Source organism: Euphorbia lathyris, chromosome 7 (assembly GCF_963576675.1).
Source record: "Euphorbia lathyris chromosome 7, ddEupLath1.1, whole genome shotgun sequence".
Taxonomy (NCBI): Eukaryota; Viridiplantae; Streptophyta; class Magnoliopsida; order Malpighiales; family Euphorbiaceae; genus Euphorbia; species Euphorbia lathyris.
This window is the reverse complement of record NC_088916.1, coordinates 44,203,040-44,275,128: the sequence shown is the minus strand read 5'-3', so window position 1 is coordinate 44,275,128 and position 72,089 is coordinate 44,203,040. Positions and strand designations below refer to the sequence as shown.

The 72,089-nt window shown below is 36.1% G+C and overlaps 3 protein-coding genes across 4 annotated transcripts; 2 read left to right on the top strand and 1 right to left on the bottom strand.

Moving 5' to 3' along the window:
• The first annotated feature begins 18,998 nt into the window (after window positions 1–18,998).
• LOC136234820 (lecithin-cholesterol acyltransferase-like 1) lies at window positions 18,999–20,630 on the top strand. Its single transcript, XM_066024303.1, has 2 exons — window positions 18,999–19,550; window positions 19,640–20,630. The coding sequence occupies exons 1-2, from the start codon at window positions 19,168–19,170 to the stop codon at window positions 20,541–20,543; spliced, it is 1,287 nt and encodes a 428-aa protein (XP_065880375.1). The 5' UTR covers window positions 18,999–19,167; the 3' UTR covers window positions 20,544–20,630.
• A 29,843-nt stretch (window positions 20,631–50,473) lies between these two features.
• On the top strand, window positions 50,474–54,277 carry LOC136235414 (U-box domain-containing protein 31-like). 2 transcript variants are annotated; one of them, XM_066025080.1, is made up of 2 exons: window positions 50,474–51,966; window positions 53,247–54,277. In XM_066025080.1, the coding sequence occupies exon 1, from the start codon at window positions 50,549–50,551 to the stop codon at window positions 51,863–51,865; it is 1,317 nt and encodes a 438-aa protein (XP_065881152.1). In that variant the 5' UTR covers window positions 50,474–50,548; the 3' UTR covers window positions 51,866–51,966; window positions 53,247–54,277. The 2 variants fall into 2 exon arrangements, with proteins under 2 accessions (XP_065881152.1, XP_065881150.1); XM_066025078.1 differs by having other exon boundaries at window positions 50,475–51,966; window positions 53,318–54,277.
• A 62-nt stretch (window positions 54,278–54,339) lies between these two features.
• On the bottom strand, window positions 54,340–56,472 carry LOC136235415 (U-box domain-containing protein 31-like). The gene has a single exon (XM_066025081.1). The coding sequence runs from the start codon at window positions 55,990–55,992 to the stop codon at window positions 54,685–54,687; it is 1,308 nt and encodes a 435-aa protein (XP_065881153.1). The 5' UTR covers window positions 55,993–56,472; the 3' UTR covers window positions 54,340–54,684.
• Window positions 56,473–72,089: the final 15,617 nt, after the last annotated feature.

Genomic DNA, 72,089 nt, shown 5'->3' with positions numbered 1-72,089 from the left:
TTAACACTTTGTAAATACCATTTTTACCCCTGAGGCATTAGGGTTTCCTTCCTAACTCTATAAATAGGGAGCTAATCCTAATCTTTCAGGGGGGATTAGCCACTTAATAAATTGGAGAGCCGCTAGGGCTTTCTCTCCTCCATAATGTAGATTTATTTCTTTTTAGATTAGATTTTCCTGCTTTCTAGGTTAGATTAATTTCAGTTTTTATTTCTTATTCAAGAACAATTGATGGGAGAAGCTCCAGATCTTCTATTTTTGTAATCAGAATCGACAAGCGGGTTTTGGATTTCTATCTCTCCCTCTTATCTTTTCCTTTTATATTCAATTGAAGCTTTTTCCATTATTCTTATTTTCCTATTGCTATGATTGGTTTGTCTATGAACTGATCTCCATCCAATTTGGGATGGGGATGAAATTGATTGTATGAATATGTATGATTAGGGATCTAGGACCTTTGATTGATTAGTTTATGCATGCTTAATGTCTAGGTATTGTTAGGAACAGGATTTATGCTAGAATGAACATTGATAATGATCAACTAGCCTGTTTATGTATATAATATGCTTAATGCATGTGACCCTGACATTAAATAGGATTATAGATAGATGAGAACCTGACCACGGAATCGTCTATACCGAACTTGTGTAAATCTGACTTCGCTAGAGACCACTAGGAATGAGGCTTTGTAGCTGGGCTACGGCTTTAGCCTTAATTGTCAATAAACCTAATGCTTTGCATGACCTAGGGTATATGCCTAATCAAGCCGTCACCCGAATGCATGTGAATAGGAAGGACAATACTGATCATATTAGTCTTTCACTTAGGGCAATTACCTTCAATCATTGGTAAAACACAAATCTGAACTCCCTAAACCCATACATAGGATTTAATCAAAGGATTCCTCAGCCTAGGTTGTGTCATCCATGAATTCACCTTCTACCCTATCAATTGTTCACTTTATTTTGTTATGTTTATTGCTTTTAATTCAATTAGTTAGTTATTCAAAAACCCAACATTTATCCAACCCTCTAAACAATTAGATCATTCTAGATAGATTTGCTAGTTATAACGAATAGTCCTTGTGGTTCGATCTCGTGCTTAGCACTTTATTACTTGTTGCGATAGGATACACTTGTCCTATTAACTGCTATATACTTTACGAGCATCAGTGAGCACCCCCTGATTTTGGTTCTCGATCTCCTCTTCTTCAATTGCGACCACCTCCACATCCTCCTCAGTCTCCTTACCCTTGTGTTCGCTCACAGGCACATCTTGCGGTATGACGGCAGTCGCCTCAGCGCATTCGTGTGTAGCGAGCACCCCGCCCATGCTCTGAACCACTTGGTTCGCATCCTCGAGAGAGGAGAACGAAGCCAAGGAACCCGAAGCACCACCAAATGCCTCATCCAGAGTATCTAGGCCAACACCAAACTCATTTGGATCAAAATCCATGCTGACACGGGGATCTCCTGGACCTGCAAAGCAAGAAAGAGCGGAAAATTTAAACCACACGTAAAATATATAGTAACAACAATACATAGGACGAAATAAACAAAACCTACAACCCCGACCCCTCACCTATAACAGCGACGTTCACGGAGATCGCCTCTAGTTCCGCCAACTCTCCGGCTTTGAAGTTGTACCCACGTTTCCACTTCTCTAAGTCCGATGCCGTCCAGTCGGATAGCTGAGCCATTCGCCATTGGTTCCAGATATAGTACCCGGCGGCCAGGAAGTGACGCACAAGCTCATCCACGTCTTGCTTACGTTCTTTATCTGTCGGAAGTCCCTTTAAATACTTCACGAGTTGCTCCTCAAAAGGCAACATTTTTCGCGGTTTTAGCCAACGACTGGAATCCATGGGCTCCTCGTTCCACACTACTCGAAAAGGGAAGTCGCCATCTAGCTTTCGCACCAAGAAGTAGCGATGCCTGTATTCATGAACCTTGTCTTTCAACCCGCCAATCACCTTGAACTTTTGATGCGAGAAGGTCACATGTTGAGATCAGGGTCCTTTGTTTGGCTGAAAGAACTCACGGAATACCAACCCAGTTGTCCGGTATCCAGCTGATCAACATAGCAAGTAGAATGCCACCATCATCCTCCATCCATTCGGATGGATCTGACCAGGGCACAAGTCATACTCCTTTAAAACATCCACAAAAAAAGGGAAGCAGGGGCAACCACATCCCCGATTCCAACTGCTCCTCGTAAACCACGAGCTCGTTCGCACCACTCGCATGATGAGCATGAATTTCTTCTCCAAGCGCAACTAGCTCATATGGCTTCCCAAGTCGATATACCGCGGAGATAGTAGCTAAATCCGCGGAGACAATGATATTGTGCGCGTCATCCACCGAAAAAGATTCTGGTCTCTTTGGCCGCTCTGCTCCCTCAAACCGCCTACCATCAACACTAGAGACCCCCGGGGACCGCGTCCATACCCTTTGGTGCATTTCCTCATAAATCGAGGCCAGGGGACGCTTTTCGGTAATCAAACCCTCCGGTACTACAACCGATACCTCAAGCACGCCGGCAGCAACTCCTCCTACCGGCCGCTCGACACTAGGCGGCGCATGCTCTACGATTTTCTTTTTCTTTCTCGCAGCAGCAACACTCTCCCCTTCCGTCTCCGCCCGCCTTTTTCGTTTTACATTCCGTGTTCGCAAAGCGTAAAGTCACCCGGTGTCACTGGCGGCAGTCTTCTTAGGGCTCCCCGTGAAGAACCCTCTGACATACTCCCCCTCCCCAGAAAGAACTAAAGACAGAAAAAATAAGAGGTACGACTGACCTCGAAAATATTACGACAAATGTCGTAGAGAATCTTCACCAGAACGTCGTCAATCAATATGCCCGGTGCCCAGCAAGCGCGGGCAAATGACAAAACACCGACGGAAAGATAGGCAGAAAACAGCGGCTCCAAAGGGAAAAGGAGATGGTCAAAGCACACCAGGAGAAGAAAATTTGACGAAATAAGATAGAAATGGAGCCTCCCCCCGCATTTTATATCAAACAAAAAACGGAGGCGCCGGCAACGCACGACATTCAATGTCTTTTTACGGCGCGTGCAGGAGCATTAATGAAGGGGCAATCAATTGCGTGCTAAAACCCAAAAGCGCATGCAGCGATCTAAAGGGTCTCTCTGAGTAAATCGGGCACCTTTTATACAGTTGTCCACCACTCGCTAGGTAGAACATGAACTGCTGAAATTCTCGTCTCCTCGCATGCAATACTCGGCTAATCTAGCCGGGGGGGACTACCTGATTCGGAATATCACTTAGGCCCAAGAGGCCCAACGGAGCCCGACCAGCGAAAGGGCCAGGGTAACAGAAGGCCCACAGGCCCAAGACATACAGTTGTCCACCACTCGCTAGGTAGAACATGAACTGCTGAAATTCTCGTTTCCTCGCATGCAATACTCGGCTAATCTAGCGGGGGGGGGGGGGACTACCTGATTCGGAATATCACTTAGGCCCAAGAGGCCCAACGGAGCCCGACCAGCGAAAGGGCCAGGGTAACAGAAGGCCCACAGGCCCAAGACAATTCACTGTAAATATACCAATCAAGGGAGGAAAGAGGATGGGGTAACTACTTTCTACCTCACTCTTATTTGATTAGAATACACTCTCGAACTACTAACTGTCTTGACCGTCGGAGTATCCGCAGGGACCGTTCCCCGCGCAGAGACGACCCCGAAGAAGCCAGACCTTCCCGACGAGGATCCAGATCACTGTTCCGCTTTCTCTAATTATTTATTAAATACATAAAATTAATATTATTATTTAAATAATATATGCTTAATATTATTATTAGTTTTGAGGATTTCGATGAAGTCGGGGCTCTGATCCTATCAAGGAGGGAAGGACATTTTCCATCATTGTCTTCATTCTAATTTGGGATAAAATAAATTCCTTATGCTCGACTGTTTTTTTTTTTATAATATACAACTTCTATCATTTTAATTTTAGATTCTCTATTGGAGGCTAGGATTTATATTCTTCAATTTGGGATATTTCAATTTCTTTATGTTTAGCTTAATTTTTTTTTATTAGTTTAGAGTTAAAATTTTCAATAATTTTTTTCTCTCAACCCCTCTTTTTATCATGTTCCTAAAAGTTAAAAAATATATATATATATATCATTAGAATGTAGAAATAAAAAGATAAAGTAAAAAAACCGATCAACAAGTAAAAAATGGATTAATATGAAGAGAATAAAATGATGAAAGATGAATAAATTGGTTATTTTAGTAAAATATGGTAAAAAAAATACAGAAATAAGCTTATGATATACATATATATAAAAAAAAGTACTATTATATTTAAAAACATGCACATATATTTAATTTAAAAATTGAAAATCTAGGTAGTGAGAAACTTTTTAAATAATTAGTTGGACCGTGTCAATCACAAATTTAATTTGGAGGAAGGAATCATTGGATTTTAGCTTAATGATTGGTCGTATTTTATATGATAATTCGTAAGCAAGTGTATACCAAAACTTGTTCAATTAATTATTATCCCAAGTTTCTAGTCCTACATTCTACTGTGATGCATGAATTTTGAATGTGTATTTGTTTAATTTTTATACTCCAAGAATATTTGACCATTTTATAATGGTATTATTATTATATGATCCCAAGTTGGTCCATACGTATTTGATGTTCCATAACTCACGCCATCTAAAATATAATTAATTAAATCAAGGGTAAATTTTAAAAAAAAACCCCTGTGGTTTCACTTTTTTGCCAAAAAAGGACTGTGGTTTTTTTCGTTTCAAATACAGGACTGTGGTTTATTCCGTTACACTATTTACGGATTTGGTGAAGATGCCGTTAATTTGCTGACGTGGCTGAAGGGCAATTATGGGTTTTTAAAAAAATTAGGGTAAATTTAAAAAAAAAACCCTGTGGTTTCACTTTTTTGCAGAAAAAGGACTATGGTTTTTTTTCTTTTCAAATACAGGACTGTGATTTATTCTTTACACTATTTACGGATTTGGTGAAGATGTCGTTTATTTGCTAACGTGGCTGAAGAGTAAATATGGATTTTTAAAAAAATTGATCAATAAATTTTTTATAACTATTTTGGGTCTACAATATTTACCGATGAATTTTTTATAACTATTTTGTGGCTACAATATTGACTATAAAATCTCACATGAGCGCAATCTCACATGCTTGTTCAAAGCCTTTTATAGTCAATTTTTTTAAAAAACTCATATTTGCCCTTCAGCCACGTCTGCAAATAAACGACATCTTCACCAAATCCGTAAATAGTGTAATGGAATAAATCACAGTCCTGTATTTGAAAAGAAAAAAAAACCACAATCCTTTTTCTGCAAAAAAGTGAAACCACAGGGTTGTTTTTAAAAAAATTTATCCCAATTTTTTTAAAAACCCATAATTGCCCTTCAGCCACGTTAGCAAATTAACGGCATCTTCACCAAATCCGTAAATAGTGTAACGGAATAAACCACAGTCCTGTATTTGAAACGAAAAAAACCACAATCCTTTTTTGACAAAAAAGTGAAACCATATGGGTTTTTTTTGAAATTTACCCTTAAATCAAATCATCTTTTCCTTTCAATTCTTTTGATTATTAATTTGCCACGTGATATTCTTGAATAATTCCAATGTACAATTATTTATATTTGTGGGTTCAGGATACGCTTATTTCTTTTATAAGATACGGATACGCTTATCAGTATAATAATGGGACAAATACATTACAAAATTATAACTAAATCATATCAACAAATTTAATTTTTAATATATCATTATATTTAGAAATTTTTTATATTTTACATATTATAATTTTATACTATAATTTAAAAATTCTAGATTTCAATTTATAAATCATAAATCCTAAAAAATATATTCTAGACTTCCAATTTATAAATTATAATCCTTAAAATATATTAAAAGTGCTGATTTTACTAATTTAACATAATTCAAAATCATTATTTGACATTATAGATAGTTTTTTAAAAGTAAATTTATATATAAAAATTTCCCTATAATAAAGTATATATAAAGTATAAACATGAGTAGTACATATATACATCGTACGCTTATGAGTAAAATGAGGTCGTTAATACTCGAACCTTTAATTGTTTGGTCCAAAAAAATCTGATACCATATTATTAAACCGACTGAATTAAAAGATTAATCTAATAGTTAAGCTCAATCATAGATATTATATTAATCTCTGATAATATTGTTGATAGAGGATTGAAAGCAATTGAAGATCTTAGACGAAGTCATGAAATTCTTTTTCTTTTTCATCGTCTAGATGTCTCTGCGTCAAGCCTTCGGTAAGGACCCGTCCCCGCCAAAGGACGCCTTTGTCTTCGTTCATGGGTGCAAGAAAAGAAAATCGCAGCCATGTTTATGGAGGAAATAGAAGATATATGTTAATGCATTAATTAAAATTATATACATAAGTAGAAGTATAGGGAAGATGATGATGGGTTCATAATTGACCCTAATAACCATATTATATTTCATCATCAACGGGCTAATTGGGTTGTTAATTGTTATAAATTGCGGACTAAAAACCCTTTATTGCAGATTTTGGAAAGCCAAGTAGATACAGCTATCACGCAGCCTGTTTTGTAGGAAAAAGAGAAGGAAACCTTACGGACCAAAAGGAAACAGTGTAAAGCGAGGGAGGACAGTAAGGAAAGGATGCGGGATCAGGGAGAGTCAACGGCAAAAGGAGATCTTGGGGCCTTGAGTGTTCAAGTGTCCATAATCAACATTAATTTATGAAAATATATGTACTTTGTTTTGAACAATCTGCTTTTATGTACCTTTTATTTTATTTTATCTCTTCTCTCCTAATTAAATAGCGAACTGATGGGAGGAGAGAAGGGACTTAACTTTTGGATAATTTTTTGATCTACAACTTCATCTTCCTCTAAAGCTTTCTTAATTTCCCGACCTAACTCCATTGATGGGGACTTATTGCACTTTTGTGGTTGTCCACTCTTTATTATGAGTGAGTAGTCAACCGAATGAGCTGAGCCAGCTCATGACTGGAGTTGTAAGTTTTCTTACCCTATTTATGAATGAATGTAGATTATTCAATGGTGGGTTTAATGATGTTCTTCATGCTTGAGTTTTATAGCTCATATCTAAGTGTTTATAAATGATGGGAGACTGCTTTTATACTCGTTTATCTATCATTGAACTTATAAAATCAGAAATGGAAACATAATGGTTTTATATCAAGGGTTTTCATGAAATGGAATGCTACTTCATGTTTAATGAAAGAAACACATTTCGGGAAGCTTAAATGTCTAGTAAATCTTAGAATCTCAAGAACACACGAGAGTTGACTTGAGTGAACCTAAAGTAGATACATTGACCCACATCATATTACATTCCTGAATAAATAGAGAAAAGTTAACTGTAAACTCCATGTTCATGCTAGGCTTAGCTTGTTCTCTTCCTTTTATGTGATAAACCATTGTTCTTTAAACTCATTCTCTATAGATCAACTGCTTTTACATCATTCTAATCAAATCGTATGAAACTAATCCTCATTTAAAAGAAAGAAGTTACTGTTACTCTGAACACTCTGTTTCATAAGGTTTTTCATTTGGAATTCTTCATCAATCCCTATTGAGAATGATAATGTACTTATCATTTTATTACTTGTACGTAGTACACTTGTTAAAGTCACCTTTTAGGACAACAGATGATAATACATATATTAATGCATTAATTAACATATTTAAGACATAATTTTAAGATTTTTTTATATAAAAATGGCATGTTATCATTTAGACGACGTGGCACACTCTTATATTATAAATAAATTTTATTGTGGATGTATGATGATATGTTTTCAGAGTTCAACTTTTATATATACTAGTCGAAGGCATGTGCATTGCATATGTATAATATTATTTAATAAATATTATTATTGATTTAAATATTATATTAATTTTGTAACTTTTTTATATTTTTTATGATAATGTTTAAATTATTGATTATTCTTTGAAAAAATCATAATACTATTTAATAATAATAAATAATCTTTCATATTATTCTAGTATGATAATAAAAATGCTTGCAATATTTTTTTATATCTTTTTATTTATTATATATTTTATGTAATGTGAGTTAACTTTTATTTTTAAATATTATATTAATTTTGTAACTTTTTTATATTTTTTATGATAATGTTTAAATTATTGATTATTCTTTGAAAAAATCATAATATTATTTAATAATAATAAATAATCTTTCATATTATTCTAGTATGATAATAAAAATGCTTGCAATATTTTTTTATATCTTTTTATTTATTATATATTTTATGTAATGTGAGTTAACTTTTATTTTATTAGATAAACATTAATGTAATTTAGCATAAAATTTGAGAAGATAAATATAAAGAATATTTGACTTTTTTTTATGTAACAATTGTCACGTCCGTGACTAAATTTCTAGAATTTATATTTTGATATTGGTATATATGATAATTATTGGGTGTGTGATTTTTATTTGGTGTTATAGAAAAAGTTTGAAGTTAATTTGAGGGTTTTATGTGTAAATTAAAAGTTTAGAATAAAAAAAAAAAAAAAAAAAGGGCGGCCCGGTCGCATTACGCGTCCCCGCTGAGCGAGGGTCCGGGGAGGGGTCCCACCACAAGGGTGTATTGGGGGCAAGCCTTCCCTTGCCAATTTAATTGGCAAGAGGCCGCTCCTAAGACTCGAACCCGTGACCTCTGGTCACACGGCAACAACGTTTTACCGTTGCGCCAAGGCTCGCCCTCTAAAAAATTATATAAAGATGGAGGATCAAACTAAATATTTTCCAGATTTGGATATATATATCCAACGAATTCGTCTGATCATCATTATCTTACTTTTCCTTTTTTTCTTTCTCTTTTCTTTCTCTGCCTCTTCGTCTCCTTCGCCGTTCCTGAACCGTTTCTTTGATTTACGAAGATTCGACCGTCCGAATCACTTGAAATTCAAAACATAGCATCCTTGGACATAGTTCTAAGTCCTAACCGAAGAGTTTTTGAGTTTCAACAATATTTGGAGGGAAATGTCTTAGACAGGATTTAGAGGAGAATTGAACGGGTGTATTTTTTTCAATTAGTAGCCAAGGTAAGTAACTATCAACTAAAATTTGAGTTTTATGTATATAGATATATATATAATCAAAGAAGTTTCCGAAATTGATATTTTAAGGTTATGCAGGAATTTTGTAAAATTGAGGTTTTTCATGATTTTGCTTTTTATTGTGAAATTACGGTTCAAATGAAGCAATTGATTATGCTTCTATGTGAATTTCAGATTTGACTTGATTATGTTGATTTACGGCTTAATTTGGTTGATTTACATATATACCTATATGTTTTTGGTTTCAATATATATCTATATTGAATAAAATGATTTTGATGATTTCTTATGAATTGTTTTTGGATTGAGAAATCTGTTGCGGTTATTGTTGTTATTATTTTGGATTGAAGTCCAAATATAATTTTTATGATACAAAAGGGCTAATTGAAGCCAAATGATTTATGATTATGAAATAGTTTGGAATTTGATTGTGAAAGGAATTTTGAGCACGTTATGATTTTATGATTTTATATCCATCGAGAGTTATCCGTATCGGTGGTTTTATATTTGAAGACCATGTTCAGTGAGAGACATGGCCTGTGTACACAGTCTGAAGACCTATTGGGTATGGTAGCGAAGTGTTGGGTAAGACCATGTGAGATATGCAATGTTAAGAGACGTCTCGATTACATATGTGGTTATGGATTGATACTTAAGGGGAGAAACTCGAGGATGGATACAATGTTTTAAGTTCATTTGGATTATGTTTTCGGTTATGATTGATTTTGATATAAGGTTTTACGTTTGATTAAATACGAGTTGGTTTGATAAAACACTTATTTGGTTACAATATTTTATAAGGTTTTGAACTCAAGAATGAATACAATATTATATATTTTTATGGTTTTGGTTTACTACTTTGACTATATTATGAACTTAAGTTTTGAGTATATTTTATAAGGTTTGGATTAAATCCCTTTATAAATGTATATATGTAGCTATGTTAAATAAAGTTGGTTTTTATAGCTGATAGTTTCTTACTGAGATTTCTGTCTCACCTTTTTAAATGTTTTAATGTTTTTAGGTGAGAAAGTACAGGAGATAGAGAAGGTTACCGACCGATTTAGGCGATGTTTGGAAGTTGGTTGCTTATTATTAGAATTATGGTTAGAACTTTAGTATTTCATTTGTATATAATATGATATTATGATATTGGGATAAATTGGAGACTCCTAAGTGTTGATTATGATCTTTCTATTTCACGTCCGATGCCGATTGAGGTCGTTTTAGGGTCGGGTATGACAGTTTGGTATCAGAGCTCTAGGTTAAATTCTTCGGACCTAAGGTTGATAGTAATTGAGGAATATGAATATTTGGTGCATGCTAAGAAATAATTTGAAATTTTTCGAGGATTGAGTAACTAGCTAATGAGGGGTAGACATGAGATTTGATGGTTAGTAAAATATTGGGTGTTTGAAAATTTGTAAATTATTTGATATTTGACGGCATGGGTTACATATATGATATTAAGTATGACTTGGAATTGATATTTGAGAGTTTAATAGTTAGATTACAACCATATATATATGAGATATGAGTAAATTATAACTTTGAGTTAGAGATAACAGAGAATTGTCTATATAGGTGCTGCGGGAGAAGCTGATTCGTATCTGAATCTTATGATGCATTTTTCGACCAGATAGAGGCCGAATCTGTCATGGAGTCCTAATTGAAAGTTCTTTATTTTTATCTTACGTTTCCAGGGGTTTTTGAATCGCCTTAATCGGACTCCGTATGAAAAAGTTATGCTGAAAAATGCATATGTTGGTCATTTTAGCGTTAAACCAGAATTTGGTTTTTGCTTTGATTTTTCTCCTTATTTGAGAGACATTGCTACTAGTTTACATGATAAGTTGGTCTTCTTAGGAATATAGGAAATTGAGGAAATGATAAAGTGGTCAATTGAAGATAATAGATACGGGATGAAGATTGAGAAAGATAAAATATTGAGGTTTCATTTAATGGGTTTGGAAGTTCATTTATGATTGGGAGATTATAACATAAATTTAGTGTATTATAGAATCTTAAGTTGAATAAATGAGATCTGAAATTTAAATTACTGTTTTATTGGTGAACTTCATTGGGTTGAGGTTTAGAATTATTGAGAGTTGTATAAATGATGTTTAGAGAGATACCGATGTTAGTGATCAATGAGAAGTAAAGTGGGAGAATATATTAGAGTTCATGATTTGATGATTAAATATGAAAATTTGGTAAGCTTAAATAGTGTTTGAGGAAATAATTAAGATATGAATTTTGAGAACAAATTTTTTTGATCTTAAGTACAGTTTGAGGTAGGAAATTAAGAGATAAATATTATATAAGAGGAAATTTTTAGTTGACGTTTGTGTGATTATGGTTTAAGTTTATATAAGGATCAAATTGAATGTTTATAGGTCAAATAAGAAAATCGAATGATATTATAGATTTATTGACTGTTATGGGTGTAAAGATATTATTTGGAGTTTGAAAAAAAAAACATTGATTATCGTAATTTAGGTACTCTATCTTTCTTGGTTATATGGTTTAGAGAAAAGATTGAAGTTTCGTTAAATTGATAAATGATATACATAGTGGTGAGAAAAAAAAATAGCATGTTAGCTTAATTGATTTTGAAGAGTTAAATGGAGAATTATAAGAGTGATATTGATATTAAGATTTTATGAAAATGAGTCTTATTGATAGGAAATTGTATCATCATAATGAGGTTTATATTGGTGATGTTGATGTTGAGGTTTATGAAATGACTCTTATAAGAGTGATAATGATCTTGATGCTAATGATTGAAGATTATAATATAAATAATAATTGGACTGAAAAAAATATTATAGATTTAAGTATTATTATGATGAAATATGATTATAGGTGTATGATGTTTATTGATTCGAATTATTTGAAGTTTAAGAAAAATAGAATATCATACATATTAGCGGTTCAAAAGTGGTATTTTTGAAGTCTGTAGAACTTGGAGATAGGTGAAATATATTTGATATATATGCAATTGATGGAAACAATTGTGATTTAAATTTATGGAAGTGAGATTTGGTATATGTTAGGAAGATATGAATGATATTTGAAGTTTTATTGTGGATTATGGTGATGGAATTAACTAGGTTGAAGTTTAGAGTTACTAAGAGTTATGTATAAATAATTGTTACAGTGATGTGGATATGGATAAATGATGGAGTTAATGGAAGAAAATATTAGAATTTGTGGTCTTATGATGATTATGAGGAATCATGGTTTCGGAAGGAAATTAAGATAGATTAGAGAATATGAATTTCGTGGACGAAATTTCTTAAGGTGGGGAGAATTGTCACGTCCGTGACTAAATTTCTAGAATTTATATTTTGATATTAGTATATATGATAATTATTGGGTGTGTGATTTTTATTTGGTGTTATAGAAAAAGTTTGAAGTTAATTTGAGGGTTTTATGTGTAAATTAAAAGTTTAGGATAATTTTTAAAAGATTATATCAAGATGGAGGATCAAACTGGATATTTTCCAGATTTGGACATATATATCCAACGAATTTGTCTGATCATCATTATCTTACTTTTCCTTTTTTCGTTCTCTTTTCTTTCTCTGCCTCTTCATCTCCTTCGCCGTTCCTGAACCGTTTCTTCACCGTTTCTTTGATTTACGAAGATTCGACCGTCCGAATCACTTGAAATTCAAAACATAGCATCCTTGGACATAGTTCTAAGTCCTAACCGAAGAGTTTTTGAGTTTCGGCAATGTTTGGAGGGAAATGTCTTAGACAGGATTTAGAGGAGAATTGAACGGGTGTATTTTCTTCAATTAGTAGCCAAGGTAAGTAACTATCAACTAAAATTTGAGTTTTATGTATATAGATATATATATAATCAAAGAAGTTTCCGAAATTGATATTTTAAGGTTATGCAGGAATTTTGTAAAATTGAGGTTTTTCATGATTTTGCTTTTTATTGTGAAATTACGGTTCAAATGAAGCAATTAATTATGCTTCTATGTGAATTTCAGATTTGACTTGATTATGTTGATTTACGGCTTAATTTGGTTGATTTACATATATACCTATATGTTTTTGGTTTCAATATATATCTATATTGAATAAAATGAATTTGATGATTTCTTATGAATTGTTTTTGGATTGAGAAATCTGTTGCGGTTATTGTTGTTATTATTTTGGATTGAAGTCCAAATATAATTTTTATGATACAAAAGGGCTAATTGAAGCCAAATGATTTATGATTATGAAATAGTTTGGAATTTGATTGTGAAAGGAATTTTGAGCACGTTATGATTTTATGATTTTATATCCATCGAGAGTTATCCGGATCGGTGGTTTTATATTTGAAGACCATATTCAGTGAGGGACATGGCCTGTGTACATAGTCTGAAGACCTATTGGGTATGGCAGCGAAGTGTTGGGTAAGACCATATGGGATAGGCAATGTTAAGAGACGTCTCGACTATATATGTGGTTATGGATTGATACTTAAGGGGAGAAACTCGAGGATGGATACAATGTTTTAAGTTCATTTGGATTATGTTTTCGGTTATGATTGATTTTGATATAAGGTTTTACGTTTGATTAAATACGAGTTGATTTGATAAAACACTTATTTGGTTACAATATTTTATAAGGTTTTGAACTCAAGAATGGATACAAGATTATATATTTTTATGGTTTTGGTTTACTACTTTGACTATATTATGAACTTAAGTTTTGAGTATATTTTATAAGGTTTGGATTAAATCCCTTTATAAATGTATATATGTAGCTATGTTAAATAAAGTTGGTTTTTATAGCTGATAGTTTCTTACTGAAATTTCTGTCTCACCTTTTTAAATGTTTTAATGTTTTTAGGTGAGAAAGTACAGGAGATAGAGAAGGTTACCGACCGATTAGGCGATGTTTGGAAGTTGGTTGCTTATTATTAGAATTATGGTTAGAACTTTAGTATTTCACTTGTATATAATATGATATTATGATATTGAGATAAATTGGAGACTCCTAAGTGTTGATTATGATCTTTCTATTTCACGCCCGATACCGATTGAGGTCGTTTTAGGGTCGGGTGTGACAACAATTATTTTCAAATCAAAATATATATTTAATTTCACTTATAATTTACAATTTTTTACTTTTTGTTATAATTAGAATTTTAATTGTCTAAAATACTAATAAATATTCATTAATTAATGTAAAATAAACTTAGAAATTAAATGTTACTGATTGATAAAGAATTTAAACGATAGTGGCTTGGAGTTCAAATTTTCTTTCAATAGTTTCTGGTTCTTTGAACAGAAAACTTATCAACACTTGAAGTGGCGAGGGAGAATAATGTATATCTTTTCATATCCAGAGAACTTTACCAACATACGAACTGATGTGATAGCTCTAGAGTAAAGTATATAATCATTGTGTCACGTCCGTGTCTAAATTTCTAAAATTTATACCTTGATAGTAATATATATTATAATTATTCTGTGTGTGATTTTTATTTGATGTTATAGAAAAAGTTTGGGGTTAATTCGATGGGTTTAGGTGTAAATTAAAAATTTAGAATAAATTTTAAAAGATTATAGAAATATGGAGGATCAACATGATATTTACCAATTTCTTTCTCAAATCTTCCAGAGTATTTCGATCATCATCATCTATATTATCTTCTTTTCTTTTTCTTTTTCTTTCATTTTCATTATCAGTTTCCTCTGAACCGTTTCTCCACCGTTTCTTTGATTTACGGAGATTCGACCGTCCGAATCACTTGAAATTAAAACCATAGCATTCTTATGCATAGATCTAAGTCCTAACCGAAAAGTTTTTGAGTTTCGGCAGTGTTTGGAGGGAAACATCTTAGACAGAATTTAGAGGCGAATTGAACGAGTGTATTTTCTTCAATTAGTAGCCAAGGTAAGTAACTATCAACTATATTTTGAGTTTTATGTATATAGATATATATATATATAATAAAAAAAGTTTCAGAAATTGATATTTTAAGATTATGCAGGAATTTTGTAAAATTGAGATTTTTCATGATTTTACTTTTTATTGTGAAATTATGGTTCAAATGAAGCTATTGGTTATGCTTTTATGTGAATTTTAGATTTTACTTGATTATGTTGATTTAAAGCTTAATTTGATTGATTTACATATATACATATATGTTTTTGGTTTCAATGTATATATATATATTTTGAATAAAATGAATTTGATGATTTGTTACGAATTGTTTTTGGATTGAGAAATCTGTTGCGGTTATTGTTGTTATTATTTTGAATTGAAGTCTGAATATGATTTTTATAAGTTGTGATATTTTGAAAGATAAAATAGTTTTGTCCATCTAGGATTGCCCGGGGTAGGAGTTGTATGTGTAAGACCATACCTAATGGCGGTATGGCCAGAGTGCACGGCTGGTAGTCTTAACTGTTAGACAAGGAACGAGATATAAATGCGATATCTCGATATATTGATATGATTGATGTTATGATAAGCTACACGGGTGGAATTCGCGGATGGATACACATACACAAATTTATATTATGAACTTATATTTCGAGTATATAAAAGGTTTTGAACTCAAGAATGGATACAAGATTATATATTTTTGGTTTTTGGTTTAATCCTTTGACTATATTATGAATTTAAGTTTTGAGAATATTTTATAAGGTTTTGATTAAATCCCTTTATAAATGTATATATGTAGCTATGTTAAGTAAGTTGGTTTTTATAGCGGATAGTTTCTTACTGAGATTTTTGTCTCACGTTTTTAAATGTTTTAATGTTTTTAGGCGAGAAAGAGCAATGTATAGGAGAAGTCACTGGTTGATAAACAAGGTTCAAGTCATTGGATTTGTCTTTAGTCAGGACATTTTCATTTGTAGTAATTTGGAGATTTGGTTATGTTGGGTAGGATTTGACACTTAAATGTAATAGAACTATGGATATAGTCTAAAGGTATTTGAGAGGAATTCTTGAAAAGTATGCTAGTTATGATATGTGGATAATTTGGAGACTCCGGAGTATTGATTATGATCTTTCTATTTCACGTCCGATACCGATTGAGGTCGTCTAGGTTCAGGTGTGACAAACTGTGTCATTTTCCTCTGCAGATGAGACAAAATACATTAGAGACATTTTTTCCCGTCATCTGATTGTTTTTAGCGACAGTTTTTTAAACTTCTGTCATTTGAAAGTTTAAGTGTAAACCTCAAATTAGATGTGGCTTTACAATGACACACGTCTGTCATCCCATAAAAACATGAGTTTAGTCCAAAATGTCCATCGTTATTATATGACACTTATTAAATTGCATTGTCATTGTTGAGAGTAAAGAAAAATCTAAAATTTTCTACCTTTCGCGGGCAACGCAAAAAGTATCCAAAAATTTAACACGCGCCCAAATTCAAAATATACCATTTCACCCATTTTTCTCTTTTATCTATCTTTATATTGTTCTATCCTCTTTCCTTTTTCATTTTCTCCCTCGGAAAACCTAAAAATATCGATATCTTCTCTATAAACTTATTAGCAGCTTGCATCTTCAATTCTTCACCTATTCATCTTGTGGCCCTTTTTTACTTCCATTTAATTATTTGTGTCTTCTATTCAATCATTCCATCTGTTGTTATCACTTGTGTTTCTTTTGCCAGAGCAGTTGTAGTTAGAGTTAGAGAAGATTGAAATCCAAATATGCAATTAGCTTAGTTGAAGTTTCCAGGTTAAGACTAATGTTTCAATTATTATTTTTTCTTTCAATTTCGATTTCATAAGTAATTTGGGGCTTAGGGTTTTGTTGGGTTATTGATGTATGTGAAATATCATATCATTGGTATGCTTGTATATACGCATCTAACTTCAAATAGCTCTATGATTTTTTAATCTTCTATGTGTTCATATGTAAGCGTTTGTTGAGAGTTTGATTGTGAATTGGATTTTTCATAATGTTGGACGGGAAGCAAATTCAAGAGAATAGCTTCATTTACGTAAGTTTTTTATATAAATTACTGGATTACATTTGATTGTTTGATTTTCTGTTTAGTTTTAAATTTTTATGCTTGACTCGATTGTTTTGATGACTGTTATAGTCATTGATTTATGTTTGAGAACAATAATGGAAGTTGTAGTTACTCTTTGAAACGAGCAAAGCATTCTAGAAATGATTAAATGAACTCCTAACTAGTTCAACATGCTCTTTCCTTAATTAGGTTATAGTGTAAATTAGGTTACTTTAGCTCCATGTCTTCAACTCATATCTTCAGCTTGATGGTTCAGGGTTTAGCTCTTCCATCCCTCTCTTTGGCTAACTCTATGGAAGCTTTCTCCATTCAAATCTCTGTTTTTTAAATCAAAACATAGAAATGGTAAGTTCTATTTGTTCTCTTCCTCAATTTATTAAGGTTTTGTTGTAACCTTACTCTAGTTTTTCCTGATCGAACTTGTGACAATCATCCTATTTACTCTTGTGGTAATAGTTGCTGGAATAAGGATGTATTAATTATCTGACTTACCAATGAAAATGTTGGGTCTTTCTCTTGGATACTTGTAATAATCATCAATTTTACTAATGAAAATGATGGGTCTTTATCATAGGTATGAACTAATTTCACATTTTAAATTCATGTTACATGTGGGTCTAAAAAATCCTCGAACTTTTTTTTTATTCTCTGAAACCGCCCTCGAAAATATTAGGAGCGGAATGGGGGATGCATCCCCATCCTCGCCCGCCCATAGCCACCCATATTAACACGTTAGTCATAAGACATTCCACATTTCCAACTTCCATTTTCTCCTCTTCATAACTCAAGTTGGTTACTCCATTTGCCAAGTTTCCTAACCTAAGCAATATGCTACATCCTTAAATAGTTGATCCATTAATATTTTTTCCATCACCATAGTCTTCAACCTCCACACATAAAGTGATTTCATCATTCTCCTCAAAGAGAATATCAAGCGCAAAGTCACTTTCCCCTTCTTCAAGATAAATACATTCACTTTCCTTAAGTATATAAGTGAAATTATGCCTAAAGGGCATTTTATCAAACACATAGGGAGCATCGTTTTCAACATGAGCTTTCCCAATATTAACATACACAAAATCAACCTCCCTAATATTTTACATACTAGCACCCCTTCATCCTCATTCATACATGAATTTAAATTCTGATTTACAATTTCATTACCCACAAACTCACAATGAGAATTTAAATCACCATTAACAACATAAACATTAAACTTCTCACTAGTAGTTAGATTACCCATACCTTCAACATTAGACATTGAAAATTTATGGCTTGCCTTTTGAATGTGCAGTGAATGAAAGATTAGTGACGACTCTTTAGGAGACAGTCTTAGGTCTTTATGGTGACCTCCCAAGGTTCGTTGAATGGTGTTTCAGATAAGCTGCAGCTAGAGAAATGGCAATGTTTGATTGGATCTTTAAAGGTCTACACAATGCGTGGGCGTAATTTTAGAAACATCAAGTTTTTGACTCCGGCAACTTGAAAGTCCACACGGCGTGTGGATTAAAAATAGAGAATCAGAATCTCCACATTTGGTCGATACAATGTGTGAGCTATGTTTTCCACACGGTTTATCATCTCCTCCTCTTGGCTTGTCGCTCATTTAACCCGACTTCTCCCAACTATCCGTTTTCATATATTCGGTCAACTCGATTCCCTCATCATATACAAACATAATGATTAAATTTATATTGAAATACAAAATTTGTGACATTACAATTTAATTCATAATAATATATTTTTTACTTTTTACATACATTTACTAAATGATATTAAAATGTGGATCATATGTAAGAATCTGGAATTGTAATTGCAACAGCGTTGGATTACAAATCTCGAATTCTGTATCATACTGGGCTCCTTATTTCTTAGACGTGATAAACAGCCCAACTCGTCTCTAATTTAGTGACGTGGCATATTCTCCACTACACGGTGTGGCAATGAAATTGGCCAATCCTTAATTCCAATCGCCAACGAAGAAGAAGAAGAAGCCATTTTCACAAGTAAAGAAATGAAGATATGGTTGCTAACATTAGCAATAGCATCAACGGCGATGATGTTGTACACGTGTCAAGCAATGAGCAATCTTCACCCTGTGATTCTTGTACCGGGAAATGGAGGAAACCAGCTAGAAGGCAGGCTAACCAGTGAGTACAAGTCGACGAGTCTATTGTGCAACCGTTGGTATCCACCGGTGAAGGAAAAGGAAGGCTGGTTCAGGATGTGGTTTGACCCAACTGTCCTTTTAGCACCATTTACAAAGTGTTTTGGTAACAGAATGATGCTTTATTATGATAAAGAAATTGATGATTACTCAAATGCACCTGGAATTCAAACTAGAGTCCCTAATTTTGGCTCTGTTACCTCACTTCTCTATCTCGATCCTAACCTCCAGTAAGATTTTTCAATTGTGTATTTGTGTGGATTTAATCTCAATTCCTTCCAATTATGTTGGTGATATATACAATGTTTGAAACTTACAGGCAATTGACAGAATACATGGCACCACTGGTGAAATCTCTGCAAGGAATTGGGTACGTCGCCGACAAAACTCTGTTTGGAGCACCATATGATTTCCGATATGGATTAGCTACACAAGGTCACCCATCAAGGGTTGGTTCAATTTTTTTGCAGGATTTAAAACATCTAATAGAAAAAGCAAGTGAAATCAATGGAGGAAAGGAAGTAATAATTATATCCCATAGTTTAGGAGCTAAATTTGTGGTTCAATTACTGAACAGAAATCCCCCTTGTTGGAGACACAAATTTATCAAACATTTCATTGCACTTTCTGCTCCATGGGCTGGATCTGTGGACATTATGCGCACTTTTGCTTCAGGCAACACTTTAGGAGTACCTTTTGTTGATCCATTATTAGTAAGACCTGAACAAAGGAGTTCCGAGAGCAATTTATGGCTTCTACCAAACCCCAAAATATTTGGCACTAGACCACTTGTTACCACTCCACATACTAATTATTCTGCTTATGACATTGCTTCATTTCTTGCTGATATTGGATTTTCGGAAGGGGTTTATCCTTATGAGTCGCGAATTATGCCCTTGATCGAGGAGGAGTTAATCGCGCCACAAGTGCCGATTACTTGTATAATTGGGAGTGAAGTGAAGACAGCAGAGAGTCTGTTGTATGGGGGAAATGGTTTTGATGAGCAACCTGAGATGGTATATGGAGATGGAGATGGAACAGTTGGGATGGATAGCTTGTTAGCATTGGAATCTCTATGGATTGATGATAAAAATCAATCGCTAAAGGTAATAAAACTTGGTGGAATTTCTCATACATCAATACTCACAGAGGTAGTAGCACTTGACGAAATTGTAGGACAAATTTCTTGCATTAATTCTAATCTTATGAACAAAGTCATGTGAACTTTATGTTACTATTTTATTTTTATTTGGTTTCGAGTTTTCTTACTATATACCTATAAAATTAATTCAAATGTAACATTTTTTAGTGTATTGGATCAAATTAATGAACTGTTACTGCATATATAAAGATAGGGTTGTAATCGAGCCGAACCGAGCAGAGTTTTAGCCGGGCTCAAGCAGGACTCGTCAAAAAATTGAGAAGCTCGAGCTGGAGTCCGAGCTTAATATTTTGTTTGTAAATTGCTCATAAGCTGTTTGTGAGCTTGTTAACGAGTCTGTTCCCGTGTTTTTCTCGTGAACAGTTCATTAATTTGATTTATTAGCTTTGCTCGTAAACAATTTATTAATTATATTAATTTGAATTTTCTTTAGCACAAAACTACATGGTTTTGAAATTTATTAAACTAAAGTTTATACAAAAATACGTTGTTTTACATTTTTCTCTTTATGGAAATATTAATAATGAAAAAGAATCAAATCAAGCTTGTCCACGAGCGTGTTCATGAACATTATAATCAAGCTTTCTCGTGAGTTTCTTCATAAATATATAATCGAGCCTCTTCGCGAGCTCTCGAGCGAAATTTTACCGTGCTCAAACTCGACTCATTTACAAATTGAGCCGAATACAATCGAGTTTTTATCGAACCCAACACCAAGCTACTCATAAAGGGCTCAGCTCACTTCCAGCGCTGTATAAAATACTAACTTTTTTTAATAAAAAATAATAAACGTAATAATTAAATAAATATTAAATTTATAAATATATATATAGATAACGGGTCGGGCCGGACCCGACAGGTATTTATATAGTTCAAGTCCACCCATTTTCTAGACGGGCTTATCCGGGCTTGGGCCGGGCCGGACCTGACACTAATTTTATGTGTCCAGGCAATGGACATGGGCTCGGGCCGGCCGACCAGGCTCATCGACCCATGGCGAGGTCTAATTTTCTCTCACTAGGAGCTGGGTTTTTTTCGTTTTTCTGTGGTTTATTTCTTTTTTCTTTTTTTCATCTGAAACAAACAGAAACAAACAATCAGCTATAAGTACTAATAACCGCAGAAATGATTCTCACCTCCACTTTGCCCCATTATCCCATACAATACAAACAGTATGAATATGAAATAAAATCTGGAACATGCTTACACTATGAATACAAATTTATTGGACAACATAAAAAAAAACCATTTGTATAGTCAAATAGAACATACCATGAGTTAATAATGTATAGCTTTTTTTAAATATCATATTTAAATTTTAAAAGATTTTTCATGTGAAAGCATTGCTATGTAATTTAAGTTTAAAAAAATATATAAAATATAAACTATAACTCATCATAGAAAATAATAATTTTTTAATATTATGAATAAAATTTTATCATTGTTAATTGAATATCAAAATGTGAAAGTTCCACTCCATATCATTCGGTCTCATTCAGTCCCATATGAGATCAAACTATGTGAAATTTCATTTAAGCATATTAAAACTCAAATATAATTTGACGAAATCTTAGAAATAATGTTTTGGAATAGTTTCAAACAGTTTTGCATCAAAGTTTCATATGATATAGGTAAACTATATTTAAATATATTGAAACTCAAATCGATTAATGGGCTCAATCAGCTTTGCATGAGCTTCATTTCAAATGAGACAAACTAGATAAAACCTAACTACATCTAAACCTGTTGCGATTTGATGAAACTTTGGAGTGAATATTTCATAATCGTTTCAACTAACTATACATGAGTTTCCGTTTTTTCCATTTTCACATGAAATGAAATTGGGTGAGATTCATATATTATTAGATCTGTCCACACCCAGTTCCTTGGACCGAGCTTGAACAATGAAAATTGATCTTAGATTCAGACCCGCTAAAATCCGTCTATATTTTGAGTGGGCTTGGGATTGATAATAGCACGGATCAACCTACTCTGGCCCGTCTATTAATATTCATTACTAAATTTATATATTAAATATTTATTTTAAATATAAATTTTATTTTTTATAATTAAAAATTATGTATATATTTTTAGGTGGGCTGAATTTGGAATTTGATTTTTAAAGGGAAAATTATACAGAAATTCATCTTTTAAAAACTATTTACAACTATGTCAAATCATAATTTTGAATTATGTCAAACTAATAAAATCAGTACTTTTAATATATTTTAAAAATTAGAATTTATAAATTAGAAGTCTAGAATATATTTTCTAGGGTTTATGATTTATGAATTGGAGTCTAGAATTTTTAAATTATGGTGTAAAATCATAATATATAGAGAATAATGACATATTAAGAATTAAGTTTGGTGATATGACTTAATTGTAATTTTGTACTTAATTATGATATTTATGTATTTGACCCATTTTTAAACCTGAACTTGTCTAAATTAATAGTGGGCTGGACTAAGTTTGGATTTAATGTTTTACATAAAAGCCTGTTAGGCCCGGCCCATCCTACCTATAGACAGGTCTATATATTACTGCATTTGTTGAAACTCAAACGCACTTTGATTAAATGAGTTGCACATGAGTTTCAAACAATACTTAAATTCTAATGCTTACTTTGTTTTTTACAAAGTAAGCTTTACTTTGTTTTTTCTACCATTGGATGAGCTTACTTTGTCAAAGTTTATCATCATCCAATGGTGGAAAAAACAAAGTAAGACTTACTTTGTCAAAAATAAAGTAAGCATAGCCTAACCCTAAGTTAACTTTATATTTGTATAAATAATATTTAAATACTATAAAAATCACCTCTTATTTGAAAAACTTTATTTTGATAAATATCTAAAAAATGCAATAATTTAATTTTAATTTTATTAATAGTTTATCTAGAAAATAAAATTAAAAACCATATATTTTTTATCTTTAAAAAAATCAATATAACTTAAAAAGAATAAGTAGAAGATAAATTTATATGTTTCAAATAATTCATATGTAATCTTTAAAAAAAAATCAATCTAACTATAGAAGGCACCATATAGTATCTGTACTTTTTAGTTTTATTGCCTAAAAAAATATAATCATCATATATTTTATTTATTTTTTTATTTTTATTTTTTTTGAGCAAATCATCATGTATTTCTTAGTTGAAAAAAAATGATGTTTCGGGAATATTGATTTTAGATTTTCTGTTTTTATAGTAACTTAGGAATAAAGTTATTATTTTTCGGAAGTTAATTTTTCCTAAATAAAATCACCTAATAAAAAGAAAAAAGATTTATTTACAATTATAAAAAAAACAATTATGTCAAGTAATGATTGTGAATAATATTAAACTAGTATAATCAACATTTTTAATATATTTTAAGGATTAGAATTTATAAATTAGATGTCTAGAATATATTTTATAGGGTTTAGAATTTTTTAATTAGGGTACAAAATTATACTTTATTTATAATATATAAAAATTAATAATAATTTAAAAATTAAATTTGATAATGTGATTCCATTACAATTTTAATTTTAATTTTGTAGTTAATTATGATATTTATATATTTGGTGAAAGTAGCCCATTAAATTTTGCCCTATGTAAATTTTAGCAAATTTAGATTTTTTATTAGTTATGTTATAGTTCAGAAACTAGCAGTATACCCGTGCTTTACACGGAAAACTTTTTTTATAGTTTTTTTTACACAATGAGCATTATCTATCCATTATAAAACAAACAAACCTATTTAGTCTGACGAAGAAGAAACGTACATGAGCGTCTTTTAGAAGAGGTCCCATCTCCACTATTTTGTAGTAGGTTGACACTACAGTTAGCATATTACAGCAGAGTAATTATCATGTACCTTTAAATACTCTATTAATGAGTTGACCATCAAATGGAATTGGAGACAAAGCACTATATTTAACAATTCACAAATGCTGTTAATCTCAAGACTTGTTTGCTTCTCTTCTAAGACCATTGATGAGAGAAAATTAGTCAAGTGTAATAGTAAAAAAGAAAACAAATGCATGGAATAAACAGTTCATCCAGAGCTCACCTGTTGGATAATATCGAAATGCAAAAGATTTTTTTTTTTTTTGAAATTTTCCTCTCTGCCCACTTATAAATGAAAAATCAGTTCATATGATCTTATTAACACTTTTAACTTCAATTGATCATGTTATGTACCTGGGTAAAATAACTTTGTTATTTTTTTTAAGATTTGATATTTAAGACTGATTAAGTAAATTATTCCAATTCACAATAAAGCCATGATATTAAAGATAAAATTATAAAGTGAGGCTAATACCAATTTGTCAGCATGGAACTTTTCACCATGGACATTAAAATTAAAGGTGATATCAGAGTACTCCTCATTCTCCAATAAAATATCAAAATATCCTCTCCTCATTCTCTAATAAAATATCAAAATATTCAGAAACCTTTATAAAATGCAGTCTGGAGCAGTCAATTGCAGAAACTACCATCCGAATAGTACAATGAATTTTTAAGCAATCATCTTTAAAAAAATTATAATGGAATAATAATTTTATTATTTAGATTGGTGGTTTTGATTAGAATAGAGAAAGTGGACTCTAAGTCTAAGTCTTATTTCAACCTACGTGATTGAAGAGTTCATAATGAACTCTTCATCTATTATAGTTACATTATAATTTTAAATTAAAGATAATAACGAAAAGCATAAAACAGTTAATGAGAATAAAACCCTTATATAATAATAATTTAAATTGTTGTATTATACATAATTATCCTATATTTCTCCAATTTTTATGCATTATTAAATTTAACTTCACATCTTTGAAACCAACACCAACACAACAATATTCAAATTGCCAAGAGTAGTAGAGCTGTCGACAATCACCAACCTTCAAGAGCCAAGAGCCATCAATGGCGTGATACTCCTTCGCTTGGGGCTTTGACTCCAGCCAAACTTATATCATATTTACGATAACTACCAAATTGAAACAATAATTTAGTCATGCTTCACTGAAATAAATAAAAACCAAAAAATAAAACTGCCTTCACAAATATACCCAAACATAAATTCCACTATTAAAGTATCACAATTGATTTTATTATTGGATTTAATACATTATCCAAATTACAAGTTTTGTGATGTGCAAACTATTAAAGCATGGCAGCAAAAATTATTACCTTGACAATTTGATCAAAAATAAGAGATGGTATTAGAGTTCTATATAGGATAGTAATAACACATTATCATTCACACTGTAAAGCTACAACTGATAGATACCTCATTTCATTTTTCTACTTTTTCTCTACAGGCTTAGGAAGAGAGATACTGAAGAGTTGATCGAGTATCTACAGAAGGAAAAAAACAACAGTCATTAATCTAATTAGCTAGTGATTGAACGAATTAACTAAAATCTAATCATGTGTCTTTATCTAAGACAACAGTTATTTATGTACGATATGATTCCATAGTTGAATGCAGAACTTATTTAGAAAGGTAAAATGTAAAATCTGTTGAGAATATTAACTATTAATTTAAAACAATTAAATAAAGGGAAAAGTATAAAAAAAAACCTTGTGGTTACACTCATTTTCGAACAACACCCATGTGGTTTAAAAGTTTGCAAAGTGGTACCATGTACTTCATTCCGTTAGCAAACACATACCAAATTGACTAACGGTGTTAAAAGTCAAAAGGAAAAGAGTTAATTTGGTCCTTATATTTATTTATTTTTATAAATTGACCCCCTTATTATCTAATTATCATAAATAAACTCTAAAATAAAAAATAAAAATCAAATATACCATCTTCTCCATCTTTTTTTAATTTTTATTTTCCTTTCTCTCCTCTCTTTCTTTAATTTCTCTCCCTAAAATCAATTGAATTTATGTTTAATGAATCAATGAGTGATATAATATATATCCAATTGTTAATATATTAAAAATCTATAACTAAGAGCTTTTAACCCACATTTAGCTTTTCACTTTCTACTTCATTTTTCTTTAGTTCAATGGCCAACGCCAAATTATCCAGCAATAAGCTACAAGACAAGGTTGCAATCATCACCGGTAGTGCCAGTGGCATCCGCGATGCCACTGCTCTTCTCTTTGCTCAGAACGCCGCACGCGCAGTCGTAATCGCCGATGTCCAGGACCAAAAAGGCCAACAACTAATCGAATCCATCGGCACTCACCGCTCCACCTATATCCATCGGCACTGAAATTCCTGCTTGTCGTGATGAGAGTAAAGTTTCTCTGAGGAATCCTCTGAAATTAGTGGGATTCTATCTGATGTGATTAATTATTTGATTAGATTAAATGTTATGCTTAATTGATGAATTAAAATTATATATAATCAAATTGTTGTTTGGAATTGTATTACCATTTTTCTGTAATTTGAATGGGGAGGAGGAGGTGGAGAAGGTGTTTGAATCAACTTCAAAATGGTTAGGCTAGAGAGAAGAAGAGTGTATAAGTGTCATTAAATTGAAAACATGGAAATTCAATTGATTTTAGAGAGGGAAATTAATAGAGAGGACAGAGAAATAAGAAAAAAAATTAAAAATTAAAAAGAAATGGAGAAGATGGTATATTTAATTTTTATTTTTTATTTTAGGGTTTATTTATGATAATTAGATAATAAAGGGGTCAATTTATAAAAATAAATAAATATAAGGACCAAATTAACTCTTTTCTCCTTGACTTTTAACATCGTTAGTCAATTTGGTATGTGTTTGCTAACGGAATGAAGTACATGGTACCACTTTGCAAACTTTTAAACCACATGGGTGTTGTTCGAAAATGAGTGTAACCACAAGATTTATTTTGTACTTTTTCCTTAAATAAAATAAGTATTATTATGAAGTCTCAATTAGTAAGGGACTATTTTTGTAATTTGTATTAAAAAAAATCAAGTGAATGTGAAATGTTGACCACCGAATTTCGGTGGTCAATGGCAAAATTAATTGTGCCAGCAAAATTTGATGGCACAATTAATTACATGAAGTCTTCATCTTGGCTTATAAAAGCCAATGCCAATTCTCATAAAAACGTGTGGGGAGAATAATAAAAGGAAGGGAGTTAGGGTGGAAGAAAAATGTAGTGAGAGGATGCACAATTGTGCCTTATGAATTTTGAGAGTTTATTCAGAGGGTAGTCTAAGCAGATTATAGCTGAAAAATGATACAACCTACTAAGCAGATTCTGATAAATATTGTATAGCAGCAATTCGTTTAATGAGCTTGGACGTAATCTTCATCAATTGAATTGTTCACCACATAATGAAAATGTTTAGGCAATCACAATTGTGCTAGCTCATTAGTTATATATAATGATTTAAATTATTGTACAAATAACGATTTCTCGTTTTGAAGTAATTTAATATACAGTTATATATTTATTACATATAAGGGATAAGATATAACATCAATTTTATCCTAAAATCATAAATGGTACAATAGAGGCCCTAACTTTGACAAGTTGGGCAATTTCAAACATTTAAAAAACCTAAATATTATCGTGCATAATCTATATATAATTATATGCAGAGAGAAATTCAGCTCAAATTGTTAACCTGAACAATCAGATCTTGCAAAAGCTTTTTATACGCAAGTAAATCGAAGTGGCAAAAACTCAACTCACATCTTCTTTCGAAGGTCGATTTGCTTCTCTTTACGCTCAGACTATTGCCTATTGCCTGATTTTTTTTCTTCTCTGCCTCTACCAACTGCAACTGCTCAATGTTGAAATCACGGAGTCCATCCAATACGCTAAAAAAATTGCAAAATTAAATAAGAAGTGCAATAATAATGGAAATAGAAGTTACTTCTTCAGCCGCGTATGAATCTGACCATCTGCTGGATCTGCCAGGAGACATCTGTATCGTTCATTGTGGCTGATTGAAGAGAGAGAGAGGAAGGTAAGAACAGAGACGGACATATTATGCTTTGGATTGATCAATTTCCCATTTTGAGCAGCTGCATGATCCTGAGGCTGCCGCTGCACCTGCATCTGAACCTATGCCTGAGCCATTACAATGTATTTAGGTTTCTCATCTACCGAAGATGGAGATGGTAATAGTTGAGCAGGTTAGAATTTGAAAGAGATAGGATAGTACACTGAGAGAGATGGTTAGCACGCCGGAGCAGATAGAATGAATTAGTTTAGGGAGTTAATGAACGGAACCAAGAGGGAGGATGAATGGAATGAAGAGCAAGCGGTTTAGGGCGAGAAAATGTTTTATTCTCCTTCTTCCTCCAGTCGCCCTTCTATTTTCCAGAATTGCCGTTCTCCATCTGTCACCACCGCCACCGCCCTCGCCGACGCTCTGCACCGCCCTCGCTGACGCTTTTCACTGTCGGTCTCGCTGAGGCTCTTCACTGTCGGTCGCGGCTCTGATCGGTTCAAACAAACTCAATTAATCTCTCAACAAAACACTTAATTCACCATGATTTTTTCACTCTGCTATGATTTCAAGTAGAACATTGATTCTCTAGAATTGCTTCAAAATTGCAGGACATGCAAAAGATCCAAGAAGATCTAACTCCAGATCTTCAAATTTTTTTCCGACAGAAACCCATGCTTCTTTAACTTGATCCTCTCATTTTCTTTTCTTTTTCTTTTAATTGAAAATATTAAATTCTAAACCATAAACAACAAAAACATAAAACATTTGAACCACAAAACAAATTAAGTGATAAAGAGATGATGACCGCGGTGGATGGTGGTGGAGATGTCTACTGGCGGTAGATGAAGTCTGATTGAGTAAAACTGCAAAAAAAAATAAAACTAAAAAATGTTCTTTTGTGTGTATTTAATTAATAAAGAATAAATAATTGACAGATGTCAATTGTTGTATGGAGGGTCCTTTAAATTAGATGGAGAACTCGGACCCATATTGTATAGATAACATACGTCTACATGAAAAACGATTACGCCTTACAAAAACACCAATTATATATATTACTAGAAAAATACCCTTGCTTCGCTTCGAGAGAAAAGATTTCGTAAATTTTATGTTTAAATTAAAATTACAAAAAAAGTAAATTTACACTTTTTGCAAGTTATTTAACCAATAAAACCATAAAATTAGCTTCTTTACTCCAAATGAAATGATGGATTGGGAGCAGACCCTAAAACTGGTTTGTTTATTTAAGATCCACTCAAATTGTAGAAGAGAAATTATAAATGATGATAGAAGAAAATAAAAAATAGAATAGAAAGGAAAGAACACACAGCAAAAAAAAAAAATAACACTTATTTGCAGGATGTGGAAAGTAAGGGAAGAAGGATGTGGAATGGAAGAGTGCAAACGGTGCCGTTTTGTTGTTGGTTATATGGACAGCAATATGCACTTAATTTGTTAAAAAGTCAAAATAGCAAGGGTATAAATGGAATAAATTTTAAAGGAGAAAAAGAATGAAATTGGAAAAAGAATGAAATTGGCACTGTTCATGCTTTTCAATTTTATAAATATATATAATTTTGGTTAATTTAACTTAAAATGTTAAATTTAACTAAATTGATTTTTAAAATTCATTGAACCTACAAGCCAAGTTTAAAGATTAATTTGACCTTTTATCCAAATGAAAAACAAGAGTTATATGTTGCTCTTTATTTAAAAAAATATAAACTACTACTATAACCTGTAGGGGTGGCAACGGGGCGGGGCGGTTTTGCATCCCTCATTCCGCCCCAATATTTTCGGGAGCGGTTTCGGAGAATCCCAAAAAGATATTTGGAGATTTTTTGGCACCTACACCCGCCTGCACGATTCTCCACAGGTATCAGAAAATCCCCAACCCCCAAATAAAATTTTTAAAAAAATCTCAAATTAAAAAATTACTCAATTCCCAAATTTAAAATTCACCATGTGTTACTGGTATAAAATATCAATTTAGAGCAGCAATAAAATGAAATTATAAAATATAACTTTAGAAGAGCAATAAAACAAAAGTAAAGTACAGATATAATAAAAAAACTTAGCATTCAGTATTAGTACTGATATAATAAAAAAAAACTCAGCATTGAATACTGATATATCTAAATCATGTGATATACCGAGAGTAGCAATAAAACAAAATTAAAGTACTGATATACTAAAAAACTCAGTATTCAGTATTGATATATCTAAATAAATGTAATATACTAAGAGCATCAATAAAACTAAATTAAATTATTGTAGAGGTAGATAATAGTATTAGTTAACTTATCATAATACTGATTTTTTTTTTTTTATGAATACTGATTCTTTTTTTAATCACATTTAAATACTAATTATCTTATATATATATATATATATATATATATATATATATATATATATATATATATATATATATATATATATGATATTTTATTTTATTGTTTGGGGATTTTGCAGAGATTTTTCGGGGATTTTACGATTGGGTTTTTGGGGATGATTTGCGGATCCCCGTGGTTCGGGGATAGTAATACCCACCCCGTCCAATTTTTATGTTCGGGGCTAAAATTTTCCCCACCCCCAGCCTCGCACCCAAAATGTTCGGTTTTTTCCGATCCTGTTGGTTCGGATTCCCACGGTTTTCGGTTTTTTTCCGCCCCATTGACACCCCTAACTTGATTACTACTAAGAAAATTCAAAATAAATTCAAAAATAAACTATATAATAAATTTTATATATAGCATGAAAAAAGATTTTCAATGATAATGAATCTTTTTTAACACGCGAGTTTGAATAGTCAACTATTATAATACATGAGATCTTGAGTTAAGTTTGCTGAATCCAAAGAATACTTGAGATAAAATATAAAAGTAATTAAAGAAAAGTTAGGAACCAGACTCTCTCTGATTCTTAAGTCATTGATGAAAATGATATTGAGGATTATCTAAATTTAGGTTAGCAACTATAATGAATAAAATACTTTTTGTGTACCTTATATTTATAAAGAATCTAGGTTGTGCACTTTAAAATAGTGAATTACTATACCTAGCCACAATTTCCTACCTCTAGCCTCGGGAATTGACCGAACTACCTTTTGCCCAAAAATTGAAAAAAAACCAAAACCTCTCAAATACCCTATACACTCTTCGATCAAATCCGGACTCATTGGTAAACCAAATCATGGATCGTGAAAGAGGCCGTAAAGGGAAAGACAAAATGGTAAGATTTACGGTTTTATTTCGTTGATTTCGGCTTCGTTTTGCGATCTGTACCCATTTTCAAAAAATCGTCAGAATCGCAGTCGGGCGTATGAACATCACGCCCGACCTGTGGTTCCGGCGTAAGAGAATCATGCCCAACCAGTGGTACGGGCGTGATAGCCACATGCCCGCACCACTGGTCGGGCGTGATGCTCGAACGCCCGCACCACAGGTCGGACATGATTCTCTTACGCCCGCACCACTGGTCGGACGTGATGTTCATACGCCCGACCAGTGGTCCAGGCGTGATTTGCATACGTCCAAGGTATTTTTTTTTAAAAAAAAATTTACATTATTTACAATTTTATTAATTTAGTGTAATTTTATAATTTTAGTATAATTTTAGTATAACTTTAGTATAATTTTAGCATAATTTTATAACTTTAGTATAATTTAGTATAATTTTATAATTTTGGTATAATTACAATTATTTACAATTTTATTAATTTAGTATAATTTTAGCATAATTTTATAACTTTAGTATAATTTACATTATTTACAATTTTATTAATTTAGTGTAATTTATAATTTATACATTACCATTTTTTATTAACTAGATGTAATTTTTTGTAGACGGGTCGGCCTACTAGGGGTGGGAAATCCATCCCGTCATCTGCTCGTCGTCTAGATGTGGACGACGAGAATGATACACCACGCCATACGAGATTGCATGATATTGATATATCCGATCGTAGGCGGAGAGGGGCTGCGACGGACCAATTAAGGAGGGGACCGATTGTGGAGCAGCCCGATATTGATGGATCGGAGGGGGCGACGGATTTTGATGACAGAGAGCTTGATAGTGATACTGTGGAGGACTACCTAGATGTGGCAGCCCAGGCAGTGCGACAGTCTGCACTTGCACGTGATCGCGAGGTTGAGGATAGCGATGAGTAGCCGACCCCGGGCAGACAGCCGACCGAGCGCGTAGGAGGTCGCTTTACGAGTACAGGTATTTTTTAGTATAATTTTATAATTTTAGTATTTTAGTATAATTTAGTACAATTTTATAACTTTAGTATAATTTAGTATAATTTTAGTATAATTTAGTATAACTTTAGTATAATTTTAGCATAATTTTATAACTTTAGTATAATTTAGTATAATTTTAGTATTTTAGTATAATTTTAGTATAATTTAGTATAATTGTATAATTTTAGTATAATTTAGTATAATTTTAGTATAATTGTATAATTTTAGTATAATTGTATAATTTAGTATTTTAGTATAATTTAGTATTTTAGTATAATTTAGTATAATTTTAGTATTTTAGTATAATTTTATAACTTTAGTATAATTTAGTATAATTTAGTATAACTTTTGTATAATTTTATAACTTTAGTATAATTTTAGTATACTTTTAGTATTTTAGTATAATTTTAGTATAATTTTACAACTTTAGTATAATTTTAGTATTTTAGTATAATTTAGTATTTTAGTATAATTTTACAACTTTAGTATAATTTTAGTATTTTTAGTATAATTTAGTATAACTTTAGTATAACTTTAGTATAATTTTAGTATTTTAGTATAATTTTAGTATAATTTGACAACTTTAATATAATTTTATAACTTTAGTATAATTTTAGTATTTTAGTATTTTTTAGTATAATTTTACAACTTTAGTATAATTTTATAACTTTCAGGGACAAGCAAACGTCCCAAAGCTAGTGAGGACGAGAGCTGGCTAGTTAGTGGACCGGTGGATGGTGGCCCTGTTGATGGTTCCGTGATTCCTAGTTTTCTAGGACATGTTGCCTCACGGATGCTGGGAGGAGAGATTCGGTCGTTTCTGACATGCTATAACAGATCATCAGCATGCCGAGATTTGTGTCAGTAGTTTTCTGGTGCGTCACCCGAGGTAAGAATAATATAGTTTGTCAACATTTATTGTAATTTGTATTTTTAACTATAAACATCAAAAACATTCAGTAATTGTATAAATTGTATATGTGTCATTTTACAGCTGAAGGAGATGATCGAGAAGACTGGTTTGTCTCACCTTCCACATATCATGTTTAAGAACCTCGACACTCCGATGTTGACTGCGTTCGTGGAGCGGTGGCAGCCCGATACGAACTCCTTCCACATGTCGTTCGGGGAGATGACTATCCAGTTGTATGATGTGTGGCAGATTCTTCGGATCCCGATCGATGGTCCGATGGTGTCCGAGTCTCCCACTACTGACGGGCTTCATGCCATGTGCATGATGATGTTTGGGGTGGATCGGGATCAGCTTCTGTTGCCGGGCCGACATTTATGGGGTGGTGGAGGTGTATTTGTTCAGGCTGTACACAGGCTTGTCATCCAGGGTAGGGATGACGCTACTCGGGCCACAACGTGGATGTGGCTTATACTTGGATCCACTCTGTTTGTTGACAATAGTGGAGATAGGATTAGGCCGGCCCATCTTGCTGAGGTTTACGGCGGTGTCAGCGGGGCAACTGGACTTTCATGGGGGTCTGCTACACTTGCCATGTTGTACCGACAGTTGGGGATAGCGAACAGAAGAGACTGTTCAGGTATATGCGGATGTTTGACCCTACTGCAAGCATGGATATACGAGTATTTTCCGGTGTTCCGGCCGCATAAAGGAGCTCATTTGATCCCAACTGACCATGCCCGTGCACTGAGATGGGAGGTCGGGGTACCAGGCAAGACGACCGCCCGACTAGATACCATATGCGGGCAGCTGGACCGTATGACGGCAGTAGAGGTATTTTATAAAATTTTAGAATTAATTTAAGTATTATTTATAGTATATTATTATTTTTTTATTGAGTATTTTTTTTTCCAGGTGATGTGGTTGCCTTATGTGTTGGTCCCTTATAACGTAACAAGTTAGTTCCAAGGGGGGGGGGATAGGAACTATTTTAAAATTTTAGTACGTTAAGGCTGACTTCGTTTTCTTTGAAAAAGGATTACACAGCGCGCTGAGTATATTAAGACACTAGCTTAGTCAACTGGTGACTAAGTCAGCTTCTTTCGTTAAGTCAGGAGATAGCACTTGAGTCTATTCCTGAACTTAGATACTCAATGTATACAACTCAGCATGACCTCTTTACTTGGTCAGTTTTGTTGAAGCAAGCAATATATAAATAAAGGAGTTTAAGGTTAGAAAGATATTACTCAGCAGATTTATCCAGGTTCGGCCTCCAAGCCTATGTCCTGTCCCCGGAACACGTTCCGAGATTTCGAATTCTCTACTGAGCTCTTTAACGGTAGAGCATCAAACCTTTTACAATCTTAGAAACTGAGTATAACAAGAGTACCTTCCTCTATACCTCTACTCAATCCTAATCTCTCGCTGAGTACTATAACCGAGTACTCAGCCTCTCCTTTCTAATCTCTAGAAATGATAAGTGTTTGTCCTAAACAACGATTGCTAAGACACCTTAGATGATTGAATAATCACTCTAGACTTTTACATAAAAGATATGAAATTTAGTGTAAGATTGCTTTGCTTTTTCTAGCAGAACTTTGCATAGAATTTTGGTCAGCGTAATGGCTTGATCAACTTAGCAAACTCCCCCGTCAGGGTTGAGCTACTGACTTAGTTTTACTCTTAAACATTTAAAGGTTTACTCGAGTAAGTCTAAGGTCAGTTTTCGGATAAAGGTCAGCTCATGGAACATATTCTATTTTACTCAGTGTTTAAGCGGAAGTTTTAACATTCAGAGGGCGTTGAGTAATTTGTTGTTCAATGATTCTTATAAGACAATGTTTTATAAACATACAAGTCAATGTCAAACATATTATCAGCATTGAGTACAATCAATAAGTTTTATAAGCATTAAACATAGTTGATGTAATTGAAGATACATAATAACTTAATACTCAGCATCGTATATAATAACTCATAACTCAGGTTTTGGATAAAAAAGATGCAAGTATTGATATTAATAGAGATAGTCAGCGTATACAACAAAAGATAAAAGAAAAACATAGAGACTACACACTTAGCATATATCTATTTCTTTTGCTTTTGCTTAGACTGACTAAGCTCATGCTGTGTTCTAGCTTGTTCTTTCTCCCCCGTTTTGTCAGCATCGGGAGGAGGAATCCTAAAGACGTCGGTTAAGACGGCTCTGGTCAGTTCTGTGGACAGCTCCTTAAGTCTATCGGCGCTTTCATTGACGTCGTCAAAGACAACAACTCCATCATCTGAGACCTCTTTGGGTATATTGAGTTCAGCAGCGCTGATCATGCTTACTATGAAAGCTTGAGATTTACCTACCCAGGTAATTGCATCTGACAGACCAGCAACGACTTGATGAAATGTCTTCAGCAAGGCTGAGTCGTAGTATTGACGCTGAATGTTGCTGTGACGTACATAGTTGAAGGTTTGTTTGGTGACAGACAATATCTCATTTTGCTTCATGGCGTCAGTGTCCATCTCTTGTTTGTTCAAGTTCAGCAATCGAACAGCCTCTCCAATTTGCTCCACTGAGCATTGAGAATAGGAGACCATTTGCTCGTTGGTCTTGATTTGCTCAGTGTGAAGCTGAGCAAAGAGCATTTTGACTTCATCAGAAGTTGCATATCGCGTGTTCGCAGCTGACAAGGTCTGAACTTGACCTTGAAGAGTGTTGAGATGTTGAACTATTGTCAGCTGGAGCTCAGCCAGCTTTCTGATGGAATCCTGCTTAGGTTGCTGTGCTTGAATGGAGACTATGACACTCAGCAAATCCTTGAATCCCTTAACTTCATTGAGAAGCTGAGTTACATGGGAGAGCTAAGTTGTCTCAACAGTAGAAGACCCAGCAGGAGGTGGAGTGGTTTGATGAAGGTCTTTAATTAATGTTTGCACCGAGTCGATGATTCTTTTACCAGACTCGGTGGCATGCAAGTAGCTGAGAGAGCCTTCATGAACTTGCCTAGTTTCCTCAGTATGACCGGTTGGAAGAGGAGTTAGAGGAATAACATGGTCAGTGACTGGAAGTGTGATTTCAATCTGCACTTGAGTCTCGGGTAGAGCTGATTGATCGGCAGAAGTGTTGATTGGAGAAGAAGTAATCCGTATGCTGTCTGTGCTGACTGGAGCAGGAATGTCCTGAGTCAGTACAATGCTTGGATTAACAGTATTGATAGGAATTTGCTCCATTTGGCTTGTAGAGTTAGCGGAAGCATTTAAGTCGGTGTGTTCCTTTGGTGAAGAAACAGAGGCTTGCTTTTCAAGAGAAGCCGATGGAGTAGAAGATGTTTGTTTTCTGAAAAATTTCAGCTTGAGTGTAGAAGGGTCTTTGGTTGGCTTCTGGATAACGAGGTCAGGGACAGTTGGTTGAATTGCCTTGACCAGTCTTCTTCTGCGATGAGGAGGAGTGTCAGCTTGGATGGACTCTATGGAGTGAGAGGAGGAAGTTTCTTCTTGATCAGCATTAAGCTGGCCAGCTTGTTCTTGTTCTTGATCAACATTGGGTTGGTCAGGTTCTTGTTCTTCTCCAGTAGCCAACTCAGTATTGGTAGCTTCAACCTCACTAGCTGTCTCTTCGGAGTCAGTATCATCACTGTGTTCTTCTCCTTGTTCATAATCTTCTTCATCATTTCCATCTAACTCTTCCTCAACTTGTGCAATGAACTGATCATCCAGTTGCACATCATCTTCTTGATTTTCAGCTTCAGTTCCTTGACACTGTGTGTAGTGAGAATCACCAGGAACAACGATGTCAGTAGGAATAGCATGAAGACTTATTCTTCTTCAGGGGATGCTCTTCTGTTTCAGGCTCATCTTGCCTGCTTCTCTTTTCAGCTGACTTAGGTCTTTCCTGACCTTGATGAGCAGTTGACTTCTGCTTCTTAGTCATAGGCTCAGCCTTCTTCGAAGGGCTCCCAACAGCTTTCCTTTTGCGGGCAGCTGGAGCCTTTGTCCTTTTGCTTTGCTTTAGAGCTGTTTCCTCAGCTTGTTGTTCAGCAGCAGCTTTTCCTTTCTTTACTGGCTGATTGAACTTTAAAGCCCTCAGCGTAGCAGCGGTTATCTCAGATCCTCTAGCCTTAGTTTCCTCAGATAGATCAATTTGATATTCTAAGAGGATTCTGGTGATGAGCGAGCCCAGCCTGAGAGTTCCAGTGCTCCTTTGGAAACCAGCAATCAAGAATACTGACATGTTGATCGGCTTGTATGTCAGCATAAGCCATATGAAGCATTGCTCAAAATTCGTTGCTGAGGTGGTGCAGTTGATCTTGGGATAAATGTAGTAGGTCAGCACATAGTGGGCCATCTTTTGGTGCTGACCCATTGAGGTGCTTGAGATTTCTCCAGAGTGGCCAGCGGGCTTACAGAAGGTGGTATTGTACCCAGTTCCTTCATGATCCCTAGACCGCCTCAGTTTTGTTCCCTCATTCTTTAACTTCAGCAAGTTAGCAAGATAGGTAGGGTTTATAAAAATGGTCTTTTCCTTTACCACAGTTACCAAATAGTCCTGGTTATCATCAGCAACTCGGAGATTATGGTAGAACTCCCTTACTAGGTCAGGGTAGGTGGGATCTCTAATGGAGAATAGCTCGGTCCAGCCATTCTTCGATATCCATTCGCAGAAGGGTTGCTCGGATGTCACGAAGGCCTCAGAAAACCATCGTGAGAAGTCTATTTTGCATTCCCTAACGTCTTCGAATACTTTGGTATAGGTTCTGACCTTGGTCGGCTTTCCCTTAGAGGAGGTAGCTTGGCCAGCTTTGCCTTTGCTCGGCGTAGTGACCTTTGTGGTTTCAGGCGAAGTAGTTTGCCTGGAGGGTTCATCAGAACTGCTCTTAGGGTGACCGACACCAGAGATGTTAACGAAAACTCTAGTCATAGTTTCAGAACAAGATTGGGAAGCTTTGAGAGTTTTTAGAGAGAGAATGCTTTGCCAGAGAATTCGGTAAATGTAAAGAGATAACAATAGGGATTTGCCCATTATTTATAGCGGTGAAAAGTGGATCTTATCGAATCCATGTGTCAGTTTTGCCTTGGGATTGTGAACCGACAATAATCCTGGCTTTTATGACACATTCGGCGCATACGTCATCCTAGGTGTCTATTCGCGTGCTCTAGCATTAAATGCAACGGATCTTATACTCAGCGTTTAGAATACTAAGCGTTTTAAATTCTGAGTGGTCAGTTTTATACATACGGATGATTTCTCAGTTTGAGGTAACTACTTGGTACCAATGGTTGCTCAGTATGTGACATTCATTCATTTAACGTTAAACAATCAGCATGTATTTACTTACTCAGCAAACAATAGATCATTCAGCATGTTAATTCACTCAGCATGAGTCTATATTAAGAGATGGAATTTACTGAAGAGGATTAAACATACCAATGACTTCTCTCAGTATGCTGAACTGTTCACGAGCCAGTGGCTTTGTGAAGATATCCGTAAGCTGCTCATCCGTTGGGACGTAGGTCAGCTTTATCTCACCCTTAAGTACATGGTCTCTAATGAAGTGATGTCTTATGCTGACATGCTTCATCCTGCTGTGTTGAATTGGGTTCTTTGATAGATCAATTGCACTTTTGTTATCGCATTTGACCTCAATTGTCTTTGTTTGAACACCATAATCTTCAAGCTATTGCTTAATCCATAGGACTTGAGCAACACAGTGTCCAGCAGTAATGTACTCAGCTTCAGTGGTAGACAAGGCTACTGACGCCTGCTTCTTGTTGAACCAGGATACAAGACAGCTTCCTAAGAAATGACATCCTCCAGAGGTGCTTTTTCGTTCTAGCTTGTCTCGACCATAGTCAGCGTCAGTGTATCCAACGAGTGTAAAGCCATGAGTGTTGGGATACCATAAACCTGCGTTCACTGAGCTTTGCAAATATCTAAGGATTCTTTTTACAGCTATGTAATGAGATTCCTTAGGGTTAGATTGATATCTAGCACAGTAGCATACTGAGAACTGAATGTCCAGTCTACTTGCTGTTAAGTAAAGTAGAGAGCCTATCATACCTCGATACAATTTGCTGTCTACCGACTTACCATTCTCGTCAGCGCAGAGGACAGTGTCAGTGCCCATAGGAGTGGATATTGGCTTGCAATTTTCAAGATCATATTTCTTCAATATCTCCTTGGCATATTTAGCTTGACTGATGACGATGCCATTTTTCCCTTGTTTGATTTAAAGTCCAAGGAAGAAGTTGAGTTCTCCCATCATCGACATTTCAAACTCAGTCTGCATTTGCTTGCTAAATTCCTTGCACATTGACTCATTAGTAGCACCGAAAATAATATCATCAACATATATTTGAGCCAGCAGGGTATCTTTACCCTTTCTCTTAATGAATAAGGTTGTATCAGCTTTGCCCCTGACATAGTTTCTAGTCAGCAGGAAACTGGTCAGCCTCTCATACCAAGCACGTGGTGCTTGCTTGAGGCCGTACAGAGCCTTTTTGAGTTTATAAACGTGGTTTGGGAATTTAGGATCCTCAAACCCTGGAGGTTGATTAACATAAACTTCCTCGTTTATAACTCCATTAAGGAATGCACTCTTAACATCCATTTGAAACATTTTAAAGTTCATATAGCTTGCATAAGCGCATGAAATTCTAATAGCCTCTAGCTTTGCCACTGGTGCAAAGGTCTCACCGTAGTCAATACCTTCTTGATGACTGTAGCCCTGAGTTACAAGCCTTGCTTTGTTCCTGACTACGTTTCCTTGTTCATCCATCTTGTTGCGGAAGACCCATCTTGTTCTAATGGTCTTCTGACTCCTTGGATGTGGCACTAGCTCCCATACATCGTTTCTTCTGAATTGGTCAAGTTCCTCTTGCATTGCGCTCATCCAGAATTCATCTTCCTCAGCATCAGTGAAGTTATTAGGTTCCTGAACTGAGACGAAGGCTACATTGCTGAGGTACCTCCTGAGTTGGTTTCTTGTCATCAGGGTATTCTCAGTGGCATCAAGAATAGCACTCTCTGAGTGTCCTCTTGGTATCCTTATCTCTTTTGGTAGATTTATGTCTTGTGCTGTCTGTGTTTCAACAATCTCTGCAGGTGAAGATTGGTCAGTGAAAACAATATTTGGTTCACTTTTACCTTTGGTCAGCCCTTGAGGGAATGACTCAGCGGCTGTATCTTGATCAGCGGGTGCTGAGTGTGGATCATCCTCGGTCAGCGGCAGATATCTTCCTGCAGGGTTAGTTTCGTCGAACTCAACATGTACTGACTCTTTTAAAACTTGAGTTCGTTTATTGAAAACTCTGTATGCTTTGCTGTTTGTTGAGTAGCCTAAAAAGATAGCTTCATCAGCTTTTGAGTCAAATTTAGCTAGGCTATCTTTGGTGTTTAAAATAAAACATTTACAGCCAAAGGCACGAAAGTATCCAATGTTGGGCTTTCGTCCTTTCCAAAGCTCATAGGGGGTTTTCTTTAGTATAGGTCTAACAAGAGCCCTATTAAGAATATAGCACGCTGTGTTAACAGCTTCTCCCCATAAGTACTTTGGAAGCCTATGCTCACTCAGCATTTTCCTGGCTATTTCAACCAAGGTTCTGTTCTTCCTTTCAACAACCCCATTTTATTGAGGCGTCCTAGGAGCAGAAAAATTATGGTCAATGCCGCTGGCTTCACAGAATTCAACAAACTGTTGGTTTTTGAATTCTCCACCACTATCACTTCGGATATGAGCCAATTTTAGGTCTTTGTCATTTTCAAGTTTTCTAACCAAATTTGAAAATGTCTCAAAGGTCTCATCCTTGCTACTTAGCAAGATGACCCAAGTGTACCGAGAGAAGTCATCTACAATGACCAAGGAAAATCTTCTTCCACCCAGACTCAGCAGCTGGACTGGACCGAAGAGATCCAAGTGTAGTAACTCTAACGGACGCTTAGTTGAGACAACATTTTACTATGAAAAGATTGTTTGGTTTGTTTTCCAGCTTGGCAAGCGTGGCATAGTTGATCTTTTTCAAATTTAAGTTCTGGCAGTCCCTCAACCAATTGCTTTCTTGCTAATTTGGCCAGGAGGTCCATGCTTACATGACCAAGTCTCATGTGCCATAGCCAGGAATTTTCTTCCTTTGAAACTAAGCATACAGTTTTTGAAAACTTTTTCTCTAAGCTCAGCATGAAGACATTATCAATGCGAGGGGCAGTTAAAATTAACTCATTAGTTTTACCCTCGAATATTTTACATCCAGTGTCATCAAATATAACTTTTCTCCCATTATCACATAGCTGAGCTACGCTGAGTAAGTTATATTTGAGTCCGCTGACTAGGGAGACTGACTCAATAGTAGGATTACCTCCAATGGTTCCTGACCCTACTATCTTACCCTTTTTGTTGTCTCGAAAACTTACACTTCATCCTCGTTTACGCTCGAATGTGATGAATTGAGTTTCATCACCAGTCATATGCCTTGAGCATGCGCTGTCAATATACCACATCTTTGACTTCTCGGCACATCTCAGGCTTACCTGCAATGTAACTAGTTACTTTTAGGTACCCAATTCTTTTTGGGTCCTTGCTTATTAGGTTCAACAGGTAAAGCATCATATTTTATTTTATGGCGGCATACTTGGATGGTATGGCCATTCTTTCCACAAAAGTCACAACTGACTTTCCGTTTAGGATTTTTCACTGACTAGTCAGCACCCGAGTGCTGAGCGTGCCAGCACACCTTTGTGGTGTGTCCTTTCTTCCCACCGAAGTCACACTGGACATTCCGCTGGGGATTCCATCTCTGCTGACCAGTACTTCGGTACTGAGCATTCAGAGGAATATTTCTTTTGTTTGGAACCTTTAGTTGGTTCTGAATGGATGTGACGTCCTTTCTCAGTTTTTTGGAATCTGATTGGACCTCAGAGACAAACTTTTGCATAATTCTGATGTTACTATGCAAATATGAGTTGTCCTGAAGAAGATATCGAAGGTCACTCAGTTTGACCTCCTCAACCTCGTCACATCGCCTGCTGAGTGCTCTAATTTTCTTATTACACTTTTTGACAAGTGTATAGAGGTCACTCAGGGCATTAACCATTTCATTTCTGAGCTGGGGAAGTGATATTACCTCATTTGATTGCTCCTCATCGTCAGATGCAATGGAGGGGTCAGCATGCTCAGAGATGCACAGCTCAACAAGTTCGTCAGCCATAAAACAGATCTTTGCTGACTCAGTGGCATCAGCTTCTGATGATGAAGACTCATCACTATCGCTCCATATTGCCACCATTGCCTTTTTGCCGTTCTTTCTTTCTTTCCTCAGCGTGGGGCAGCTTGACTTAATATGGCCAGTTTGATGACATTCAAAGCATGTAATGGGCTTTGAGTTGTCCTTCTTGTATTTGTTGTCGCTGGACTCAGCTTTATACTTATCAAACTTTCTGTAAGGCTTCTTAGAATATTTGTCATTCTTTTTGAACAGCCTTTTCATCTTCCTGGTGAACATAGCCATCTCCTCATCATCTGTTGAGCTCCCATCAGTGGAGTCAGCTTTCATGACAAGAGATTTTTGCTTCTTGTCTTCAGACTTTTCCTTCACCTCGAAATTCTTCATCGAGATCTCATGGGTCAGCAGTGAGCCGATGAGTTCATCATATTTATAGGTGGTTAAGTCTTGAGCTTCCTCAATAGCTGTCTTCTTTGCTTGCCAGTTTTTAGGAAGACTCCTAAGAATCTTCTTGACTTGTTCTTCCTCGGTGAAGATCTTACCAAGTCTCTTAAGCTCGTTAATGATGTTTGTAAACCTTGCATTCATGTCAGATATACCTTCATCATCGTTCATTTCGAACAGCTCATATAATCTCATCTGCTGGTTCACCTTGGACTCCTTCACCTTATTGGTTCCTTCGTAGGTGACTTCCAGCTTCTTCCAGATCTCTTACGCCGACTCACAACCTGATATCTTATTATATTCTGCAGCATCAAGCGCACAGTGAAGCATATTTATAGCCGAAGCATGATTTTGTAGCTTCTTGAGATCATCCTCTGTCCATTTGGCCTCAGTTTTAACAACTGTTTGTCCAGCCACAACTTCAACAGGAACAAATGGGCCTTGGACTATTGAAAGACATGCACTCATGTTTGTTGCCTGAATAAAGTTTTTCATCCTATTCTTCCAGAAGGTATAGTTAGACCCGAAGAATAGGGGAGGCCGAGTAATGGACAGCCCCTCAGGTAAGATCTGAGTTGTTTGGTTTTCTGGGAGAAACCGAGTGCTCTTTTCAGCCATAGTGAGGATCAGCACAAGGTAGTTAAACCTTTAACAGTGAGCTTTTAAGCTCTGATACCACTTGTTGGTCCCTTATAACGTAACAAGTTAGTTCCAAGGGGGGGGATAGGAACTATTTTAAAATTTTAGTACGTTAAGGCTGACTTCTTTTTCTTCGAAAAAGGATTACACAGCGCGCTGAGTATATTAAGACACTAGCTTAGTCAACTGGTGACTAAGTCAGCTTCTTTCGTTAAGTCAGGAGATAGCACTTGAGTCTATTCCTGAACTTAGATACTCAATGTATACAACTCAGCGTGACCTCTTTACTTGGTCAGTTTTGTTGAAGCAAGCAATATATAAATAAAGGAGTTTAAGGTTGGAAAGATATTACTCAGCAGATTTATCCAGGTTCGGCCTCCAAGCCTACGTCCTGTCCCCGGAACACGTTCCGAGATTTCGAATTCTCTACTGAGCTCTTTAACGGTAGAGCATCAAACCTTTTACAATCTTAGAAACTGAGTATAACAAGAGTACCTTCCTTTATACCTCTACTCAATCCTAATCTCTCGCTGAGTACTATAACCGAGTACTCAGTCTCTCCTTTCTAATCTCTAGAAATGATAAGTGTTTGTCCTAAACAACGATTGCTAAGACACATTAGATGATTGAATAATCACTCTAGACTTTTACACAAAAGATATGAAATTTAGTGTAAGATTGCTTGCTTTTTCTTGCAGAACTTTGCGTAGAATTTTGGTCAGCGTAATGGCTTGATCAAGTTCTGTGTGGAATGAAGCAACTGAAGGGCTCTATTTATAGAGACACCTGAGGCATCGGTCATTTCGAATTTCGAAATAACCGTTGGAGGGAAACGGCTTCCTGTCGTTGTCACCCAGTCTTGCTTAGAGCTCTCGGCCAATCAGATTTGAGTATCTTCTGTCCTCGGTCAGCTTTTGGTCAGCTCGGCAGAATGTCTCTCCATTTATGGTAAGGTCAACTAGACAGCATTCTGTGTCTTCTGAACTTTACCCAAAGTGGAAACACTTTGCTGGAAGTTGTTCTTGCTCAGCTGCTGTCCTGTACTCTTTGTCGAATCAACTCAGCAGCTTCGTCCCGAAGTTGTTCCACGAAGGTCTTCTAGATCCTTCTTCCGTTGAGATGCGTTTTGTACATAACGACAGCGTTTTGACATACGCGGGCCGAGTTGCCTTAAACTGTTTGACTTGGGCTTTTGACTTCCGTATTGGGCTTTGGGCCTTTTAATCTTTGTGTCTTATAAACAATTTAACTCAACATTGAACAAACACATTAGTAGAATAAATCAAAGCATTTAAACTTAGTGTGTTTAGAATATTTTTTAATTACACTTAAACAATTTTGTCAAATCAAAATTATGTGGAAAGGTGTTTCAACATTATGGTCCTGTCCCCGATGATGACCGGCTTCGAGTGTCCTACGCCGGTTGGATACAGTGTAGAGACATCGTCGAGCCGTATATGCCCGATCGAGCGCCGCGACAGGTCGGATATACTCATCCTATCCCAGCTGAGCGTATTAGACCTGATAAAGCAGTGACCATGGAGATCTTTAGCGTATAAGCTCACGCATTCCTTAGTCACAGTTGAGGATACCTGGCGGAGATTTCCATCGGCTCGGGGCATTGATCGGAGGAGATGCCGACCAGTTGGATACGATCCCACTGCCTGTGATCCTGCTTATATGGGCTGGTATATGCGATATTCGCATCCTCATCTCCTTCATGCACCACAGGCTGGACCGGTACAGCATACTCGCGCCAACAGCGAATTTGGAAGTTTATTATTATTTAATATTATTATTTAGTATTAGTTTATATGTGTTTATTTTTTAATATTTATTTATTAATTTTTTTTGCAGTGGGTTAGCTGGTTGTGGCGTGTCACCCAACTAACGGCTATCCACCGATCTGACGAGGATGCTCCACGCATTAAGAGGGAGATGGATGAGTTTATGGATGCGTGGCGTCGGGCGAACTAGATTATTTTTTGTAGAACTTCATACATTTTAACACTTTTGATATTATATTTACTCTTTTATGTTTATAAATTTTTATGTTTATTAATTTTTATTTTAATGTTTATGTTTTTAAATTTTATTTGTTAAAGGGTAATACGAGTTAAAATGCCGTAATTTTATTTCTAAATGGATAATTCGAGTTACCACAATTATGAACAATTTTTTTTTGTGATTTATTCATGCGGGCATGAGGTAATCACGCCTCACCACAAGGTGAGGACGTGATAGTCCCACGCCTCACCTTGTGGTGAGGCGTGATTACCTCATGCCTCACCACATGGTGAGGCGTGATTATCTCACGCCTCACCACAGGGTGAGGCGTGATTACCTCACGCCCGCATGTCGGGAGAGGTTTTTCCCCCCAATTTTCCACCTCAAAGCTTGAAAGGGTACTTTCGTCCTTTCACAGGGCTAAAGGTGGAAAATTGGGGCTGGGTTTAACAACACCCAAAATATGAGCAGAGGACACGTGGTAGTTATTTAATAGGAAGGTGAATAACAGTTTTATCAAAAGCACTTGTAAGTTGTAATTCCTCTTAACCCATAGTGGGCTGGATGGGGCGACTAGTTGTGGTGAGGTTGGGCTGAAAGGTAGAGGAAGGAGAATAAGGAACTGATGTGACCTTGAGGTGAGGAACTGGGCAGCGTTGGTCCACTATGAGTTGGGCCGTTTTGAGATTGGTTAGGAGATGTAGGGGTTGGTGTGCATTGGGACTACAAAGGAGAGAGGAGTGGATAGAGTATCATGTGTTTGGATTAGTAAAGCTGAGACAGGGATGTGGGTTGTAGGAGTGTTTGGTATTGATTGAGGCTAAAATAGGTCTGTATCCAAAAACTCATAAGTAGGAGAATTAGAAGTATGCAATTTAGAGAATGAGAATTTACTTTCATCAAAAATAACATGTCTCCGACATAAATATTTTACGACTTAATAAATCATAACACTTCTAACCCCTATGATGTGACAGATATCCCAAAAAACACAAGGTGTTGATCGAGCTTGCAATTTATTTTTAGAGGTAAATGGTAACACAAACAACCAAAAACTAGAAGATAAGAAAAACTAGGATCCCATTGATAAAGAATTTGCGTGAGAGATTGGAATGCAAGCTTTTTGTTAGGGAGAATATTTAGGAGATAAGTGACCATTTGTAGTACATGATGCCAAAACGATGGAGGTAATGAGGCATGAGCAAGGAGAGTTCGAATGATATTATTTATTGTTCGAATTTTTGTTTCGGCTTTTCCATTTTGTGGAGATGTGTGAGGGCAAGAAAATGGGAAACATATTCCATTCAAATCACAAAATTTATGAAATGGATTATTGTCATATTCCCTCCCATTGTCACATTGGTATGTTTATATGATAGGCTTAATAGATTAGGAGCTCCTTGAACTTGGTCTAAAACTTTTATTGTCCCCAAAACTTACAAAATGTCTTGTAACACATGAACTTATTTAGGGGGCGTTTGGTTCGGGTAGGGATAACGTAATAGAACCAAGAAAGGGAAACAAGGAGAAAGAAATGGAATGATCATGAATTCTCTTATCTGTTTGTTTCAGTTCCACAAATTGAATGATATTTCCTTGATTCCCTTTGTGGCTGTTTGGTTCAAATTAGCTAATAAACTAAAGTTGTGTTTTTAAATAACAATTTCCATACATTCATGTGTCTGTATAATAAATTAAGGGTTCTGCTATACGTCGCCCCTATTTTACTTACCGTCGCCTCCTGTTTGACATTTTTGCCCTTTTCATTTTTCATTCAAAAAAGTGAAATTCTCTCAACCGTGAAGAACAAAACAAAGAAAAATCATGTCTCCAAAACAAGGAAAAATATTTGAACATCTAAGTTTCGTATTTACCAATAATCTGAAATTTAACGAATTTAACTTGAAACGAATTTTTTTTCGTTGAATTTGCTCTAAATGGGTAGTCCATGGACCGGTAGTATGAACTACCTGTTTTACTTAGGTAAAAACGGGTAACCTACCCATTTCTACCTAGGTAGAAACGGGTAGGCTACCCGTTTTGCCTAGGTAGAAACAGGTAGGCCCGTTTTTACCTAGGAAAAAATGGGTCCTGAACCCGTTTTCCTCTAGGGAAAACGATTTTTTTTCATTATAATAAATATTAATTATAGATAAATTATGTATTGATTGGATAGAAAAAACGTATAGATAAATTATTGATTGGAAATAAAAAATACGTATTGAAGTGTCCAATTAAATTTTATTTGGTAAATTATATTTATTTACCTTTTAGAACGTAAATTTAATTATACGCAAATTATGTATTGACTGGATAGAAAAAACGTATATATAAATTATTGATTGGAAATAAAAAAGTACGTATTAACGCGTGCAATTAATTTTTATTTGTTAATTTATATTTATTTATCTTTTAGAATGTAAATTTAATTATTGATAAATTATGTATTGATTGGATAGAAAAACGTATAGATAAATTGGAAATAAAAAATACGTATTGAAGCGTCCAATCAATTTTTAATATTTATTATAATTAAAAAATAAATAAACCCGTTTTCCCTAAAGGAAAACGGGTAGCCTACCCGTTTCTACCTAGGCAAAACGGGTAGCCTATAGAAACGGGTAGGCTACCCGTTTTGCCTAGGTAGAAACAGGTAGGCTACCCGTTTTTACCTAGGTAAAACGGGTAGTTCATACTACCGGTCCATGGACTGGATCGTATGGGCTACCCGTTTAGAGCAAATTCAACGAAAAAAAATTCATTTCAAGTTAAATTCGTTAAATTTCAGATTATTGGTAAATACGAAACTTAGATGTTCAAGTATTTTTTCTTGTTTTGGAGGCATGATTTTTCTTCGTTTTTTTCTTCGCGGCTGAGAGAATTTCACTTTTTGAATGAAAAATGAAAATGGTAAAAATGTCAAACAGGAGGCGATGGTAAGTAAAATAGGGGCGACGTATAGCAATCCACTAAATTAATTACATGTAAATATAAGAATTAAAATCAATTACTTCAACCATTAAAATCAAAAGATGATGTCGATTCCCCACTCCGTCAAAATTTAGCTCTAATTGGTAGGTGATCTGTAAATTCCACTGTAAACCTTCATTGAGATCTGTAGTTTGCCTTTACCTTGGGAGTGGGTAGACCTACCCTTACCTAAACTTTTCCTTACAAAAAAAACATAAAAAGATGATCTAATACATGAAATTGAAATAAAATTAATTGTAAAAAAATGCATAAACATTCTATTTTAAAGAGAAAATAATAATTTTAAAATAATTAAAAATAAATACTAAAACTGGATAATACGAAAAAGAAAAAAATTTGGTCAAAATTATTTTTTACGGCAAAAAAGTAAAAATAAATAAGTATAAAGATCAAAACTGAAATTAGTCTAGGGATAAAAATATAAATAAATAAGTATAATGATCAAAATAAAAATAAAAAAGTAAAATTTAGTTAAAAATGTTTTTTATGGAAAAAATTAAAAATATATAAGTAAAATGATCAAAAGTGAAATTAATCCAAGGATAAAAGAAGTAAAAGTAAATAAATATATCAACTAAAATATAAAGTAAAAAGTAAAATAGAGATTAAAGTAGAATTTTATAAGGAGGGTAAATTTTCAAGTTAGTAAGAGAGAGGAAATGGAATGGAAAACCTTAGTGGGTTGGGAGGAATAAGATTAGAGGAGTTAGAGGTAAACCTAAATCTGAAAACGGGTAAAGGGAATGATTGAATTGATAAAACAAACGGGTAATGAATGTTTCTTTTTCCATTACCCTTTCCTGAAACTCTCAAAACAAACAGTCTCTTAAAATGATATGATTAATTCCCTAAATTCACGTGACGAAATAAGAAGACCCCTGAACTTGATCTAAAAAGTTAATTAAGCTCCTGAACTTACAAAGTGTCTCGTTAGCTTCATGAAAACTTGTTTTAAACATGCTTAACTCTCTAAATTCATGTGGCAGAACAAAATTAACATATATCAATTTAAGCAAGTTGAATGGATAAATAGAACAATATAAACAAGTTTATAAAACCGGTAGATCACGTGAATAATATGTGATTTTAAACCAGTCACATTTTATAAATTCAGGATTCAATCAATTCTTTTTAATCATATATCAAACCTATGTAATATTAACAGGTCTTAAATGAATAAAACAGAGGAACTAATTTGAAATTTATGTAATGCGAAATACACCAATTTTGAAGTTGTTTAGCAATGTAGAATCGAGAATAAAGAGGGAATATCCAATAATATGGTGAGACAGGAAGTGGTACATTATTATTATACAATAGTATATAGTATTTTGATGTAGTACAAATACTATATAGTAATGGAGGGAGTGGTTGAGTATCCCATGTTTGTGATTCTGAATTATTTAGTATATAATAAGGTCCTTCTTTCTATAATTATGTTCAATTCCTGCCTTTTCAGTTTGACCATTTGACCCATCATTCCTGTCCTTTTTATCTTATTAACTCATTTAATTAATCAATTAATCCTAATCCAAGAAAGAAAGATGCGGATGACAAAACTTAATGACTGCACGTGTGCTGCAGGGTCGCCAAACATTCAATCACGGGCTATTACCGCATTTATAACCCTTTTTCCCTTTTTCTTTTATTTCATTTCATCGTCTTCCTTCCTTGGATTTCTTTTCATCTTTCCTTCTTTTCGCTCTTCCACCATCACAATTTAGCTATGAAGCTAGATCTGGGTGCCGGCGCCCACGTCCTAGATCTCGATACTGCCGTCAAAGATGGCATTTTAGGTGGCGCTGCTGCTTCCGGCTTTATTTCCACTGCCGGCGTCGACAAATTGGATCTCAACATTATGATTCAGGACCTTCAATCAATGGAAGTTCCTTCGGTTTTCATTTGTCCAATCTCATTGGAGACAATGCAAGACCCTGTCACTCTCTGCACCGGCCAAACTTACGAGAGATCCAACATCCTAAAATGGTTCTCTCTCGCCCACTATACTTGCCCCACTACAATGCAGGAGCTTTGGGATGATACTGTCACCCCAAATACGACTTTACAGCAGCTCATTTACAGCTGGTTCTCTCAGAAGTATTTGGCTATGAAGAAGAAATCAGAGGACGTTCAGGGAAGAGCTATTGAGCTTTTGGAGACTCTAAAGAAGGTTAAGGGTCAATCTAGGGTTCGTGCTTTAAAAGATCTTAGGCACCTTGTTACTTCTCATTCAACTGCTAAGAAGGCTGTTGTAGATAATGGTGGAGCTGCTTTGCTTTCTTCCTTATTGGGTCCTTTTACGACGCATGCTGTTGGGTCTGAGGCGATTGGGATTCTTGTCAATTTGGAACTTGATTTCACATCCAAGGAGAATTTGATGCAACCTGCCAAGGTTTCTCTAATGGTGGATACCCTAAATGAGGGTTCCATCGACACAAAGATGAATTGTACGAGATTGATTGAAATGTTGATACAGGGTAAGGATTTTGAGTCTGTAAATGTGTCAAGCTTAAGTCTTTTGGTTGGATTGTTGAGGTTGGTCAAAGATAAGAGGCATCCAAATGGGACATTGGCTGGACTTGGTTTGTTAAAATCTCTTTGTTTGAATGAATCTGTTAGGAACTCTGTTGTGGGTATTGGGGCAGTTCCTCAACTAATGGAGCTGGTGCCCAGTTTGAATAATGAATGTTTGGAGTTAGCACTTTGTATTCTAGAGCTTCTTTCTACTATATCCGATGGAAGGTTGGCTTTGAAGGATTGTGCTAAGACTATACCCAATATGGTGAAGTTATTGATGAAAGTATCAGAGAGGTGTACTCAGCTAGCTTTGTCCATTTTATGGGCTATTTGTCAGGTAGCACCAGAAGAATGTGCTGCAATTGCTGTCGAAGCAGGTTTGGCTCCGAAGCTACTTCTTGTAATACAAAGTGATTGTAATCCTGCGCTGAAGCAGAGGTCTTCTGAGCTCTTGAAATTGTGTAGTCTAAATTACACGGCTGCTATCTTCATTTCCAAGTGCAAGCTTACTAGAACGATTCAATGAAGGGAACTGCCACTTTGTTTATTCATACATCTCCCTCCCTCTTGTTGTCAAGAGGGCGGGACACCGGAGCTTGTTGAGCCGGACAGAATGGAGCTGATAAGGTACCTATTTCTCTTTCCAATGCATATATCAAATCTATTAGTTTCATACAAGAGCAGTTTCCATTAATTTTGGTTTTTGTAGAGATATTTATTATTCATTCATTGTCTATAAGCTGAGTCTTACTTTACTTTTTTTTATTACCCCTAGTCTAGTCACCTTATTATCATATTGGATTATTCTAATAAATTATAGGAGAGCCATGTGACTTGTATGTATCTATCTGCATTGGAGTTTAGTGGATAGAAAATGTGAAACTACAGGGGAAAAATGTGGTGAGTGAATTCTAAGAGATATATTCCCTTTGATGCTCAATTTGATATCCTAATGTCTTACAGGTTTTTATGGGGCAAAATCGAAGATCTTATAGTTTGCAGGTTTTGTATGATTCACTTTTGTAAAAATAAGTTCATAATAAGCATTTCCCAATGTCTTATCACGATCCTATGTTATTCAAGGAATGCAATATCAAATAAATCATCAGCCATAAACTTCTTGTAAAATCAATTCCTCCTCTCTTAATACTCAATTTGAGTTGCAACAACCAGCTGCAATTGTCTTGATTGAAAAAATTTAACTGGGGATGGAGAAAGATGGAAGCAATAAAGTCGAGAATATTCCCTGTATCGGTGATAAAAGATAGGTATAGTAGCTACCCATAATGAGTTCATGTTGCTTATTTTGTTTGGAAAAGGAAAAATGAAAGAAAAGCTCCATATGTGAACCGGTAAATGAAAGAAAATAGAGAAACAGGGAAAGAATTTGAACAACTTAGTTATTGTGATTTTATTTTTTTGCTCCTTCCCCCTCAATCCATTGTGTCCCATTCAGATATTCTGAATGAATTAGTAGGTAGAATCCAATAACTCTCATCTCTAGGGAACTATCCTTGCATCTCGTTTAGGTTTTATGGATATTCTCAGTATCAAGAATCAATCACTTAGCAGTATCATTATGCTTAAGATCAGAATGTTACTCTGTCATTACTCTTCTAAAATCTACCGTAAGGGCCACATTGATCCCATCTCTTGAATATCTCAAATATTTCAACATGCATTTTTCTACCTTGACCCTCTACATCTTTAGTAAGGTTTCTGTTTATCTTAAGTTTTCTGCCCTTCTGTTTTTTTTGTTGGATTTAATTCTTACAACTTTGTCATGAGAGATGGTTGGGTACTTTTGAAGCACATAACTATAGCATCTTATGAGCTGCAATTACTAATCCGTTTACCCGCAAAAAGTAGCTTAATTTTCATCTCAAATGTTTTATTTGTGAAACTAGGTGTGGAATATTTCATCTATACTATAGTACTGAAGAAGGAAGGTTATGAACTTATAAATTAAAATGGACAGGTTGGACACTTTGATGACAACTTGAAGGTCACTGGAATATTTCTCAGCCCACTGCTGAAATGATGAGAATTCTTCCACAAACAACTAATGCTAAGCCAGTTGAAACTTCGGGTGTACTATCATGATTCTCTCCTGTGTTAAGTTCTCCTTGGAATATGCTTTTGACTTACAGGCATGTCAAAGTGCTCTAATTGAAATTTGCTATGCCGAATGGTGGGTGACATTGTTGGAGCTCAAACAGCTTGTAAGATGTAGAGGCAGTAGGGGAAGCTACTCAAGGTTGGCTAGTTGTTTCTGCAGAGGGAGCGCAATCACAGTAAACGGAGGAAAACCAGTCATCACAGCCAACTTGGCAATTGAAGCCGCAAAAGTTTATTTGTTGTTTATAATACATAACCTTGTTGAATCAGCCCTTGTAAGAATATCATACAGAGTTACCTACATTTACAATAAGGAAAAGGAGGATAGCTTATCCTTTTAGTTTTTTGGATAAAGGTTATCAATGATTCTGATATATACAAGAGATTCAAAAATCCAGATGTAATCAATTGATGCTGCAGAAAATAATCTCCTTGTGCATTCCAGAAAGGCAATCTGTATGAAAACGGGGTTGAAATGTTTACCCAATAAAGAGTTTGAGTGGACTGGAGATGTAAATAATGACAAGAAGTAATTTATGCTCGTGTCTTCTTGAGTTTTGTGAAAAATGAAAAGTAGTGCTGCCAATCTAGAAGGAAAGTAAAAGCTAATCAATCATGGTTTTAATGTGTAAAATTAATGGAGTGGTTAATGTAGCATGTGGAAAAAGAGTAGGAAATCCAGGATGTCTTTTCCAATCTAAAAAAGAGTAGCAAATCCAACAACTACATATGTAAATCATGGGATCTCCTGGCAAGTAGGTGGTCTCGCAAGTTAGACAACATCTCCAGCCTTTCAATTGCCAACTCATTTATTTTATTCCTTTGTTGATCTATGTAAATGCATATGTGACAAATCCAACTTTCAACTTATTCAAACCATGATTTGAACTGAAAATGAAACATCTTACTCATTTCTCAGCAAAAATTACATCCCTTAAGGGTTTGATGGAAACATAATTCACAGAGCCTTGTTTGTGTATGGAAACAAGATCAGACTGGAGCTGATCAAACCTGAATTACAGACACTGGATTAACAAATAACAACTAAAATATATGCAATTGGCCTAAATTGGCACTATGAACCTTCTATCAAGTGAAACCAACAATATTTTCAGAAGAGTTTGATATTCACAAGGAAGAAAAATAAGGGTGTCCCTTAAAAACCCTAAATGACTCCATTATGTACTTAAAGCTCCAGTCTCTGTGCCAAGAAACTGGGATTTCCTTTCACTGTATTGTTTTTGTAAGCTTACACTTGGAAATGAAGATAGTAGCTGTGTAATTTAGACTACACAATTTCAATAGCTCGGCTGACCTCTGCTTCAGCTCAGGATTACACCCACTTTGTATCACAAGTAGTAGCTTTGCTGCCAAACCAGCTTCCACAGCAAGTGCAGCACATTCTTCTGGTGCTAACTGACAAACTGCCCACAATATCGATAATGCAACCTCTGAACAACTCTCTGATACTTTCATCAATAGCTTCCCTATATTCGGTATTGTTTTTGCACACTCTTTCAGTGCCAATTTTCCCTCTGAAATTGTGGACACAAGTTGCAGAATTTGAAGTGTTAACTCCAAGCACTCTTTATTCAAAACAGGCAATAGCTCTACTAATTGAGGAATTGCCCCAATGTTGACAACTGAAGTTCTAATCGAATCATGTGAGCAAAGAGACTTTAATAAGTTTAGTCCAGCCAATATCCCATTTGGGTGTCTTTTATCTTTCACTAACCTCAACAATCCAACCAAAAGTTTCAAGCTTGACACATTTTCTGACTCAAAACCCTTCTTCTCCATCAATCTCCCAATCAATCTGGTACAGTTTATCTTAGTCTCAACTGAACCCTCATTAAGCATATCCACCATTAATGAAATCTTTGCAGGTTGCATCAAATTCGTGAAATCAAAATCCAAATTGACAAGAATCCCAATTGCCTCAGACCCAACAGCATGAGTAGTGAAGGAACTCAACAAAGAAGAAAGCAAAGCAGCTCCACCATTATCCAGCACAGCTTTCTTAGCTGTGGAATGAGCAGTGACAAGCTGTCTAAGATCTTTCAAAGCTTGAACTCTAGCTTGACCCTTGACCTTCTTCAGAGTCTCTAAAAGCTCAATTGCCCTTCCTTGAACATCCTCTGATCTCTTCTTCAAAGCCAAATACTTCTGAGAAAACCAGCTAATAATGAGCTGCTGTAAAGTCCTGTTTGGCGTAACAGAATCATCCCAGAGCTCCTGCATTGTAGTTGGGCAAGTGTAATGGCCAAGAGAGAACCATTTTAGGATATTGGATCTCTCGTATGTTTGGCCTGTGCAGAGAGTGACAGGGTCGTGCATTGTGTCCAATGAGATTGGACAAATGAAAACCGACGGAACTTCCATTGATTCAAGCTCTTCAATCATCTTTTTGAGATCCAATTTCTCCGCTCCGGCAGTTGAAATCAAGCCTCCGCCACCACCACCCAAAATGCCATCTTTGACGGCGGTTTCCAGATCCAGAACTTGGCCACCACCGAAACCCAAATCTAATTTCATGTTTCTGAGCTAGAAGAGAAGAAGAAGAGGAGATAAATCTAAAATGGGAAAAGGGGATAGCGAATTGAGGAGAGAAAAAGAAGAGGCATCAACGTCCACGGGAGAAGATACGTGTGGGAAAGAAAGAGAGAATAAGGGGACTCTCTTTCATTGACAAACACAAGGAGCAATGAGTATCAAAGGGGACAACTTTTCTACAATGTATGCTTTATCATCTCACGTATTTGATTGGTCAAAAGAGTAACATTCTTCTTTTCCATAGTCATCATCAAGCAAGCAAAGTAAGTAATCTTCAACTCTATTACCAAAGCCCTAATAACTTCCTCTTGAAGCTCCAAAAAGATAAAGGAAATCGGAGATCCCATATCAGGAAATGGGAAAAAAGCATTCAAAAAAGTAAAATAATTTGACTACTAGTATTATCAACAACAGTACCTACCAATTTTACCTAACAGGAATTTTCAAAAGTGAGAAACCATTACAGGCAAGAGAGTGGAAACTGGAACTGAGCATTTATTTAAAATGAAAATTGAAATTCCCCTAAAAAGAATATTAGTAAGAAATTACGTAATTGCCTTTCCAGTAGGAAACCAGGGAGAGCAAAGAGACAGGGGATAAAGTGGGAATATAAAAGGTTTGTCCCATAAAAGAAAAAGTTTGACCGGCTACAGGCTGTAATTGAAGTATTGGCAAGTGTGCAACACACACGTGCAGTAAGTCACTAAGTTGGGTCACCCTTAACATCCGGTTATTGGATAAGTGATTTTCGATGTATGTATGTATGTATGTATGCGTAACAATTCAGTCAAATGGTCAAAAAGCAGATAGTTGATTTTGCCAATTCCATAATCAATTCAAAGATTATCCCACCCGATGCTTAACCCCGAAAGCAATGCCACGGAACTATTATTATTATTTTTTTTTGAAATCGGAACTATTATTATTTTATTTCAGGTTTTTTTTTTTTTAATCATATTTCAGGTTTTATTCATTATCCGTTCTTGAATTTTTCTTTAAAAAAATACTTTCTGAACTTTTAAAATTGATATCTTCCACTAATTTATTTGAAATAAGGATATAGTTTTTGGGAAGCATCAATTTAGACTTCACGTATAAAATAATATCAATATATACTTAAAGTTTAAAAAAATTGTATCAATTTAGGCATTGATAAAGGATTGAACACGTCATTTCTATTAGTTCGTTATATTCTGATTTCTCTCTCAACGTACAATTGACAGAACTTAATAGAGTAATATTAATGTCATGTCTCGTTCCGTTATCGAGACTTAAATTGGTATATTTTTTTAAACGTTGAGCATATATTGGTGCTATTTTATACGTGGAGCCTAAATTGATACTTCCTCAAATACCATAAGCCTATTTTAATACCTCATCTCTTTAAAATATCTTATAATCCCCTCCATTTTTTTTAAGGGCAAAGAATATTATTGATCAGAAAAGTCCATCAAAAAAACATAGAAAATGAGGAGAGCAAGAAGCCATTCCCCTCAATCACTAACATTAACCATTGCTCGTGCAAGAGCGTATGTTTTAGTATTGTAAAATCTACGAATAAAATAAATTGATCAGTTGAGAGTTCTTTCAAAATAGAAAGGCAGTCCCGAATAATTAGATAGAACAGAGACAAGGAACACGAGTCATGTAGTAAAGAGAGCACCAACCACATGCGCATCAGATTCTATTATCACATTCTGCCAACCTCGGATCTTGATCCATGTCAGAGCCTCCCGCAAGGAAAGGGCTTCAGCCATCGTCGCCTCTGATAACCCCGGTACCAGACCGTTCCTTGCAACTACAAAGTGATCTCCTGCATCCTGTAGTAACCATCCGAACCCAACAGCATCAAGGTCAATGAAGATAGTGACATCGACATAATGATTAAGATCATGGTATTGTGGTTTTAATATTATAGGGGAAAGATTTTAGAGCTGACAAAGTAACAACTTCCTTTTTGAATATGTTTTAATATATTATGTGAATCATGTAATAACATTGTAAAACATGTACAACACATCTTATGCATGTAAGTTACTTTTTTTTGCAATCGAGTGATTAATTGATTATTAAATTAAGAGGGTCATTCAAACATTTTAGACAAATTCAGGAGGCAAATGATATATTGGGCTTTTATTTCATTTTTTTTAAGTTATGAATTTTGATTAATGGTCTGCTATATGATGGAGTCTTCCCAACTTGTTTAAAAAGTTAATTAACCTCTATATTTTTTAAAAGTTCTATTGATCTATGTACTTATATAAACAGTTGTTGCTATCCTAATTATATGACGCGGATCCTACATGGCACAATGTACTCTCCTTTAACAAAAAGAGCGCGTGAATGAAGCTAAGGTTCCATTTCTTCCCGTTGAAAGTCATGATTGCAAATTTCCCTAAATCATCCCCCTCAACGGATAGTTAACGCTAAAAAAACTTCTATTGTTTTAAATTCTCTTTCAAATTCATTCTTTATATTGTTTGCTTCTAAGATTGAAGAATGAAATTGAAGACAAAATTAAAGCTCATTGGATTCCTAATTCATCATCTCTTTATTTGTTTTCTTCTCATCTCCTACTTTGAAATTCTACTTTCATTTGCATCATCGAATAGTGAAAAGTTAACCTCTTAGTTGTATGTTTCGCCAATGGAACAAATTGGAAGTGATATAGTTAGTCCAGATGCTTATTTAGAGAAAAAGTTGTACTAAACACTAAACAAGGCACCTAAACATAGAACACACTAAACAACACACACACACACACAAGGCGCAGTAAAAGAGAATTTTTTTTAGGATGTCTATCCTACCCTCCTTACACTTAAAGAAGCAATAAGTTCCATCATTGTGGAATTAAAAATAAGAGATAAAGTGTAATATAAAGTAGGGTGGAGAAGACTCCCCCATTGATCCTCCGGTGGTGATGGCATCAGCGAAGCAAGGCCCTATCGATGGAAATAGTCCACTACGACATACTTGACATCGAAGAAGCGTTCATCCATGTCGTGATGGAAGTGAGCCACATTTTTTTCAAGGTGTGGAACAAATGATGTGTGTCAAAGTTGAAGTTTTGCATCTCGGCCACTTGAGTTTCCAACTCATGCAAGTGCTCATCCATCGTGGGCTTATTTTTCATTAGCTTCAGATGCATCAAACTCCCTCTAAAAATGTACTAGTGATGCGGGGCATCTCCTTCTAGGACCGGGTCCGTATGAAGAAAGTCGGAGGAAGAACAAAGCACGAGAAACAAGCGAGTAAAGAGGCCAAAACAGTGCCACACAACACACCAGCAGCTCAGACATGCTCCGCGTAAAGGAAGGTTTGACCCGGAGAAGAGTTCAGCAGCCAAACTACGCTCCGCGTAGAATGAGTACTGATCCGGAGAGAAGTCTAGGAGGTCACATACGCGGGGCTTGGATTGGGCACGCTCCGCGTAGAATTAGGCACGCTCCGCGTACCTTCATTTTAAGGAACTTGCTCCTTACTCCAGCTTCTTCCTTAATTACAATCTTACCACTCCTTATTTACAACCCATACCACTCCCTATTTACCATCCATGCCACCCTTTATATTTAACCCACTTACCCCTTATCTTTATATTTTAATTAGTTATGTAATTTGCCCTTTTATGTAATTTGGCAATTAGGTTTTTGAGATGATATAAATACATCTCTTTCTATTGTAATCCTTAACTTTTGATCAATACAAAATATATCTTCTTCTTCATTGAAGCTTGTTAAGGTTTGAAACCTTCAACAATGGGGAATCATTGATTTCCTACAGATTTAGTCCGTAAAACCCGGGATTCACTCTTTCTATTTTAGCTAGAGAAGAACATCTTTGTTAGTTTACGATTAAAACTAACACATCCCGAAACCTATCTGTATCAGTTGGTATCAAAGCCGATCGTTATCCTAACGGAGACTTCTTTCGACAATGATTCAACCGAGTTATTCACAAGCCTTAAAGGAACGTCTTGAAGCCGAGACAAAGGAGATGGAGCTCCAATATGCCGAGATGATGAGAAAGACAATAGAGAACTTGGAGCAAGAAGAGATGGAGAGACTCCAAAGAGGAACCCGAAATAGCCGGAGGCGACAACGTCGAGCCCAACAGAAAAAGGATGAAGCAACTTCCATTTTGCCTCCTAAAGATTCATCCCAAATCTGTCCTCTATTGCACAAAAAAAAGGTAAATTCAAAGCTTTTAATTCTTGATATGGAAGTTGTGGGTATGCCTACTCTTAGTGAGGATTTGGTTGTTTGTGGTGTTATTAGCAATTTAAATTCTCATTGTGGAGTTGTTAATAGTGAATTGGTGAATGAGGATTTAAATGTATGTATGGATGAGGAGGAAGGGATGATTGTGTGTGAGAACATGGGGAATTGAATTTTTGTGTGGTAATATTGAGGAAACCCATGTTGCAAGGGATACTCCCCAAGTGTTTGATGAAATGCCCCTTAGGCCTAACTACATATGTATGCTTAAAGACATTGATGGTATTTGCCTTGAAGAGGGGGAGAAGGAGTTTGGGCTTACTAATCTCCTTGAGGAGAATGATGAAATTAGTTTATGTGTGGATATTTATGGCTATGGAGATGGGAGAGATGTTGGTGGTTCTACTATATTAGGTTGTAGCATGTCTTTTGAGTAAGGCGACTTGGCACGTGAATTAGTCGGTTCGAATTATAAAGAGGAGTGGGAGGAAACGAAAGGTCATGGGAAGAGATGGTTCGTGGACGAAGAGGGAAATGAATTTGAGCATGATCATGAAGAAGAGGAGTTAGTAGAGGAGATTGATGAAGAGGAAAACCAATCCGAGAATGAGCTAGAAAGTTATGAGGAACGTGATTGTTATGAAGGCGACTTCGAGGATGAGGTTGAAGAGAGAGAAAGCGCTTCCGAAGATGAAATATGTGAGGATGGTGAACTTTGTCATAGTGCATATAAGTTTGATTATGATGAAGATGGTAGAGTTTACCATGGGGAGGATGAACGTTGAAGCATTGAGTGGAACCAATATGGGGTCGCTTATGAGGAAGACGAAGATGGGGTCTACTATGATGAGAGTGGGCATTGGTGTGTTGAGTGGGATTGACACGGGGCTCCTTATGAAGATAATGAAGGTAGATTCTATTGTGATGATGAATTGGAGGATGTTGAACGGAACTACAATGAAGATATTTATGAGTATGATGGAGGATGGTTCCGTCATGAAGATGAGTTCGAAAATGTAGAATGGGACCGAAATGAAGAAGCTTATGATGAGTATGATGAAGGTCGGTTCCGAGATGACTATGAGTCGGGGAATGTCGGGTGGAACCAAAATGAAGATGCTTATGATGATGAAGAAAATCGGTTCCAAGATGAGGATGAGTCAGGAAGTGTTGAGTGGAGCCAAGATGAAGACACCTATAAAGTTGATGATGATGGCAATGAGCACAATGTGTATTTGGTGACTAGGGTGCCAATGCCTAGTGAAGAGGAGTGTAGCCAACATCATCAATTATTTAGAACTCGATGCTTAGTTCTTGGGAAGAAGTGTGAGATGGTGATCGACGGAGGAAGCCAAGTGAATATCATTAGTCGGTCCGCTATGAGTAAGTTTGGGTTGGTTCCCGAGCCACATCCTAGACCTTACCGCCTTGGTTGGGTCAACAAGGTGGAAAAACTTCAAGTTACTCATTGGTGTAAAGTTCCTTTCACTATTGGAGCTTATGGGGATGAAGCTGTGTGTGATGTTGTGGAGATGGGTGCTTGTGATGTGCTACTTAGTAGGCCATGGCAATTTGATTGTGATGCCTCGCATGTGGGAAGAAGCAAAACCTACACCATACGCAAAGGCGGAATCCGATATGTCCTTACACCTTTGAGGAGTTCTCCTAGTAAGAAAACGGAGACCACTTTGGAAGATTGTCCAACTTGGGAGTTGAGTGTGAATGGGTGTATTAGTGGAATGGGTGAGACATTGAATCATCTTGACTTGGGTGCCATGGATGAGTTAGCTAGCCACTCTCCTAGTGAGGTCAAATCCAAAGAGGAGAATGAGGTTGAGAAGGGGGTAGCAAAGTTGGAAGTGAGGAAGTAGAGCCGATGTTCAAGGGTGACAAGCACATGTCTTTCAATGAGCCACCTAAAGGGCTTCCACCTTTGAGGAAGCTGCCACATAACATAGCATGGGATCCGGGAGATAGTGCACCTAGCTCTACATATGGTGAGTTGAGCTCTAAAGACGAGAATGAAGTTTACTCTATGATGCCTAGTGATAGCACCGAGGCGCCTAACACATGCCACTTGCAAAAGAATCAATTCATTCATTTGGTAAAATCTGAACTTATTCTTTTGTGCTTTGTTGAAATAAGTGTGTTAGAATCTTGGATGTGTATGTTGAGGGAGAACCTTCCCTATGATAAGCCTATGAGAGGCAAGCTTGTTGTGAGGAATGTGAGCTTTATGTTGAGGGAGAACATTTCCTATGATGGACCCATGAGGGGTGATCTTGTTGTGGGCTTTGGTGATCGTTTATTGAAGGGGAATGGCTTCCGGGGAACATAGAAAAGATGGAAGGAAGTCAAGACTTGGTAAACTTGGAACTCATCATTTTGTGCTTATTTGACATGGATGTGTAGGGGTATATGTGGTGCTTGTTGAGGAAGCATCAACCCTATGAGGAGTCAATGAGAATTAAGCTTGTGGTGAAGAGACTGGGGCTTATGAAGTCTTTGATGAATGGGGATAGCCGCCCGAGATATGTTGAGAAGATAGATGAAATTCAAGACGTGGGGAATAATGGCCAAGTTAGTAAAGTGACAAGTCTTGAAGTTCTGGCATTGTTAACTGTTGTCTTGCGAACAGACTCTAGCAAGTGCACTAGATACAAGTAATAAAGTGATAAGTCAAGTATCGTCTCCACAGGGATTGATGACCAAATTTTACTAGAAAAACATTGCAGAACAGAGTGTTCGTGGTGTGTGAATTCTTTATATTGAGAGATATTGTGAATTGGTAACAAAGTAACTGATTCAACTTATGGAAAATAGTATTTGATAATGATAAAAGGTAGAACAGGCTAGGCTCAGCGGAACAGGTTACCTTAAGCTTCTAAACACCCTATTTATTCATGAATGACGCAAAGTGAAGTCAAGGTCTCTGCTTTAATGCTCACTTAAGTCAACTCTCGTGTGTTCTTAAGATTCTAAGACTTACTACAACCATAAGCGTCCCTAAGGTTGGTTCTTTCTTGCATTACGATTGAAATAGCATTTCAATAAAGAAAACCCTTGATACAACAACCTAACATCTCTGCTTCGGGGTTGGATGTTTGATAAACAGTTCGGTGAAGATGAAAGCAGTCTCCTATCATTCATCTAACACTAACGTGTTGGTCCCTTATAACGTGACAAGGTTAGTTCCAAGGGGGGGGATAGGAACTATTTAAAATTTTGTCCGTTAAGGCTGACTTCTTTTCTTAAGAAAAGGTTTACACAGCGGCGCTAAGTAATTCTAAGACACAAGCTTAGTCAACTTGTGACTAAGTCTGTTTCTTTACTTGAGTCAGGAGATAGCACTTAGAGTCTATTCCTGAACTCAGCTTCTTAGTGCACTCAACTCGGCGTGAGTTCATTACTTAGTCAGTTTTATAGCAAGCAATATATAAAGGAGTTTAAGGGTTAGAAATATGTTACTCAGCAGACGTATCCTGGTTCGGCCTCTCCGCCTACGTCCAGTCCCCGGAACTCGTTCCGAGCTTTTTGAATTCTCTACTGAGCTCTTTAAAGGTAGAGCACGAAACCTTTTACAATAGAAGCTGAGTATACAAGAGTACCTTCCTCTATACCTCTATTCACTCCTATATCTACCGCTGAGTACTATAACCGAGTACTCAGCCTCTCCTTTCTATTCTTCTAGAAATGATAAAGTGTTTGTCCTAAACAACAATTGCTAAGACACTTTAGATGATTGAAATCACTCTAGACTTTTACACAATAATTGGAAATTGGTGTAAGATTTTTTCTTTGCTTTTCTCACAGAAATTTGTGTATGAATTTGGTCAGCATTTCGACTAATTGAAGATCTGCATCGAATGAAGCAAATGAGAGGCCTTTATATAGTGACACTTGAGGCACCGGTAATTTCGAATTTCGAAATAACCGTTGGAGGGAAACGGCTTCCTGTTGTTGTCACTCAGTACGTGCTCAGTGTCGTTGGCCAATGAGATTCTTGCATCTTCTATCCACGGCAGTGCTCGACAGCTTTTCGTCCGGTAAATAGAATGTTTTGACATTTTTGGCAAAGTCTTCCAGACAGCTTCCTGCGCCTTCTGAACTTTACCCAAAGTAGAAATACTTTGTCTAGAAGTTGGTTCTTGTCTGCAGCTGTCTTGTACTTCTTGTCGATACACTCAGCAGCTTCATCTTGAAGCAATTGAGAGAAGGCTTCTCGATCCTTCTTCATGCTGAGCTTGTGCTTTGTACAAAACGACCGCGTTTTGAAATCTTGGGCCGTGAGGTCTTGATGTGTTGACTTGGGCTTGACTTCCATTTATGGGCTTTATATCTTAATGTCTTATAAATTAATAAACTCAACATTGAACAAACACATTAGTGTAAATAAATCAAAGCATTTAAATTTTAATGTGTTAGAATATTTTTTATCAATTAAATAATTTTGTCAAATCAAAATCATGTGGAAAAGTGTTTCAACAAACTCCCCCATTTTGATGTTGGCAAAAATATTCAGTCAAGAACTCAGTGTTGAGCTCCCCCATGATAGTTGACCTTATATTACTCAGTATACTCCCCCGTAAGGGTTGAGCTGCTGACTTAGTTTTACTTTAAACATTTCAAGGTTTAATCAAGTAAGTCTAAGGTCAGTTTTCAGAATTAGGTCAGCTCAAGGAACATATTCTTTTTGACTCAGTTTATGCGGAAGATTTAGATATCAGAGAGTGCTGAGTATTTCTTTGTTCAATGTATTTAAGAAGACATATAAAAGAGGTCAACATATTGATCAACACAGCATACAGTTATAAAGCAATGTAGACAATTGATTTAATGAAGATGCATTAACTATTCAGCACAAAACATAAGTAAGCATCACACAAGATTGTTAAATTTTGAAAAAGATAGATGCTTGCATAGTTTTGTATTCAGGGTCAGCACAACAAAAATGCATAAGGGAAAGACTACAAGTTTAACAAAATTGAATCTAGTCAATCCTAGTCAAGCTATTTTTTCTTGTAGTTGAGTTGGGCTTCATGCTCTTTAGCTTTTCCTTTTCCCTTGAATTTTTGCTGACTACCTAAAGCTTCCTCAGAATGATGAGTTCTTTGAGCTTGTTCTTTCTCCCCCGTTTTTCCACCATCGTGAGGAGGAGGAATGAAGGTGTCTTCAATGGCAGCTTGAGTGAGGCGTTTAGAGAATGCCTTAAGCTTTCGTGTGCTTTCATTTATGCCGTCAAAGACTGGAACACCATCATCCAAAATAGAACGTGGAATCCTGATAGCTGCGGCACTGAGCATACTCAGGATATATGCTTGAGACTTTCCAACCCAGTGTATACTGTCAGTGAGCATGGCAAATGCTTGATGAAACATCTTTAGCAAAGACATGTCAAAATACTGACGCTGAGCATTGGAGTGGCGCACGTGGTTGAAAGTAACTTGAGAGTACTTCAGGATTTCGTTCGTTTTGAGCTGGTCAGTTTTCATCTCTTCCTTGCTTAAGTTTAGCAGACGTACAACCTCACTAATTTGCTCAATGGAGCATTGGGAGGAGGAAGAGAGTTGGTGATTGGTTTTCTCTTGCTCAGTGTGAAGTTGGTTGAAGAGTTGGTGAACTTCGGCAGAAGTTGCATACATTGTGTTCGCAGCTAATAGTTGATAAAGTTGACCCTGTAGAGAGTTCATGTGATTAACCATGGTCAGCTGGAGCTCGGCCAGCTTCGTTATTGATTCCTACCTGGGCTGTTGAGATTGTAATGAAGTCATGACACTCAGAAGATCCTTAAGACCTTTGATCTCTGTAAGAAGCTGAGTGACAGACGAAAGCTGAGTTGGCTCAACATTAATAGACCCAGCGACATCAGCATTTGTTTGATGAAGGTCCTGGAGAAGGGCTTGAGCTGAGTCAATGATTCTTCGACCAGACTCAGAGGTAGTAAGATAACTGAAGGATCCATCATTTGTTGGCCCAGATGCCGGAAGAGGAGTAGAACCGAATGGAGGTGGTGTTTGGTTCTGCTCAATATTGGAAGTTCCAGCATGATCAGCGGCTGGTCTTGAGTTAAGATTTCCAGTGGAAACTGACTGGATTAGATTCTGCACTTGGATTTGTGGAGGAGGATGATCGGCAGAATGTGTTACTTGCTCAGAGTCAGGCTGAAGCTGACTGGATTTGGAAAGCTGAGGAAGTTCAGTATTGACCTCAGTAGGTATTTCCTTAGATTGCTCAACATGTTGATGAGCAGGAACTTCGAGCACTTGCTCGGGATCATCTTGGCTTAGAGGAGCACTTAAGTCGGCATGTTCCTTAAGCTGAGAAACATAGGCTTGCTTTTCGTGTTGCTTTGGTGGAGAGTCGATAGGATTAGAGAAGAACCTAAACTCCTTATCTGATAAGCCAGTGATCGGATCCTGCAGAGGTGAGTCACCCATAAGGTCAATGACGGGGGATCGATGTGCCTTCTTCTTCAGTCTTCTCAATTTCTTGGTCTTTGGAGGAGAGGGGTCAGCAGGAATAGACTCAATAGAGTCAGCAGGTGAAGTTTCCCTTTGAACGGTGAGTTCCTTTTCTATTGGCTCAGCTTCTTCCTCTTCAATCTCCTCAGTGTAAACTGTGCCATGTTGGTCAACATCTGATGGCTCATCATGCTCATCATCCACGGTTTCCTCATCATCGAACTGACCACCCAGTTCTTCTTCATCTTGTTCATCCTGTTCAACTGAAGGTTGCTCAGTATCAACGCCAAGACTTCTCACATAGTGTGAGTCTTCAGGAATGACGACGTTGGTGGGAGGTGCATTGATAGGACTTAGCTCAGAAGAGATTTTCTTCTTCTTTCTCAGTGGTTGCTCATCATTGTCCTCATTCTCTTCTACCTCAGGCTCAGCTTGCCTTGGTCTTTTCTCACCTGACCTAGGTCCATCCTGACCTTGTTGAATTTGAGGCTTAGTTCCTCTGGATACAAATTTAAGCTTCTTTGGTGGAGAAACAACTTCTTTAGAGGTGCTTTGAACAGCTTTCCTCTTTCTTTCCTTCCTTCCCTTTCGAGTCACCATCCCCTCAGTTTCTTGGACAACGACTGCTTTCCCTTTCTTAGGCACAATTGGTTGATCGTAGAATAGACCAAACAGTGCCGCTGCAGTGATCTCTATTCCTATTGTGTGGATTTCCTCAACCAAGCTTACCCGGTGATCCTTAAGGATTTTGGTGATTATAGAGCCTAAACTAAGTGTTCCAGTGCTTCTTTGAAACCCACCGATTAAGAAGACAGGCATGTTTATCGGCGTGTAGGTCAGCATGTGCCAGATGAAGCACTGCTCAAAGTTTGTCGCTGAGTTGGTGCAGTTGTTCTTGGGGAAGATGAAATTGGTCAGTATGTAGTGGGCCATCTTCTGATTCCGACCCATGGAGGTACTCAAAATTTCCCTTACATGACTAGGAGGTTTACAGAACTCAACGAAGTAGTTGGTTTTATCTTGGTCACCAGATTTACGAAATATTGCTCCTTCGTTTTTCAGCTTGAGTAGTGAGGCAAGATAAGCGGGGTTGATGAAGATATCTTTTCCCCGAACCTGGGTGACCATGTAGTCCCGATTATCATCCGCGGCGTTTAGGTTAGCATAGAATTCCTTCACTAACTCAGGATATGTCTCTTCGCGAACTGATAACAGCTCGGTCCAGCCGTTGTTTTTGATCCACTCGTAGAAGGGTTGCTCAGCTTCCACAAAACCCTTTGAAAACCATCTAGAGTGGTCTACCTTATACCCCCTCACACTCTCGTAAACCGGAGAGTAGGTGCGTTCCACGGGCTTCTTTGCCTTATCCTTCTATTGTTTTCCTTTCGAGGAGGTGGCTTGGTCAGCCTTGGTTTGCTTCCTTGGTGTAGTGACCTTTGAGTGGTCACGCTGACTCATTTCTTGAGACTTGGTGGGAGTCTCGCCGTGTTCCTGCTGAGCAGGGATTTGAGGATTTTCATCGGAGCGATTATCGGTGTAACCGGCACCGGAGACATTCTGAGAATCTTTTGACATGATTCTTAGAGAGTTTGAGAAGTTTGGGGGTTTTTAGAGAAGAGTATTTGAATACTAGAGATTTCTAAGCGTAAAGAGATAAAAGTGGGAAATCATCCACTATTTATAGAGGTGTCGGATTGATCCTAAGCGTTGAGGTGGCCGTTTGACCTCGAGATACTCAATCGACAAATAATCTGGCATTTATGACACATTCGGCGCATGTGTTTTCTAATCATCGCGCTTACGTCATCCTAGGTGGCTATTTAATTCGCGTGTTATGCATTAAATTTTGCAACGGATCTTTACTCAGTGTTAAGGATTTCAAACGTTCAAAGTTCTGAGCAGTTAGTGTTACGCAAGGAATAATTCTTATGCTTAGTAGCTCATCTTAAGATAAACACTCAGCATGTATATCTACTCAGCATGTGATAGTTATTGATTTAGCATAGATCATTCAGCATGGTAATTCACTCAGCATGCATACATATTATACTTGGAATTTATTGAAGAGGATTAAACATACCAATGGCTTCTCTAAGTATGTTGAATTGCGCACGAGTCAGTGGCTTTGTGAAGATATCAGCAAGCTGCTCATCCGTTGGGACATAGGTCAGCTTGATCTCTCCCTTGAGTACATGATCTTTGATGAAGTGATGTCTTATGCTGACATGCTTCATCCTACTGTGCTGGATTAGGTTCTTTGATAAGTCAATGGCACTCTTGTTGTCACATTTGACTTCAATTGTTTTAGTCTGAACGCCATAATCTTCAAGCTGTTGCTTAATCCATAGGACTTGAGCAACACAGTTTCCAACAGCAATGTACTCAGCTTCAGTGGTTGACAGGGCTACTGACGCCTGCTTCTTACTGAACCATGACACAAGACAGCTCCCAAGGAAGTGGCATCCTCCTGAGGTGCTTTTTCGTTCAAGCTTGTCTCGTCCGTAGTCAGCGTCAGTGTATCCAATGAGTGTGAAATCATGAGTATTGGAATAGCACAAACCTGCATTCACTGAGCCTTGCAAATATCTAAGGATTCTTTTCACAGTTATGTAATGAGATTCCTTAGGGTTAGATTGATATCTAGCACAATAACATACTGAGAACTGAATGTCCCGCCTACTAGCAGTTAAGTAGAGTAGAGAACCAATCATACCTCGGTACAATCTGCTGTCTACTGACTTACCATTTTCATCAGCGCAGAGGATAGTGTCAGTGTCCATAGGGGTAGATATTGACTTGCAATTCTCAAGTTCATACTTCTTCAATATCTCCTTAGCATACTTAGTTTGACTGATGAAGATGCCATTTTTCCCTTATTTGATTTGAAGTCCAAGGAAGAAGTTGAGTTCTCCCATCATTGACATTTCAAACTCAGTCTGCATCTGCTTACTAAATTCCTTGCACATTGACTCGTTAGTGGCACCAAAAATAATGTCATCAATATATATTTGAGCCAGCAGAGTATCTTTACCCTTCCTCTTAATGAATAAGGTTGTATCAGCTTTACCTCTGACATAATTTCTAGTCAGCAGGAAACTGGTCAGCCTCTCATACCAAGCACGCGGTGCTTGCTTGAGACCGTACAGAGACTTTTTGGTCTTATAAAAGTGGTTTGGGAACTTAGGATCCTCAAACCCTGGAGGCTGATTAACGTATACTTCCTCGTTTATAACTCCATTAAGAAATGCACTCTTAACATCCATTTGAAACAATTTAAAGTTCATATAACTTGCATATGCACATAAAATTCTTATAGCCTCTAGCCTTGCCATTGGGGCGAAGGTCTCACCGTAGTCAATTCCTTCTTGCTGACTGTAGCCCTGAGCTACAAGTCTTGCTTTGTTCCTGACCACGTTTCCTTGTTCATCCAGCTTGTTGCGGAAGACCCATCTTGTTCCTATGGTCTTCTGGCTTCTTGGTTTTGGCACTAAGTCCCATACTTCATTTCTTCTGAACTGATCAAGTTCTTCTTGCATTGCATTCATCCAGAATTCATCGTACTCAGCTTCAGCGAAATTCTTTGGTTCCTGGACTGAGACGAATGCTACGTTGCTGAGGTATCTCCTGAGTTGATTTCTTGTCATCAGGGTGTTCTCAGCGGCATCAAGAATGGCACTCTCTGAGTGTCCTTTTGGTATTCTGATCTCTTTTGGTAGATTGATGTCTTGTGCTGGTTGTGTTTCAACAATCTTTGCAGGTGTAGATTGGTCAGTGAAAACAATTTGAGTTTCACTTTTACCTTTGGTCAGTCCTTGAGGCAATGACTCAGCGGCTGTTTCTTGGTCAGCGGGAGCTGAGTGTGGATCATCCTCAGTCAGCTGCATGTCTCTTCCTGCAGGGTTAGTTTCATCGAACTCAACGTGTACTGACTCTTCTAAGACCTGAGTTCGTTTATTGAAAACTCTGTATGCTTTACTGTTTGTTGAGTAGCCTAAAAAGATATCTTCATCAGCTTTTGAGTCAAACTTAGCTAGACTGTCTTTGGTATTTAAAATAAAACATTTACAGCCAAAGGCACGAAAGTATCCAATGTTGGGCTTTCGTCCTTTCCAAAGTTCATAAGGAGTCTTCTTTAATATGGGTCTAACTAGAGCCCTATTAAGTATGTAGCACGCTGTGTTGACAGCTTCTCCCCAAAAGTACTTTGGAAGCCTATGCTCACTCAGCATTGTCCTGGCTATTTCAACCAAGGTTCTGTTTTTCCTTTCAACAACCCCATTTTGTTGAGGCGTTCTAGGAGCAGAAAAGTTATGGTCAATGCAGTTGGCTTCACAGAATTCAACAAACTATTGGTTCTTGAATTCTCCACCATTATCACTTCGGATGTGAGCTAACTTAAGGTCTTTATCATTTTCAAGTTTTCTTACTAAAGTTGAGAACGTCTCAAAGGTTTCATCCTTGCTACTCAGCAAGATGATCCAAGTGTACCGAGAAAAGTCATCTACAATGACCAAGGAAAATCTTCTACCACCCAAGCTCAGCGGCTGGACTGGACCGAAGAGATCCAAGTGTAGCAACTCTAATGGACGCTTAGTTGAGACAATGTTTTTACTATGAAAAGATTGTTTGCTTTGTTTTCCAACTTGACAAGCGTGGCATAATTGATCTTTTTCGAACTTAAGTTCTGGCAGTCCCTCAACTAATTGCTTTCTTGCCAATTTGGCCAGGAAGTCCATGCTTACATGACCAAGTCTCCTGTGCCATAGCCAGGAATTTTCTTCCTTTCACACCAAGCATACAGTTTTTGAAAATTTCTTTTCCAAGTTCAGCATAAAGACATTATCAATACGAGGGGCAGTTAAAATCAACTCATTTGTTTTACCCTCGAATATTTTACATCCAGTGTTATCAAATATAACTTTTCTCCCATTGTCACATAGCTGAGCTACGCTGAGTAAGTTATATTTGAGTCCGCTGACTAGGGAGACTGACTCAATAGTAGGATTACCACCAACGGTTCCTGACCCTACTATCTTACCCTTTTTGTTGTTTCCAAAACTTACGCTTCCTCCTCGTTTACGCACAAATGTGATGAACTGAGTTTCATCACCAGTCATATGCCTCGAGCATGTGTTGTCAATGTACCACATCTTTGACTTCTCAGCACACCCCAGGCTTACCTGCAATATAGCTAGTTACTTTTAGGTACCCAATTCTTTTTGGGTCCTTGTTTGTTAGGTTCAACAGGTAAAGCATCATATTTAATTTTATGACGACATATTTGGACAGTGTGTCCATTCTTTCCACAGAAGTCGCAGCTGACCTTCCATTTAGGATATTTCACTGACTGGTCAGCACCCCAATGCTGAGCATGCCAGCACACATTTGTGGTGTGTCCTTTCTT

Bases quoted from the DNA above. Each gene is read 5' to 3' on its own strand.
- LOC136234820 (XM_066024303.1), top strand. From the start codon at position 19,168: ATGAAGATATGGTTGCTAACATTAGCAATAGCATCAACGGCGATGATG. The intron at 19,551-19,639 runs GTAAGATTTTTC...TGAAACTTACAG, and splicing joins TATCTCGATCCTAACCTCCA to GCAATTGACAGAATACATGG.
- LOC136235414 (XM_066025080.1), top strand. From the start codon at position 50,549: ATGAAGCTAGATCTGGGTGCCGGCGCCCACGTCCTAGATCTCGATACT.
- LOC136235415 (XM_066025081.1), bottom strand. From the start codon at position 55,992: ATGAAATTAGATTTGGGTTTCGGTGGTGGCCAAGTTCTGGATCTGGAA.